The 72,089-nt window shown below is 43.0% G+C and overlaps 1 protein-coding gene and 2 non-coding genes across 3 annotated transcripts; 1 reads left to right on the top strand and 2 right to left on the bottom strand.

The window, feature by feature from the left end:
• Positions 1–3,188: 3,188 nt before the first annotated feature.
• Positions 3,189–3,260, bottom strand: TRNAR-CCU (transfer RNA arginine (anticodon CCU)). The gene has a single exon. It is a non-coding gene; the product is annotated as a tRNA-Arg (tRNA).
• A 10,661-nt stretch (positions 3,261–13,921) lies between these two features.
• On the top strand, positions 13,922–14,953 carry LOC142777333 (uncharacterized). Its single transcript, XM_075881633.1, has 2 exons — positions 13,922–14,506; positions 14,604–14,953. The coding sequence occupies exons 1-2, from the start codon at positions 14,230–14,232 to the stop codon at positions 14,732–14,734; spliced, it is 408 nt and encodes a 135-aa protein (XP_075737748.1). The 5' UTR covers positions 13,922–14,229; the 3' UTR covers positions 14,735–14,953.
• Positions 14,954–29,372: 14,419 nt separating this feature from the next.
• On the bottom strand, positions 29,373–29,444 carry TRNAR-CCU (transfer RNA arginine (anticodon CCU)). The gene has a single exon. It is a non-coding gene; the product is annotated as a tRNA-Arg (tRNA).
• Positions 29,445–72,089: the final 42,645 nt, after the last annotated feature.

The raw sequence follows: 72,089 nt of genomic DNA, 5'->3' as shown, positions 1-72,089 counted from the left end.
AGCCCGTCTTCCGGTACCGGTTTCCGCTCCTCCAAGCCTGCGCTCTCGCCGCTGTGGGCTGCGGTTGTTTACGCAGTTGTCGCTCCGCCACCGCGATGGCTGTCTTGGTATTTTTTTTCAGTTTGCACCAGCTGTACTTTATGGTTGTGTTGGTGTCTTGGCTAACACTGCACAACGCGATGGCAGCAGTGGTTCTGTTGCGGCACAGCGCTCGCCGCAGGCGTATCCGCAGCCTGACGCACCGTCCCCTCTTCACCCCTGGCTGGTCTCTCCAGGAATTCGCTGTACCGAATATAAATAATATTTTCTCGCGTAAAACAAAGATTCGTATTAAACTTACAGAAATAAATATCGTTTCTGCACCCTTTGAAATGATCCAAAGTGTATATTTTTTATATGGAGCGCCACACAGACCTATAAGTGCCTGAACATGAACAATATTGCAAACTTTTCAAAGTTAATGTGCCAGCGCTTCCAAACTACTGTCTTTGCGACTCGTATTTTCCCCCACTAACCGTCAACAATGCAAGCAAGCTATGCAGCTGCGTTGTCTCTGGAAAAGTGGAAAAGCTGTAAAAATTTCTGATTTTGGTCAAGAACACTGCATTGCTTCCCCGCAAAGCACATTAACATACACTAGGGGTGAATGCGTTTTAACAAGGAAATGCGGTTCTTTTCCTACCGACTAGAATCGTTTTACCGTGCTGCGTATAATATTTCACTATTTCGAAGTTTAGTCGCAACCTAACTGCCACCATATTTAAGAAATTAAAATTTTCTTTAGAAATTTGGTTTCAAAAATGAATACTGTAGTAAAGTGACCAACCATTACTTTTTAGAGTGTAATCGTAGATGGTCTAGCGTACCGTCTGGGATACTTGGCGTGGAACGACCCTCATCTCCTCCAAAATCCGAACACTAAACCCGAAAAAACGTTCGAAATGCCCAAGTCCATTCAGGGATTCATAAAACACGAATTAAAAAGAGCGAAACCAACCCTGGACTACGCTTTTCCTCTGGGGGAAATTACATGTATTGGTAAAGGCACCTAATTTTTGTGATAAAGTAAATTTACACCACTTGCAAAAAAACCCAAAACAAAACTTACAAAGAATAAAATACCCGAAAGTATTTGCCTTTTCATAGTCGAACCTGACTATGAAGAACGCAAAATAAATGCAAGCGAAGTTGCAATGCTGCGCATTAGTAGACAGTTCTGTGAATTTACGCAAATGTATTCTGTTGGCGAGGTGACCAGAAACTTTATTAAAGCGTTCATGTGCACGTATTTGAGATTTCTGGCGCACAAGCCGATTTCCTGCTACGGCCAGAGCAAAATAGCCGGTCGTGAGAACGATAACCAACAAGCTCTCGCAGGACGTGCCAAGCAAGATTTAAACGTAAAAGTGATCTGCATTTACCGCATAACAGAACGGTGTCCTCCGCGCGTACCGCGCGTACCGGCCGACAGAGAAAGAGCAACGTCGGAGTGATGGGGACAGGGGAAGCGGAGACGGCGACGGGCGGGAGAGGTCACGAGCCGTCAACTCAGCGCGACCGGTTATACATGCCCTTTCTGAGCGCGGCGAGTTCGGTGAACCTACCCCCTGTCTCCGGGTCAACGGGACTCGCCGCGACGACTCTCCGCCCTGACGCGTCCGCTTATACATGGGGAGGGCGAGTCCAGAAAACCTGTTTATTTCGACTCAACGCGCCCTCGTCGGGTCAATGGAAACGGGTCTTCAGATAACGTGCTCGATGCTCTACCGCTGAGCTACGATGGCGGCTATCCTCCAAGCCACTTTATTGGGTATATCAACATCATCATCATCATCATCATCATCAGCAGCAGCAGCAGCAGCAGCAGCAGCCTGATTACGTTCATTGCACGACAAAGGCATCTCCCATGTTTCGCCAGTGAACTGGGTCCTGTGCTTGCTGCTGCCAAATCATACCCGCAGACATCTTAATCTCATCTGCCCACTTAATTTTGTGTCTCCTCCTAACCCGCTCGCTTTGTCTAGAAATCCATTTAGTAACCCTCAAAGACCAGTGGTTATCCTGGCTACGTGCTACATGCCCGGCCCATGTCCGTTACCTCTTCTTCATTTCAGCTATGATATCCTTAACCCCGGTTTGTTGCCTACTCCAATCTGCTCACTTCTTGTCTCCTAAGGCTACAGCTACCATTTTCCTTTCCATTGCTCACTGCGTCGGTTTCAATCTCAGCTGAATCCTTTTTGTAAGCCTCTGGATTTCTGATCCAAAGCTAGGTACCGGCAAGATGCAGCTGTAATTAAACTTTCTTCTTGAGGGATAGTGGTGACCTACCTGTCGTGATTTGAGAGTGCTTGATAAATTGGCTCCTCCACATTTTTATTCTTCTATTCACTTCAATCTCGTGGTTCGTCTCAGCGGTTATAACCTGTCCTAAGAAGACATTGTCTTTTACAACTTGAAGTGCACTATTACCTATCTGGAAGCGCTTCCCTCTTCTAAGGTTGTACATTACTTTCGTTTTTGCAGAATCATTTTTAGACCAACTTTTCTGCTCTCCTTGTCTAACATCGTAACCATGAGTTGCAATTCATTCCCTAGGTTACTCAGCAATGCAATGTTATCGGCAAAGCGCAGGTTACCAAGGTACTCTCCATACATCCTTACGCCTAACTGTTCCCGTTCTGGGCCTCTGAAAACCTCCAGTAAGCACGCGGTAAATAGCATTGGGGAGATCGTATCCCCCTGCCTTACTCCCTTCTTGATCGGTATTCTATTGCTATCTTTATGAAGCACTATGGTAGCAGTTGATCTCCTGTAGATGTTGTCTAGGATGTTTATTGGGTATATATGTGAATTAAAACATTGGAGTTTCAGTCAGCGGCACCAGTAGCCATGGCGGCGAGTTTGGCACACTCGTTATGAGCCTTTTTCGCATCACGTAGGAAACGAACTTATTACGAGTTGGCAGCTGACCAATAGTCCCTCGTATACAACCTAAAGGCACCAAGTCTGGCAGTACAAGAGCCTTGTCAATGAATAAGGGAAAGAAGTGTATACTTAAAGGCTGGTTTTTCGGTGTTTTGACTCAACATTATTGAGATATAACAGACAATATTGCCAAGAAAAGAAGTTATTAGACCGAATTGTAATGCAACTATGAAGAAAAAAAAGTGGGTGAAAAGATAACTTGCCGTGGGCAGGAATCAAACCTTCGACCTTCGAATAAGGTGTTCGATGCTCTACCACTGAGCTACCACAGCGGCTGTACTCCCAGCCACTTTATTGTTAAAAATGTGAATTTAAACGTGGGAGTGTCAGTCAGCGACACTCTTGATGCACTTTGGTTAGAGGCAAAATTGAAGAACCTCTACTCTTACCCAAGCTTTCTAATCTATATTCCCCACACAAGAAGGAAAAAATTGTGGACCTTCAGGCTTCACGTTCAAGAGTTGAGCGCCATAGCTTTATTCATTTTCTTGTGCGTACTTCAAATACTTGGTGTATGAACTGTTTTCATACCTATTTGCAATACACCCACCACGTGCCTTAAAGTGTGCTGTTGCATGTGTGCCTTTTGTTGTAGGTGACTGGCATAAAGATATGAAGTCGTTATGATAAGCTGATGTTCTGACGCCTGATGGCAATTTACCGCTGAACAATTAAAATTACGGCATTTGTCCAGTGAAGCAGGTATGTAGGACGCGTGTGTTTGTAGAGAGCATGAAAGTTACGTTCACTGCATTTCCTAGCAAAGAAGTTATTTTCACTTTACTCACACGCGGAGCTGTGGCTGTGTCAAAGAACCCCAGCTTCCAACTACAACAACCAAGGTTCGCTCCCCACTCGGAGGTAGATTTATTTGCTCTTTATCATTTTTTTTGAATTTTCGGTCACTTAGAGCCAATTTTCGCTCACAATCACCGAGGGCAGAATTTCTGCGAGACGAACTCGTTCATGCTGTCCCGTTAAAATTCAGATTTTACGAACACCGATATTTCATGGAATCTCAGTGGCCAAATAAATATTGTGTATATTTGTTTAAATTTGCAAAATGTCTGTGTATAACGTAGATAACCAAACCGTAGTAATTTATTCATTGTTTTTAAAACACTTTTGTGCATTTAGCATCAACGATAGTTTAACCTGCATGTCGACTACAGGCACATATTCAATTCAGGGTGCTATCTCTTTGTGAGTGTACATTCAGCAGTTTAACTATTTTCTTCATCCACAAATTGTCAACAGCAACCTGGTAAGTCTCAGCTATCAAAATGTGTAAGGCCTTAGAATACGCCAACGCGCATGTCGATAAAGGGCAAAAAAAAACAGTTCGACTTGTCTTTCACCATTCCAAATATATTTTGGTTTCTAAACAAAAGTAATAAAAATGTAACGCACAAACAAACATATATTTTAATGCATTAAAGTAGTTGGGACCAGGCATGCAGCAAGGAATATTTCAAGGGGAGGGGGAGGGGCAAGGCCTCATTCTTGATTAAAGTCTTTCCTCGGCAATTAGCAAAAAAGCTTTCCGGGAATGTACAAAGTGCTTTATTAGAAAAGAATGAGAAAAAAGTTTGAATGCAGCATGAGAGGTGAGCCATACAACAATCGAATGCAAATTTTCAAACAGCAGTAAAGTTGGTGTGTGTGCACCTGACACAATGCTTCCCTACCAAATAATCTCAATCAAGAAGGCCTATGCAAAATCAGTAATGGGAAAACAAGCGACAAAAAGAAAAAAAGGAGTGGGATCTGCGGCAAAAAAAACTTACATATATCAGACGCTTTCTCTGTCGAAATTCTCCCACTCTGTGCTAACAGGCCTGCGAAAAGAATGGCATTCATTTTATGGTAGGCATGTTTGCATAAAGCACACATATATAATCAAGCGAATATCTTATTGTACAACAAAGAAATTAAACACGAATCATTCCTGACACAAAAAATTAGAACGTTAATAATCGTTTTAGAAAACAGTTTTGAAGAATGACATTGCTGATGGCTTCACTTATAGTAAAGCACACTCTCTTAGAAAAAAAAAAGAACAGTAGCCTGCTGAAGACAGTGGGTCACGCTACAATTCTTCGGAAATTCCGCGGTGGCGTGGCCGCCGTGAGCAAAAATAGGTGGTGGCGGCGCTGGTATATAGCGAACTCACTACCTTTGGGTGAGTACCGAGCCCCGCAAACGCTTCGCCACCTTATAGTTGACGTTCAATATATGTGCTCCGGACACTTATTCGAATTGTTTGGACGTTGACAATACGTTCTATAAGGGATTTAATCTATTCGTTGTTATGCCTAAGGGACTAAAAGAAATGCCATAAGTTTCTGTCAATAAAACTACATCGGAAAATGCATAAATTTTAATATTCGTGTGCGTAGCGAGAGCACAAGAGACATTCAGTAAAGTTGAAGAATGAAATAGATACGTTATAACAAGGTGATGCTGTGCTGCCACCATATATTGAAAGCGTAAGAGCGGCGTAAACAATCGCTGCGTTCTAATGAATCCATGTTTGGTACGACCGGGTATGTTGCAGATATCACGCGTGTTTCGGTCGTTAATCTTTTGAATCTCACGCAGTGTGGTTCTAAGAGATGACGGCAAGCTTTATTTTCACCTGACGATGCTCGTGAATTGAAGTTCGTAAGACATGAAATGCGGAGCAAATGAGCAAATTCAGAGGCTTGAAAGAATTTGCATGAGTTCTGAAGCTCAGATAGGTACGGAGCGTAAATATACAAGAATGAAAATCGCACGGGTCTAAAAAAAGAAAAAAAAACGAAGAAAGAACATTTTACGCATTGTTCTTGATAATTCTTTCGGACATCTTATTAACGTTCACGAAGATTTTTGTGAGGTGTTGAACTTATGAAGCTTTCACCGGGTCTTGTGGGTGGTCAAGTTTATTTCTATTTCAATCTGATGCATTCATTCACATCTCTTCCTTGTATTCAGGCGCCTTTAAGCCGACCATCCTTGTTCATGAATAGTTTCTACACGTTATTTAGCCCAACGATACAGATGTTCAATTTAAGCGGGGTTACATGTCTTAAGCCCTCGGGGAGTCGGGATGTAATCTAAGAAAAATGAAGATACGTTATTATGATTCACTCCGAAATTTGCTGTCGCCTAAACTGTGTATGAGGACTCGCTGTTGTTTATACTGGGAACTCTCGATCCTGAAGCCTCCGCTATATATACTTACACACACACACACACACACACACACACACACACACACACACACACACACACACACACACACACACACACACAACACACACACACACGCACACGCACACACACACACACAGAGAGATATATATAAATATATAAATGTAATATGTATGTATATGTGTGTGTGTGTGTGTGTGTGTTTGTGTGTAAGTATGGCATCACGACACCTTAGCGGACATTTGTTTTTATGATACATTTGTTTTCATCTTTTATACTGTTTAGGCAGCATCTAGAGGAAATTTAGGTGCACTGATTAGATTAAAAGTAGCCAAACAGACACTTTCAGCCGAAAGCAAAAGTTTATTTTTATCAGTGGGATTTCACTAGAATAATATAAGGTAAATAACAAAAGCTGATGGCACTCGCCCTAATTTTTTACGCGAACGTCTTTTTGCCATCGAATGACAGTTGCAGAAAAGAAAAGAAAATATAATTTTGCTTGGTAAAAGTCTCGGTTCCAGTGTCCATTCATGGGGTGATATTTTCACTCTCACCACGATAATGTTGCACGGTGCTGTTTAATGCTGCCAAATTTTTTCGCCTTCTATGATATCGTAAATATCGCCATCGGATGCCTTCATTTTTTTATGGATAATCCACCTCTACTCGTACCTCCAGCTCCAAACTCTATCGGGAAAATTCCCGATTAGAAACGCCCCGTCTCTGCCACCAGTGACTTGGTGCGTTATTCACGAGTGCCTTCGCTTGCCGCAACGTAATGGCAGAAAGTGCTGCACATGACCATTGTTAGAGCGAGGAAACAATTGAATAAATTGTGTGTCCTTATAACTTGATAAATCTTTCCGAGACTGTTTGTTGGTCACCGCAGTGTTAGCTCACTTCGATTGCCAGCTGCTTTCTTTTTAATGTTGGTACCTAACATGATTGGGTACCAACATTAAAAAATCCTTGAGACTGCAGTCCTTCTCACACAAGCGAAGCGCAACTGATAGCAATAGTCGAGAATATAGTGTCAGTAGTATTTATAGAATCCATAAAACTTAATTCTGTGGGAAGCCGTGAGTCGCTATACCAAATGTCTCGGCGGCGCGTTAGATACTCATGCATTATACCTACCATTTTCTGCTACAAAGATATTGGTGGTTAACGGTATTGGATCTATTGTATTGTATACAAACAAAAAATTCTTTCTGAGAAATACAAGGTTGGAGGACTGAGTACTATGGCTTTTCTATGAAAAATATAAATAGTGATTTTTGCATAACTGAATAATATTTTATCTGCTGTTTTTTGACTCAGTCCATAGTGTTACTTTTGAAAATCATAAACCCCCTAAAATTAGAATTGGTTTTATATTTTCGTCTATGTTGACGAGAGAAAATAGGCATACGCAGATGTAAGCGTTCTTATGTTATTGAAAACTAAAGGGTTCTGACATAAAACTTTTCATTTATTTGTCCTGTTTGCTGTTCAGATACCGATAAGAAAAGGGTTGTGAAAGCACGTGGAAGCAACAGTTTAAACGAATTCGCTACAAACTGTCTTACCAACTTTATTAAGTCGAGCATTTGAACCTTTATTCAAACGTTCTTATTCTTTGTTTTTTTCTCTCGCTATTACACGTAAGACCCTTTGCAGCCATACTGGTGAAACCTTGGAGTTCAATTCTATTTAAAATCTGAAAAAAGGACAGTTTAGAGAATAACGGATGTTTTACAGGCAGGGCCAGTAGTATTTTTGTTGTTTCATGCAGTGTTGGATGACGACGAAGTGTCTGTTTCATAGAACGCTTGTACCCTTGTCTCAAATTTTCTATTTGTTTACCGCAAATTCTGGGAGCTGCCGCTCCCTCCTTGCGAGAATGGATGAAGAAGCCTCTCAGGATTTTCGAGGTGGACAACCACTACGTCAGGCGGCGGCTAGGAAACGTGGGACCACCTCAAGTGGCACAGACAGCGAGGCAACAGAGCTCTATTCCAACGGCTTCGAGTCATCGGATGACGACTACACAGTCGTGATGAGCTGCAATGCAAAAAGAAGACTGCTACGAACATCGTTGACGACGAGTGTACCCACCATGCAGGCTACCGCGCAGCGTTGGCCACACACTATACTCTTCATGGCTGTGGACCCTTCAGCCAACCTACGTCGGCTTAACAGGCAAGTCCTCTCTGCATACCTCGAAGGACTCGCTTCAAATGAAATAAAAGACGTCAGGATCAACTCACGGAACAATGTTCTGGCAGTTGATGTTCTACACCGTAGTGCGCTGCAAAGCCTACAGAACATCTCGGAAATCGACAGAGTCACAGTTAAATCAGTGATCCCCACTGACTGTAAGGGCAGTGTTGGCGTCATTTATGACGTGGACATTTCCATTCCCGCTGACGATTTCCCAATCTTGATAAAGCCAACTACAGAAGACGTCTTCATCAAGCACATCACCAGGCTTGGTCAGTCACGATGCCTGAAGATTGTTTTTGAGGGAGACAGTCTTCCCCCACACGTCAAAGTTGGCCACGTTCGCCATCCGGTCCGTCCATACATACCGAAGCCCCTACAATGGTTCAGATGCTTCAAGATGGGACATGTCAAAGGAGTGTGTACCAGCAATGTCGTGTGCCTGCGGTGTGCCGAACCTCATTCAGAAGACACCTGCCACGCAACTGCGTTCAAATGCTCCAATTGCCACGGCGCTCATAAAGCGTCGTCTAAAGATTGCCCACGAGTGAGAAATGAACGCGCGGTGCTGAAACGCATAGTGCGCGACAATTCAACGCATAGGGAAGACGCTGCTACTGTCAGGCGACGTCGGCGTCACCACAGATCATCACGCAACGTGACATCTGCCGATAAAGACCTGTCATCTCAAGCAAGAAGAACTGGCCCCCCATCGCCCATCGTCAAGCTCTGTGAAGACGGATACACCGAAAACAGAATCAGGGTCATGACTCCCACCTCGTGAAGAGTGGCCATCACTTCCACGAACACAGCCTGTTTCAGAGGTGCATCGATCTCTGCCAACCTCGATGCCATCACGAACCACTGATGAAAAGACAACTGAGGATCGCCAGGTCATCAACATGTTGCAGACCCTTATTAGCGCATTTCGCATGCTCCTAAGCAACATGAACACCCCATCAGCGCAGAGCGCACTCCAAGTGCTGGACACTTTGAGTCCGGTGCTTGCAGCTCTTAGGTAAAACGATGGCCCGCAACATGTTATCCTTTCGAGAGGAGGTCACGAACGCAGCTGTCCTTCAGTGGAATGCCAGAGGACTTGGGGTGCGTATGTCCGAGTTCTGGCAATATGTATTCACGAACCAGTTCTTCATAATTGTGATTTGTGAACCGAACCTGTCAGCTCAGATGAAACTGTCTGGATATGAGTGCTTTATGTCTTCTACCCACGGAGAGCGCAGCAAGGTCGTTGTGTTCATACGGCACGACTTAACTTATGTTCATCACCCTGTACCCCCTGACGAAGAAAATCAGTACGTTTGCCTAACAGTAAAAAACAAGAAGACCACATTCACCATCATCGGAGCCTACTTACATCCATCAAGTCGCCTAGACCGTGAGCACTTGCGCGGAATTTCGAATTCAACTTTCCAGCCATGGGTGATAACTGGTGACTTCAATGCCCGCCACTACTTATGGGGAAGCTCTAGGGTCAACCCGGGAGGTAGACAGTTAGTGTCTTTCGCTTCTGAATGTGAACTTATCCTCGTGAATGACGGCAGCCTTACTTATCTGTGCGGATCGGCCTATAGCAGTTGCCTGGACCTCACTTTCGTCTCAACCTCGTTCACACGCAGAGTGCACTGGCTTTCGGATTTGGAAACAAGGGGTAGTGACCGCATCCCAACATACCTGAAGATTGACGGCTTTCCAACTCTCAAGTCCTCCAGAGCCGTCCAGTGCACCGATTGTCAAAAATACAAGTTAATCATGGAAGGCTATGTTGGCGCCTCACCTTTCAACCTAGAGGACGCAATAAAGAGTGCCCAACAGTCAACAACGCGTTCGCTTCCGGTGAGCTCATCTCGCACTGATATGGACATTGATCTCGAGAAACTGCGAGCGATTCGTCGTCATGCAGAACGACGTTATATACGCACGAAGTCACTTGATGATCTGAGAGTGGCCAGACGCACACAAAAGAAAATACAGCGTCACATGGACAAGTTGAACAAGCAACGATGGGTATTTTTTGCGAGTATTTGGATCCCAGAAAGCCTCTGTCACTAATCTGGAGAACTGTCCGGGGTCTTCGTACAACCATTACTCAGCGCTACCCATTAAAATCTCTGGCACTTCACTTACGCTGCGAAGAGATTGATGTCGCAGATTCTTTCTGTCGAAGGATTGCCTGCGGCTCAAATTCAACTGGGACAAAGACGCCCGACTTTTCTGTATCCTCACGTGATCCCCGAATGGAGGTTTCGTTTTCAATGGACGAACTAAAGGCTGCGCTTGCTTTGTGTAGACATTCTTCGGCGCCAGAACCTGACGGCATCACTTTCCGTGCTCTGTGTCACCTAGAAGAACAAGCTCGGCAGGCACTCTTGCAGCTGTACAACGACTCCTGGCAAACTGGCATGGTTCCACAGGAATGGAAGTCAAGTCGCCTGATTCCACTTCTCAAAGCCGGCAAGTCACCCTTGGACATTTCCTCTTACCGCCCGATTGCCCTTGCGAGCTGTGTGGGAAAAGTTATGGAAAGGATGATTTTAACGCGTCGGGAATGGTACGTAGAGTTGTACGAAATATATCCAGATGCCATGTCCGAGTTCCGACGAGGCCACTCGTCAATTGACAATGTAGTTGACTTGGTGACATATGTAGAACACCAGAAGGCCTGCAAACGGTTATCTGCTGCTCTGTTTCTTGACGTTAAAGGGACATACGACAATGTCACCCACGAAGCCATTCTCAGCGCACTAGAAGGAGTGGGACTCGGTGGCAGGATATATACGTGGGTTCAGAGCTACCTACAGAATAGATCATTTCACGTGCAGACAGAGAATGACCCGACACCCAACTATTACTGCAGCCGAGGAGTCCCGCAAGGCGGAGTGCTAAGCCCGACGCTGTTCAACCTAACACTCATTGAACTAGTTGCCAAGCAACGAAGCAGTGTACGACTTTCCATTTATGCTGATGACATCTGTGTGTGGACATCAGGTGTGACTCGACTTAAACTTCGCGCTCGACTTCAGAAGGCAGCATCAGTGACATCCTACCACTTACGCAAACAAGGGCTTGAAATCGCAAGTGAGAAGTGTGCAGTCGTAGCTTTCACCAGAAAACCAATGTCCGCCTATGGCATATCAATTAACGGGCAGTTGGTGTCATGCAGATGGAGTCACAGATTCTTGGGAGTCGTAATCGACCGAAACCTGTCTTGGACACCCCACGTAAACTACGGGAAAAAGCGGCTGACTGCCATTTGTCACTTATTCAGGTTTCTTGCTGGGAAAAGTTGGGGAATGTCTGTCGAGTCTCTGTTACAGCTGTATAAGGTATTATTTACTGGATACCTGCGGTATAGCCTACCTGTTATATCTAACACGTGCCAAACGAACCTGCGCACAATCCAAAATATTCAAGCCCAAGCGCTTAGGATATGCCTTGGTTTACCCCGCTGCGCATCGACAGCTGAAACAATTGCCATTGCACAGGACTACTCGATCACATGACGCACACCACCATTGAAACGATGCGTACGTACCTCAGGCAACATGCTAGGAATCCTTCCCACCACTTGGCAACCCTCGATACTGAGAAGCCCCGCACGAAATTTAGTGCAATTGTCTGTGCTCATCGTGCGTCGTTTACGTCAGGTTTTACGCCTGCTGAGAAACTGGTGTATCCTCCGTGGTGCCTGACACTTCCACAAGTACGTGTTTCAACTCCAGGAATACATAAAAAATCAAATTTGCCTTCATCAGGCCTAAAACAATTGAGCTTGAGCCATCTGCACGAAATGTACAACAACCACGTGCACATATACACCGATGGTTCAACCACAGCGTCTGGTTCTGGTGGTGCTGTGGGGATTCCAGCTAGAGGAATCACTCTGCGAATCAAACTGTCACATGTCACTACGTCCACAGCGGCAGAACTTGCGGCTTTGCGTGGCGCCCTAGAGTACATCAAATCCCAAAGACCGAGTAAACGGGCTGTGTTTTCCGACTCAAAACCAGCCCTACAGAACATGCAGTCAGTCCTTTGACGAGGTTGCCATGAACAATTAACTTATGAAGTTGTCAAGCTTGTTCACCACGTCACAGAAACAGGCCACGAGTTCAAGTTTCAGTGGCTTCCTGGTCATTGTGGGATCAGTGGCAATAATTCCGCAGACAACGCAGCTCGCACATCGCACCAAGAAGAACACACCCTCCCGATTTCTTTGTCAAGGACTGACGCTGCAAAGCAACTTCGTCACCTGGCACGTAGTCTGAGTCTGCATGAGTGGAACACCCCAAGCATAAGACATACGAGACTCAATACATGTCTGTACACGTTGGCCTTGCAACGAGTCAACAAGTTTTGCGTGCAGTTTGCAAAGCATTTGTACTTCGGCTTCAGTATTCTCCTGGCAAAAGAAGTTGCACGCGGCAATGTCCAGTACTGACACTCTTCGAAGACAACTGCGTTGCCACTGTTACTATCTGCGCTGCAGCCGGAGCGTGGCCAGCACATGATGAGAAAGAAAGAGCGTCTCCACCTGGAGAAAAGCAGATCGGCATTCGAGAGAGCAACACTCCGCGGCAGCTTTTTTTTTCTCTCTTCATGTGCGGTGTTGAAAGGAGAAGAGTCTCTACATAGCAGGAACGAAAAACAGGGAAGCGTGACACCGGCGCGTTGCAGATCGGCATGAGAGAGAGCCAACTCTCTGCGACAGCTTTTTTTCCCCTCTTTCTCTTCGTGCGCAGTGTTAAGAGGAGAAGGGTCTCTACGTGGCAGGGACGGAAAAAGCCGAAGCGTGGCACAGGAATGTCGCAGATTGGCATTTGGCAAACATTCCACCGCAGTCTTTTCCTTCCTTTTCTTCATTTTCTTCTTCAAGCACAGCGATGAGGTGTCTGAAGTGCCACCGCAGGATTGGGCGGGGTGCTGAGAGCATTTTCGGAGCGCGGTATAGCTTTGATAGGACCACAGCGTCAGTTCGAATTAAGTGTGTTGGAATTAATGAGATTCGACTGTATTTACTATAGTCTGTGAAGTCCGAGTGAACTGTCCTAAGCTAGCAGACGATGTAGGCGGCATCGTGTGTTTGATGGGCAGTGACTAGCAATAGCCTGCTTAAAACAGACATTCATTAATTTTGTTCATTTATCACCCTATTTCGTGTCCGCTGCGGCTCTCTCTACTTTGAGCTACAGTTCACCCTGCCTTGTGTTAGCCGATTTCTTACTTTTTTAAAAATCTAACATGCACCCAATTTCGCAGGGTTAAGAAAAATGCACCTTTGTTTATTGTGATGAGATTTCTATAGCGACATGCCTCTTTGTTGGCTATCACAGAAAAATATAAACAGCAAATGGTGCGACCATCTAGTGCGACCTTTATTTTTCTATGAGTTTCATCTATGACAAAGATTTGGTCTCTCTAAGGTTGCCTCTTAGTACGCCTTGATCATGTTCATTTATCTTGTTGTGCTCTGCTTACAATGCATGGATTAAAACATGTCCAAGCTTCTTTTTGAATTCCACATATTTTATCGTTTTTCACCTGTAGAAGCTACTCCTGGTCAACATTCAGGCAAAGACATTGTAACCTCGAAGAAACGTGTATTGGAATTTCAGCACTGTACAAAGTACTTATACTATTTCATAGCTAAAATCAATATTTATTAAGGGTTATAACAGTGTTGTATTTGATTTCATAACAGCGAAACTGCATATCAGAGAAGGACTCTGAAAGGTTCTCACACTGAGTGTGAGAGGGCTGATGTGAAAACCATTTTAGGTCAAGTGAGTTGAAGTTAGCGTAAAAAAACAATGAAATGTTGCGATGCCCAAAAATTCAAGTTGTTGTTTTCAGTGTCCTCTTCTTGCAGATTTTTATCATGAAAACATTTCGATGTGCTGTTGCGTTTACCCCATCTATGCTTCTTGCATTTTTTTACAGCGCAGGCACCTCCTGCAGATTGGGGGACGTGGCCTCCGAGAAATTGCTGTGAATGCCATGAAGGCTGTATTGGCACATGACGAGCAAGTGCTGTACAGCCTTCATGGCAGAAAAGGAAAAAGGGCCTTTGTGAACCTGAGGCTCTGTAGATTAGTGACAGGTTAGATTTGTTGATTGTTTTATGTGTGTATACCCTTGTGTATTCTCTGTACTGCAGTGCTTCATGTGTACTATGGTATTTCTGTTCTTGTATGCAGATGTCATCTGCCAAAAAGCAGGGTGCGACCAGGCGGAGGCCCTCAACTTTATTAAGAGGTGGCTGCCAGGGTCTGGTGATCGCTGTGGGGGCAGGAAGCGGCGCTTCAGAGAAGCATTTGTTGTGGAGTAGCCCGATGATCCCCATTCTCAGAGTGCAGATTATCGGCTGCTCGCGGCAGCTGGCTTCCTGCCCAGCCACAGCAGCCAGGGCCTTGACAGCACCACTGCCACTGTGCCCCCAACGCAACCTGACCTGCAGTAGAGCGGGCCTTTTTTAGTTGTGTATATATATTTTTCAATGTATACATTTTTTGTTGTACCAAATAAAAAAAACAAAGAATAAATGGTCTGCAGACTGTCGGTGGTGCACTGTTCGGCTAGCTTTTGCTGATTCGGAAGCACCATCACCATGTTTTAGTTACAAAAAAATGCTCTAAACTGTATGAATATTCTCGATTATCATGTGGGGGACATATGTGGGGATTACAAGTGGGGGACATACGCTTTCAGCATTTACTTCCTAACGACTTTTTTCGATCTGCTGTACCAAATACCAGTACCAAATAAAGCACTCGCTATTGCAAAAGATGGATTGGTTAAAAATAAACTACACTTCCAGTGTTAGCAAAAGGAATGAGGTATAAAAGATGAAATAGATCGAGTAACTGCTTTCAGTTCTCAGCATTCAATTTTCTGTTGCCTCAAGTATACAGGGCTGCAAAGCTACAAGAGCGGGTCATCGAGGCATATTCTTTAAATCTTCCGGTAAGAAAAATTCCCAACTAATAATGGTTACATAATGGCAAGCCAATCAGTAGCCAATATTCGTCGTGCAGGAAACATCGGTGTAATAACGGCATTTGATTGGCTGCAATGTGGCCCTGGATTGGTCCAATGTCGGTCGTACATCCGTAGCCAATATTCGTCGTGCAGCAAACATCGGCGTAAAAATGGCATGTGATTGGCTGAAATATGGCCCAATGTTGGCCGAACATTGGCAGCTTTGTCGGCAATACGATGGGCCTTCGTCGGCCCAATGTTGGTTGTATACTGGCTAAAACATCGGCAAAACGTCGGCCCATCATTGGCTTGAACGTCGGCCCGACATTGGAAGAAGTTGCACTTCCGACATCGGCCCGACGTCGGTGCCGATGTTAGCCGATGTTGGTCAGAGATTGGTCCAACGGCGGCGTGCTGCCTGGGAAAATGGTAGGCGTAACCTTAAGAGAGAAGAAGAGAGCAGAGTGGATTAGGGGACAAATAGTCGTTTTGGATATCATAGTTGAAATAAAGAAGAGGGAATGGACATGAGCCGCGGGCATGTAGCGCATAGACAGGATAACCGCTGGTGATTAGGGGAACTAGCTGGATTCTCAGAGAAGGGAAGCGGGTTCGGGGGAGACAAAAGGTTGGGTTTGCAGGTAAGATTAAGAAGTTTTCGGGTATAAATTGGCAGCAGCAAGCACAGAACTGGGTTAACTGGCCGAACATGAGAGAGGCCTTTGTCCTGCAGTGGACGTGGTCAGGCTGATGGTGGTGACATGAGTTTAGCGCCACTTCATATTGTTTAGCTCTATAAAAAACTACACACAGTCACCTCGTATCTGCGTGCTTTGCATAAGATCGATTTGTAAGGTAGGTGGGATCTGGCGATTTTTTTTTACTATCGAACACTGCTAACCTGAGTGCCACATTGAGAATAGTAAAAAAAGAAGGTGTTGCACTGATTGGTAAAATACTATACGACTGTTTTACTAGAGTTATTCTTCACTTTACAAGTGTCACACTAAGTAAATAGCGTGAGTAATCGTGCAAGATGGTATTGAGTGTCAATGGAATTTGTAGCTCCATAGAGGGCACTGTCATCTTCGTAGAGCGCTATTCTACAAGAGATGCTATATGGTAAATATTTATTTAAAAGTAAGAAAATAATAAAGCACATAAAACAGATCCTGGATAAACATCGGTATTGACATCAGTGAGAGATTAATCTGGTGAGCCGAAATAAACGAAGTCTGAGCCCAAATGAAAAAAGCAAAGAGTATTGAGAAAGTTAACCTTATATTCAGCCATTTTTTTTCATTGGGTACAAGCCATGTGCACAGGAAAAACAACAATAATTGTTTATTCAAGAAACAATCCGAGGCTCATCGAAACTGACGTTTAGCATAATAATAACTTAGAACGAATGAGGGAGTATAAATCTTCGCAGCAATCAATCAACCTGAACACCCCACAAAACATACAGTGCTGTTCGGCCCTCTATGGCCCTTGCACCACCAAACCCAACAAAGCATTCGCTTATTATAAGCACAACAATAACTATGCCAAAATTACAAATAGCATATTATTATACTGAGGGAGTTCAAACATATGTTTGTGAATGATGTGCTCTAACATATTGCAATAAGGTGTAAGAGATGTGGATCTGTGTTTAGAAATAAATAGTTTTGCTCCTCATTTAGGCAAAGAAAACACTTGGGCAGATTTTCATGAACGTGGTACCAGGATACAAGGATGTCTTAAAACATAAGTTATGGTCTTGTGCTGTTTATGAAGAATTTCATGTCACAAAAAAATTAGGGATGCCTTCAGAACCTGTATATAGTTGAGTACCTAGTTTCAGGATAAGGTTCAAGAAGCTGTCAAAACTTTTTGCGGTACTCTCTAGTTTATTAGGGTGAGAAACATAACTAAGCCGAAGAACAACAATGTTATCAAGTGTGAAGACCGATTGGGAGTACCAGTTGAAAGCATTTGAAGTTACAACAGTGTGAATAATTATTGCAGCGGTAATCTTGAAACCTGTACTACCAGTTGTATTAGGCGATACGCACGTGCAGAACTAGCTAGGATGTTATTTTATTAGTTTAGGAAGTAGCACTGAGAAATATATATCTGAAGCATTTATTAACATTGCGAAGTTATATCTTACCATGGTCGATTGCTTAGCTGTTTATATTAACGGTCAGAACAAAACAACTGCGCATGAACTAGGAAACACAACTTGAACTTTATTTAACCATAAATACATCAAACTCTCCGCAAACTTCAGAATTCTTCACGGAAGTTATCCACGGCTTCGGTGCCCATGTCTTGCTCGATCGTCGGCAGCATATCATTGTTCAAAATTTTCTCGGACCTCTCAATGGACCGCATCCGTTCAAGCCAGTTGCTTTCAGCCTGACCAAAAGGTGGAATCACCGGTCCAATAGCGTGCTGCGATAATCCTGGGGCACCTTCAACGCGATAGTCGTTGTCGAGTACCCGACGTTCGCGAAGTTCTTCGACTAGGGAAGCCATTGAACGCAAGTGCCATAGTGACTCGCCGTCTTCTGCTATGTGAGAGTGGTCTATTGATGCTGAATCCGGATGTTCCATCAAGCTTTTTCTCTCGTAACCCCCATTTGGGGAAGTTGAAAGGGTGGAGGCTGCTGTACCTGCAGGCTCGTTATCTGCGTTCCGTGTCTCTAGCAGCATGCGTTCTTCCTTGCGGAGTTCGGATAACTTTTTGTGCAGAAACTTCTGTTCAAGTTGCCTTTCCTGCAGTCTCGCCTCAAGGTACTTAACATACTCCTGCAAAGGTTCTTTGGCAACGGTCAAATCTCGGATAAGTTTCTTCACCTTGCTTGAGGGTATGTTCTCCCCCGCGTTGTCTTCAACTAAATCCATTGCAACTAGCAAAAGGTCGTCTAGCGTACCAGACAACGTCATCATCAGCGACTCTGTGCTCAGCCAACAGTCCATGATTAGGCGTGGCTGCGAATGTGTAGCGATGGTTTTTCTACGGCGGCCTCGGCCCGGCTCTGGAGCTCCTTAGTTGAAGCCAGGAAATCACGTGGGTAAGCACTCGCCTAACGTAAAGATGGTCCTGGCAGGCTCTCCTTCACAATGACGTTGACCTGTGCAGCAAGAATATGATGATGATCAAACCTCTATGTGCGGCTCACACCCACTAGGCGGACTTGTGAAAGGACGATTAAATTATAGAAAATGAATTCAGACATTTATGACTAATGAGGCACAGAATAGTTACAATAGGTTAAACACGCTAATATAGATTGTCTAGATGAAAACCATGCTGATTCGCATAAAATTATTGCCACCATAAAAATAGGTACCGGAGACACAACCTAAATAAGCAGAAGGCTGACAAGGAGGAATTATTCCAAATAATATATTCTAAGCTGGGTTGTTTAATTCTGCGCATCCTGAACAATAACGGACATGCCTTTCTGAGGAAGATTGGTGAATCCAGCGTAACTAACATTGAAATAACTCGAAGAAAACCTATTATTAAGAAATATTCAAAATATTTAGAAGGAAAAAAAAGAAAATAACAACTACCTATGTTCGAGTATCCTTGTACTCGTGTATGGTTCGTGATACGAGCTGGCCCAAAAAACTGTTCATGATTATAGTACGGCACATGCCTACCCTCTCCGAATCTAAAGTCAAAACGCTGGCGGTAGCCGGAAACTACCAATCTAGAATTTTTGTTAAGAAAAGTATTGCAGTTTAAGGCTTTGTGCCATGGTTGCCATGGGCGGCTACTGTGCGTCTAGTTGACCCCTTCACGACACTGTCTGGGGCCAAACAATTCAGCTTGGCTGCATATTTACATTGTGACGGCTCCGAGCTTCTATTCTGGCGTATCAAGAATCAATATTGTTTTTGCACAAAAATAGAAATGATGCATAGTTTTTTTATAATACTTGCATTCTGAGTTAGTAATGCGCATGCTACATTATGGGGCAATAACCAGGGCGTTTTTTTTGCGTTTGAAGCACAAGCCACGTAACTCTATGGTTTCGTTTATTTCTTCTTGTTAAAATTCAGTTTCTATATATGTTGCATGTCCGGTGCATTTCTGTCCCTTTTTCTTTCAGTGAGTGTTTTACAGACCAAATAATGAATGCCAAATATTACCCATTGTATTCAAACTTTTGTGTTGTATTGTTATATACACGCACATGTGGACCCAACACCAGTAGTTTACCGAGGATTCCCAAGCACTACACGACAGCAAAGGCGTGATGATGCCCTAAGTAAGGAAATGCCTAGCTGCTTGCAGACAACAGAATTGAAGGTTGAAGCACAGCGCGTCAAAGAGTTATCCCCAGCATAATGACTCTGGATAGCCTATCTTATCATCTATCGCATTTCGCAACTTTCAGTTGGTATGGCACTACCCCCCTCCCAGACGCGAAGTATGATGCACTGGGTGCAAATCCGTTAAATTAACTTAGCATCATTTCAAATCACCCAGCACCGCATTCCATGAAAAAAATAACAAAATGTGCTTTTTTGTATGTCCGATTTTTTTTTATTTCCAAATACTGTTGGCTGTTATGGCCGCAACAGGGTGGGTACAGAAAACGTTAGCATAAAACAAAAACAAGTACAACGTATTTTAATGAAGACAGACCTTTAATAAATACACAAAGGAAAATGTTTCTCTTAAAAACGCTGTTATTAAAAAAACACAAATACATACTTTGCGATGGTGTTATAGTATGCATTATGAAGTGCCTACATGAAGTACTTTCGAACAACATAGCAGTATATGTACAATACTATAGCAACACTCAATGTTCACGACATCGTTTTAATGCACTTTTCAAAGCTTCCTCTGCTCTTCGAATTCAGTACCGGTACTGAAACTTATTCAACTATTTTATCGTTCGCGAAAAAGGGGAATACGCGTACATATCAAGATTGCATTTTGGAACCGAACACACAAATTGATTGCATGATCTAATATTGCTGGAAGGCCTGAAAACAAGATGACGCTTAGTTTCTATATTGAGGTGTTCTTTTGATAACAAAAAAAGGAATTTAGCTCCACTGACTTTCGTGCGTTGAGCCAGCGTAGGCAATTCAAGCAACCAAAGCATTTTAGAAACGGAGTCATTTCGTGAGTAACGATATAAATTTGGCCTTGCGGCCTTTCGCCGCATTTTTCCTTTTGATTTATTAACCACGACTGGAAGGGGTCCCACACAGCACTGGGGTATTTTAACGTTCGCCTTACGAAGGTCAAATATACAAGCAGCCTAACTGATGTATTTGGATCAGTATGTCATTGAATATCATGTTATCCTGCATTCTGTGCACTTCAATAGTTTTGTATACACAAGCACATTGCACAAACTGAATATAAAGTTGCTTTTTGATTGCACTCAATTTCAGCAAAGAGTACAATACTCTTCCACATTAGACTATGGGATACCGCCCGTTGAACGATCGTCCAACATGTTAGTGTCTCGGCTAAAGATATATTTTGCAACAATACGCAGCGCATTGCAGTAAGTGAGCTTTGTTTCTTCACTTAAGGATACTGAACAATTGTGAATGTTTCAGTTCAAGCCATCTGAAGAAACTCACAGTGCGCGACGCGCCTCCAAAGTTTATGTCTACCCTTGTACTCTTCGAAAAATACGGAGCTATGGTAACCCAGTCCCAACTTTGGCCAACCGATTCAAGGAAAAAGGGCTTTGCTCTTTAACCTTGTTCAGAAATTGTATACGACAAATAAATATTACTGGCAGTCAGTATGAACACCAAGGAAGCGAGGGAAACTTTAATATTCTTGGTCTACGTTACTACCAATAAAAACTACTCGATGAAAATCTAGAACAATAATAACTTGAATCACTCGAGCAATAATATTACTCTTCATAATATCACTTTTCCATCATTGGCGGCACATTTGGCGCTAAAATAAATGGCATGCCTATTCTGCCTACTTTTACCTTAACTTTTGCCTCCTTTCTGAATCTACCCAAGTGGGACCGTAGTTTGTGCCAAAGCCTTGCGTATAATTAATGCGTTTGTGACAAGCCTCGTGGATTTTCGAAATAAATATCAAAGATACATTGCTTCACAACAATTTTAGAGATAGAACATGACAGCTATAAGGAAGAAAAATGACTTGACCTTCCCATTTTCGCTAAACCAGCATGAACGTATCTGAAACTATTTTTGATTGGATAAGGGCATTTCGTCCCGCAACAGTATTATGACTACTGCGCCTTACGAACTGCTGTAAAACGGGAGTCTTATACCAGGTTTCTCTTGATTGGAGCCCTTCTTATGTTGAGAAATTTAGAAGGTTTAAAAAAAAACAGTTTGAAAGAGCATGACTCCACGTTATGTAGTTCAGCACGAACACATCTGGTCGATCGTTGCAGGTCATGTAGAGCACATCATTTTTATGGGCGAAGCTCCTAAAAGAGTGTATCTGTCCATCCCTTTATGTAAGTGGCCCCCTATAGTTCCACCTTTCCCGAGGGCCCACTACTTCGTCCTTGCAAACATCCCACTATGCCCCATTACCTATCCACCACTTCAGCGTTGATAAAGCAAATACTGTTGAGAAGTAGGCAATATGATATGCAAGATGGTCGTTTACTTGTATGCAGGGTCGCGTTAAAGAACTATACATTGTTCCACTATGTCCATCATGCCTTGTTTGTACGTGATCCCTTATAGTTCCACCTTTGCAAACTGCCCACTACTTCGCCCTTGCAAACATCCCACTACGCCCCATCACCGATCCGCCACTTTACCGACCATAAGTCGTTTTATAGACGGGAGAACGAAAGTGACGTATAGCTACCACTTACGAATAATGAAATTTCTTGTGTAAATATATGCAGTGTTTGTCACATCTTTGATGATGCAGTGGGCAATATTCGCGGATGCTTCACGCATTAACGATGAAACCCCCTCGCGCTTCGCCCCACTCATCACCATTCACTCCTTGAATCGGCTGTGATTTTTTTACAAGTACTTTATCAGTGCACAGGTAGAATATAAACCAGGAGTTAAATGAAGCGTTTTTATAAAAAAAATTAGAAAGAAGTGTGTCAGCCAAGCATCAGTCAAACTGTCTGATAAAAACTCAACTTTTTAAAAGGCACTTGTACATGTAGGTATCCTTATATTCCTACGTGACGTCAGACTGAAAATTTAGTCTCAGGAGGGTATTTTCATATTGTAGTGTGAAGATATCTGTTTAGTTTTATATCGTAGTTGCTCATTATCACTAATGGGGCGTTTGTTAGTCTCGAGGGTAAAAGTGTATTTGGTTGTTTTCAATAAACCGGTTAACAGTTTGCGCCCGTGGTGTCTCTCTTTTCCCGCCTATGTTTTTTATTACGCAAGTAATAGCCATAAATCTCTACCAACTTCCACAACATTCTTGCTGTGGCGCTATATTTATCAGGCAATTATCTAGGAGCCTCTGATAAAACTAGGTCTTAGTGAAAGCGAGGGACCAATTCCTCTTTCTAATGTATCTCTTCTTCCTTCTCCTTATATCTTCATTTTCAACATCAGGCAATGATTGTGATACCAACAATATATTAAAAATAGGCTTTTTGTGAGGGTTTTTTGTTAGGTGCAATATGAATATGAACTAACAGCCAAAAAAGTGTGCTCATACGAGCACCCTTCTCTTTTTTTTCATAGCGAGGGTATGATTCTGGTACAATGTGATAAATTGTTGGTCAGCAGCTAGCTACCTGCTATTTCGAATGAACACCTGCTACAGTCCTAACATGTTCATCCACGTGTTGAAAGGTGCAGTAGTATATGACAAACCCTCATGGATGTGTTAGTCTCGAATTGCTGACGCATATGCACACCATCAAGCTTAGATGTAGTGCATTACAAATCGTGCTAAATAGAAAGTGGGAGTTGAATCTGCTGTCTGGTTTTCATCATGTCTGTTTTAGCTGGACAGCTATTTAAGCTTCAACATGGCACACTGCACCGCCATTGCAGCAGTTGGTTGTCCTCTTCGATACAGCTTGGTAAGTCCCATCAGGCCCGTCAAGGGTTGCTTCTCCGTTTAAAAAGCCACCTTTTTGGCAATCGTTGTCTAGGATATTTATCTATTCAGCAAGAGAAATAAGCACTTTATTGAACCTCATCAAGAGGACAGGTTGCTCTTTCTGACAGCCAATTAGAAATATTTAAAAATAACCTAATAAACAAGAGAAGCAAACAAATGAAAAAATACTGTGGGATTACCTCTTGCCACAACTATTGAGCCCGAAGCTTTTATACTGCTTGTTGATAAGGTTAAGGTTTTGCGTAGCGTGCTGCTAATAGTACGTGTTTTCGGCTGAATATTTGGGCCAGACAATGAGACCAGTTTTGCAGAATTGGGTGATCTAATAAACCGTAAGCCGACAATATTTACTGAAACTGTTAGCTTTGCAGCAGAACATGTTGCAAGGAATATTGCCAGTGCCTCACTTGCTAAAACATCTGACAGCTGTCGAAGCCCACTTCAGCATTTCAAAAACTTGTAGCCGCAGCTTGTAGCCATACGGTGTCATTGCGCGAAAGCGATATGTCATGGGTCTATTGTAAGTACGCTTTTTGATGAACAACGTACTTTTATAGAACCCGTCATGGTCATCACAATTTCATGCACACACTGAAGAAATATACGTGTAAACACCTAATATATTGCTTTATTTAATCAAAAATTAGTATAGGCCATATTTTGGGGATCAGTTTATTGCGAGGTTTGTTGCCTTCAAAAATATAGGGGATGCTTTCTATTGATCGTAAGCTCAAAGACCCCACTTAGATCATTGGTATTGAGAACCAACACACAACAGTGCCCAGAAAAGCATGGGGGATATTATGTGTATAAACTGTTATATAAATGTGAAGAAACAAAATGGAACGAATGAACAACTTGCCATGGGCATAGATCAAAGCTGCGACCTTCGGGATAACATGTGCGATGCCCTACCAACTAAGCTACCATGCCAGCTATCTTCCTGTCTATTTTATCGGCTATATATGGGCATACCAACGTAGGAGCGTCTGTGAGCGCTACCGCTAGCCTAGGCGGAAAGTGTGGCACATTCTTTTTGTACCTCTTGACGTCACGTAGCACGTGATCTTCGGTCGCAGGTTCGGTTCCTGCCCTCGGCTGTATACTTATCTTTTCGTCCAGTTTTATTTATTCGCATTCACATTACAGTTACTACTAATAGCATCTCCTGTGATGTTATGGGAATGTTGCCTTGGTTCTCGTTAGTGTTGTGTCAAATAGAGAGATTTGAACCTCTAAAACTACCACTTTTTTCCTTCGCTTAGTCCAGTGGCCACTCTGTGCCCTACTCACTCGTATGCAAAATACTACAAGTAGGCTTTTAGAGTTTTCTTTTTCGATTAGTGTTTAGACAGTTTTTATTGTGTCTCTTTTAATTCTAATCGTTTCCTCTAGTTGGTGCCAACGTTTCTTAGAGCTGCATGAAGTCAGTAAATAGGATGCGCTCGTTGAGAAATGACAGGTTAAGGTTCACCCGTTATGTCATGTGCCTTACACTACGGCGCCATAAATATCTTCATAAGCTCCGATAAATACGTACGTTCACCATGTGGACTGATTTCATCGAAATAATTTCTCAGTTTTCTCTACTTTTTCTCTCCTCTCACTCTTTTTTGCTCATTTCATTGTGCCCGGAGGACTACGATATGAAAGTGCATCGAAGCCAGGTAAATTTTGCGATGTTGAACATCGGTGTCTGATGGGAAATATATATATATATATATATATATATATATATATATATATATATATATATATATATATATATATATATATATATAAGGCTTATGCGCAGAAGAACAACTTGGGTTGCCGCAAGGTTATAAGTATAAAGCTAGATGCGTTTGCACATAAGACCTTGTTTATTCATCGACGTTGCAATGGGAGCCCCGTGAAAAAGATGGGGCTCCCGTCGAAACGTCGGCTGAATAAACAAGTTGTTATATAAAAGAGCTATATATATATATATATATATATATATATATATATATATATATATATAACAAAAATGCCTAAAAAAGTATACGGGAAGGTATTTGACCGCATTGTAATGCACCTGTGAAGAAAGAAAAGGGGGTGAAAAGATAACTTGCCGTGGGCACAAACCAAACCTGCGACCTTCGAATAACGCGCTCTATGCTCTACCACCCAGATACCACGGCGGCTACCATATTGTGTATATATGTGAATTTAAACATGGGATTGTCAGTGAGCGCCACCAGTAGCCATGGTGGCGAGTGTGGCACACTCTTTATGAGCCTGTTTGGCGTCACGTAGCCCGTGAACCTATTACCAGCTTGAAGCTTACCAATAGTCACTCGTATACAACCTAAAAGAACCAAGTCTGCCACTACGAGACCCTTGTTATTGAATAAGAGAAACAAGTATATACTTAAGAGTAAGTTTTTCCGTGTTTTGACACAACATATTGTGATATAACACAAAATAACGGCAAGGGAAGTATAGGGAAAGTTATTGAACCGAATTATATTGTAAATCTGAAGAAAAGTGGGTGAAAAGATAACTTGCCGTGGGCGGGAACCAAGCCTGCGACCTTCAAGCCCCGTGTACATGGACGCGCCGGGGCGGGCTGAGTTTAGTGGCGGGTTCAGCTTACCTCGACGCGCCCAAGTTTATATGAACTCGCACGGACGAGTTGAGGTGAGCGGTGATCGCAGCGACGCTTTGCGTCGAGGCGAGCTGAAAGCCCGTCTTCCGGTACCGGTTTCCGCTCCTCCAAGCCTGCGCTCTCGCCGCTGTGGGCTGCGGTTGTTTACGCAGTTGTCGCCCCGCCACCGCGATGGCTGTCTTGGTATTTTTTTTCAGTTTGCACCAGCTGTACTTTATGGTTGTGTTGGTGTCTTGGCTAACACTGCACAACGCGATGGCAGCAGTGGTTCTGTTGCGGCACAGCGCTCGCCGCAGGCGTATCCGCAGCCTGACGCACCGTCCCCTCTTCACCCCTGGCTGGTCTCTCCAGGAATTCGCCGTACCGAATATAAATAATATTTTCTCGCGTAAAACAAAGATTCGTATTAAACTTACAGAAATAAATATCGTTTCTGCACCCTTTGAAATGATCCAAAGTGTATATTTTTTATATGGAGCGCCACACAGACCTATAAGTGCCTGAACATGAACAATATTGCAAACTTTTCAAAGTTCATGTGCCAGCGCTTCCAAACTACTGTCTTTGCGACTCGTATTTTCCCCCACTAACCGTCAACAATGCAAGCAAGCTATGCAGCTGCGTTGTCTCTGGAAAAGTTGAAAAGCTGTAAAAATTTCTGATTTTGGTCAAGAACACTGCATTGCTTCCCCGCAAAGCACATTAACATACACTAGGGGTGAATGCGTTTTAACAAGGAAATGCGGTTCTTTTCCTACCGACTAGAATCGTTTTACCGTGCTGCGTATAATATTTCACTATTTCGAAGTTTAGTCGCAACCTAACTGCCACCATATTTAAGAAATTAAAATTTTCTTTAGAAATTTGGTTCCAAAAATGAATACTGTAGTAAAGTGACCAACCATTACTTTTTAGAGTGTAATCGTAGATGGTCTAGCGTACCGTCTGGGATACTTGGCGTGGAACGACCCTCATCTCCTCCAAAATCCGAACACTAAACCCGAAAAAACGTTCGAAATGCCCAAGTCCATTCAGGGATTCATAAAACACGAATTAAAAAGAGCGAAACCAACCCTAGACTACGCTTTTCCTCTGGGGGAAATTACATGTATTGGTAAAGGCACCTAATTTTTGTGATAAAGTAAATTTACACCACTTGCAAAAAAACCCAAAACAAAACTTACAAAGAATAAAATACCCGAAAGTATTTGCCTTTTCATAGTCGAACCTGACTGTGAAGAACGCAAAATAAATGCAAGCGAAGTTGCAATGCTGCGCATTAGTAGACAATTCTGTGAATTTACGCAAATGTATTCTGTGTGCGAGGTGACCAGAAACTTTATTAAAGCGTTCATGTGCACGTATTTGAGATTTCTGGCGCACAAGCCGATTTCCTGCTACGGCCAGAGCAAAATAGCCGGTCGTGAGAACGATAACCAACAAGCTCTCGCAGGACGTGCCAAGCAAGATTTAAACGTAAAAGTGATCTGCATTTACCGCATAACAGAACGGTGTCCTCCGCGCGTACCGCGCGTACCGGCCGACAGAGAAAGAGCAACGTCGGAGTGATGGGGACAGGGGAAGCGGAGACGGCGACGGGCGGGAGAGGTCACGAGCCGTCAACTCAGCGCGACCGGTTATACATGCCCTTTCTGAGCGCGGCGAGTTCGGTGAACCTACCCCCTGTCTCCGGGTCAACGGGACTCGCCGCGACGACTCTCCGCCCTGACGCGTCCGCTTATACATGGGGAGGGCGAGTCCAGAAAACCTGTTTATTTCGACTCAACGCGCCCTCGTCGGGTCAATGGAAACGGGTCTTCAGATAACGTGCTCGATGCTCTACCGCTGAGCTACGATGGCGACTATCCTCCAAGCCACTTTATTGGGTATATCAACATCATCATCATCATCATCATCATCATCATCATCATCAGCAGCAGCAGCAGCAGCAGCAGCAGCAGCCTGATTACGTTCACTGCACGACAAAGGCATCTCCCATGTTTCGCCAGTGAACTGGGTCCTGTGCTTGCTGCTGCCAAATCATACCCGCAGACATCTTAATCTCATCTGCCCACTTAATTTTGTGTCTCCTCCTAACCCGCTCGCTTTGTCTAGAAATCCATTTAGTAACCCTCAAAGACCAGTGGTTATCCTGGCTACGCGCTACATGCCCGGCCCATGTCCGTTACCTCTTCTTCATTTCAGCTATGATATCCTTAACCCCGGTTTGTTGCCTACTCCAATCTGCTCACTTCTTGTCTCCTAAGGCTACAGCTACCATTTTCCTTTCCATTGCTCACTGCGTCGGTTTCAATCTCAGCTGAATCCTTTTTGTAAGCCTCTGGATTTCTGATCCAAAGCTAGGTACCGGCAAGATGCAGCTGTAATTAAACTTTCTTCTTGAGGGATAGTGGTGACCTACCTGTCGTGATTTGAGAGTGCTTGATAAATTGGCTCCTCCACATTTTTATTCTTCTATTCACTTCAATCTCGTGGTTCGTCTCAGTGGTTATAACCTGTCCTAAGAAGACATTGTCTTTTACAACTTGAAGTGCACTATTACCTATCTGGAAGCGCTTCCCTCTTCTAAGGTTGTACATTACTTTCGTTTTTGCAGAATCATTTTTAGACCAACTTTTCTGCTCTCCTTGTCTAACATCGTAACCATGAGTTGCAATTCATTCCCTAGGTTACTCAGCAATGCAATGTTATCGGCAAAGCGCAGGTTACCAAGGTACTCTCCATACATCCTTACGCCTAACTGTTCCCGTTCTGGGCCTCTGAAAACCTCCAGTAAGCACGCGGTAAATAGCATTGGGGAGATCGTATCCCCCTGCCTTACTCCCTTCTTGATCGGTATTCTATTGCTATCTTTATGAAGCACTATGGTAGCAGTTGATCTCCTGTAGATGTTGTCTAGGATGTTTATTGGGTATATATGTGAATTAAAACATTGGAGTTTCAGTCAGCGGCACCAGTAGCCATGGCGGCGAGTTTGGCACACTCGTTATGAGCCTTTTTCGCATCACGTAGGAAACGAACTTATTACGAGTTGGCAGCTGACCAATAGTCCCTCGTATACAACCTAAAGGCACCAAGTCTGGCAGTACAAGAGCCTTGTCAATGAATAAGGGAAAGAAGTGTATACTTAAAGGCTGGTTTTTCGGTGTTTTGACTCAACATTATTGAGATATAACAGACAATATTGCCAAGAAAAGAAGTTATTAGACCGAATTGTAATGCAACTATGAAGAAAAAAAAGTGGGTGAAAAGATAACTTGCCGTGGGCAGGAATCAAACCTGCGACCTTCGAATAAGGTGTTCGATGCTCTACCACTGAGCTACCACAGCGGCTGTACTCCCAGCCACTTTATTGTTAAAAATGTGAATTTAAACGTGGGAGTGTCAGTCAGCGACACTCTTGATGCACTTTGGTTAGAGGCAAAATTGAAGAACCTCTACTCTTACCCAAGCTTTCTAATCTATATTCCCCACACAAGAAGGAAAAAATTGTGGACCTTCAGGCTTCACGTTCAAGAGTTGAGCGCCATAGCTTTATTCATTTTCTTGTGCGTACTTCAAATACTTGGTGTATGAACTGTTTTCATACCTATTTGCAATACACCCACCACGTGCCTTAAAGTGTGCTGTTGCATGTGTGCCTTTTGTTGTAGGTGACTGGCATAAAGATATGAAGTCGTTATGATAAGCTGATGTTCTGACGCCTGATGGCAATTTACCGCTGAACAATTAAAATTACGGCATTTGTCCAGTGAAGCAGGTATGTAGGACGCGTGTGTTTGTAGAGAGCATGAAAGTTACGTTCACTGCATTTCCTAGCAAAGAAGTTATTTTCACTTTACTCACACGCGGAGCTGTGGCTGTGTCAAAGAACCCCAGCTTCCAACTACAACAACCAAGGTTCGCTCCCCACTCGGAGGTAGATTTATTTGCTCTTTATCATTTTTTTTGAATTTTCGGTCACTTAGAGCCAATTTTCGCTCACAATCACCGAGGGCAGAATTTCTGCGAGACGAACTCGTTCATGCTGTCCCGTTAAAATTCAGATTTTACGAACACCGATATTTCATGGAATCTCAGTGGCCAAATAAATATTGTGTATATTTGTTTAAATTTGCAAAATGTCTGTGTATAACGTAGATAACCAAACCGTAGTAATTTATTCATTGTTTTTAAAACACTTTTGTGCATTTAGCATCAACGATAGTTTAACCTGCATGTCGACTACAGGCACATATTCAATTCAGGGTGCTATCTCTTTGTGAGTGTACATTCAGCAGTTTAACTATTTTCTTCATCCACAAATTGTCAACAGCAACCTGGTAAGTCTCAGCTATCAAAATGTGTAAGGCCTTAGAATACGCCAACGCGCATGTCGATAAAGGGCAAAAAAAAACAGTTCGACTTGTCTTTCACCATTCCAAATATATTTTGGATTCTAAACAAAAGTAATAAAAATGTAACGCACAAACAAACATATATTTTAATGCATTAAAGTAGTTGGGACCAGGCATGCAGCAAGGAATATTTCAAGGGGAGGGGGAGGGGCAAGGCCTAATTCTTGATTAAAGTCTTTCCTCGGCAATTAGCAAAAAAGCTTTCCGGGAATGTACAAAGTGCTTTATTAGAAAAGAATGAGAAAAAAGTTTGAATGCAGCATGAGAGGTGAGCCATACAACAATCGAATGCAAATTTTCAAACAGCAGTAAAGTTGGTGTGTGTGCACCTGACACAATGCTTCCCTACCAAATAATCTCAATCAAGAAGGCCTATGCAAAATCAGTAATGGGAAAACAAGCGACAAAAAGAAAAAAAGGAGTGGGATCTGCGGCAAAAAAAAAACTTACATATATCAGACGCTTTCTCTGTCGAAATTCTCCCACTCTGTGCTAACAGGCCTGCGAAAAGAATGGCATTCATTTTATGGTAGGCATGTTTGCATAAAGCACACATATATAATCAAGCGAATATCTTATTGTACAACAAAGAAATTAAACACGAATCATTCCTGACACAAAAAATTAGAACGTTAATAATCGTTTTAGAAAACAGTTTTGAAGAATGACATTGCTGATGGCTTCACTTATAGTAAAGCACACTCTCTTAGAAAAAAAAAAAGAACAGTAGCCTGCTGAAGACAGTGGGTCACGCTACAATTCTTCGGAAATTCCGCGGTGGCGTGGCCGCCGTGAGCAAAAATAGGTGGTGGCGGCGCTGGTATATAGCGAACTCACTACCTTTGGGTGAGTTCCGAGCCCCGCAAACGCTTCGCCACCTTATAGCTGACGTTCAATATATGTGCTCCGGACACTTATTCGAATTGTTTGGACGTTGACAATACGTTCTGTAAGAGATTTAATCTATTCGTTGTTATGCCTAAGGGACTAAAAGAAATGCCATAAGTTTCTGTCAATAAAACTACATCGGAAAATGCATAAATTTTAATATTCGTGTGCGTAGCGAGAGCACAAGAGACATTCAGTAAAGTTGAAGAATGAAATAGATACGTTATAACAAGGTGATGCTGTGCTGCCACCATATATTGAAAGCGTAAGAGCGGCGTAAACAATCGCTGCGTTCTAATGAATCCATGTTTGGTACGACCGGGTATGTTGCAGATATCACGCGTGTTTCGGTCGTTAATCTTTTGAATCTCACGCAGTGTGGTTCTAAGAGATGACGGCAAGCTTTATTTTCACCTGACGATGCTCGTGAATTGAAGTTCGTAAGACATGAAATGCGGAGCAAATGAGCAAATTCAGAGGCTTGAAAGAATTTGCATGAGTTCTGAAGCTCAGATAGGTACGGAGCGTAAATATACAAGAATGAAAATCGCACGGGTCTAAAAAAAGAAAAAAAAACGAAGAAAGAACATTTTACGCATTGTTCTTGATAATTCTTTCGGACATCTTATTAACGTTCACGAAGATTTTTGTGAGGTGTTGAACTTATGAAGCTTTCACCGGGTCTTGTGGGTGGTCAAGTTTATTTCTATTTCAATCTGATGCATTCATTCACATCTCTTCCTTGTATTCAGGCGCCTTTAAGCCGACCATCCTTGTTCATGAATAGTTTCTACACGTTATTTAGCCCAACGATACAGATGTTCAATTTAAGCGGGGTTACATGTCTTAAGCCCTCGGGGAGTCGGGATGTAATCTAAGAAAAATGAAGATACGTTATTATGATTCACTCCGAAATTTGCTGTCGCCTAAACGGTGTATGAGGACTCGCTGTTGTTTATACTGGGAACTCTCGATCCTGAAGCCTCCGCTATATATACTTACACACACACACACACACACACACACACACACACACACACACACACACACACACACACACACACACACACACACACACACACACACACACACACACGCACACAACACACACACACACGCACACGCACACACACACACACACACACACAGAGAGATATATATAAATATATAAATGTAATATGTATGTATATGTGTGTGTTTGTGTGTGTGTGTTTGTGTGTAAGTATGGCATCACGACACCTTAGCGGACATTTGTTTTTATGATACATTTGTTTTCATCTTTTATACTGTTTAGGCAGCATCTAGAGGAAATTTAGGTGCACTGATTAGATTAAAAGTGGCCAAACAGACACTTTCAGCCGAAAGCAAAAGTTTATTTTTATCAGTGGGATTTCACTAGAATAATATAAGGTCAATAACAAAAGCTGATGGCACTCGCCCTAATTTTTTACGCGAACGTCTTTTTGCCATCGAATGACAGTTGCAGAAAAGAAAAGAAAATATAATTTTGCTTGGTAAAAGTCTCGGTTCCAGTGTCCATTCATGGGGTGATATTTTCACTCTCACCACGATAATGTTGCACGGTGCTGTTCAATGCTGCCAAATTTTTTCGCCTTCTATGATATCGTAAATATCGCCATCGGATGCCTTCATTTTTTTTATGGATAATCCACCTCTACTCGTACCTCCAGCTCCAAACTTTATCGGGAAAATTCCCGATTAGAAACGCCCCGTCTCTGCCACCAGTGACTTGGTGCGTTATTCACGAGTGCCTTCGCTTGCCGCAACGTAATGGCAGAAAGTGCTGCACATGACCATTGTTAGAGCGAGGAAACAATTGAATAAATTGTGTGTCCTTATAACTTGATAAATCTTTCCGAGACTGTTTGTTGGTCACCGCAGTGTTAGCTCACTTCGATTGCCAGCTGCTTTCTTTTTAATGTTGGTACCTAACATGATTGGGTACCAACATTAAAAAATCCTTGAGACTGCAGTCCCCTCTCACACAAGCGAAGCGCAACTGATAGCAATAGTCGAAAATATAGTGTCAGTAGTATTTATAGAATCCATAAAACTTAATTCTGTGGGAAGCCGTGAGTCGCTATACCAAATGTCTCGGCGGCGCGTTAGATACTCATGCATTATACCTACCATTTTCTGCTACAAAGATATTGGTGGTTAATGGTATTGGATCTATTGTATTGTATACAAACAAAAAATTCTTTCTGAGAAATACAAGGTTGGAGGACTGAGTACTATGGCTTTTCTATGAAAAATATAAATAGTGATTTTTGCATAACTGAATAATATTTTATCTACTGTTTTTTGACTCAGTCCATAGTGTTACTTTTGAAAATCATAAACCCCCTAAAATTAGAATTGGTTTTATATTTTCGTCTATGTTGACGAGAGAAAATAGGCATACGCAGATGTAAGCGTTCTTATGTTATTGAAAACTAAAGGGTTCTGACATAAAACTTTTCATTTATTTGTCCTGTTTGCTGTTCAGATACCGATAAGAAAAGGGTTGTGAAAGCACGTGGAAGCAACAGTTTAAACGAATTCGCTACAAACTGTCTTACCAACTTTATTAAGTCGAGCATTTGAACCTTTATTCAAACGTTGTTATTCTTTGTTTCTTTTCTCTCGCTATTACACGTAAGACCCTTTGCAGCCATACTGGTGAAACCTTGGAGTTCAATTCTATTTAAAATCTGAAAAAAGGACAGTTTAGAGAATAACGGATGTTTTACAGGCAGGGCCAGTAGTATTTTTGTTGTTTCATGCAGTGTTGGATGACGACGAAGTGTCTGTTTCATAGAACGCTTGTACCCTTGTCTCAAATTTTCTATTTGTTTACCGCAAATTCTGGGAGCTGCCGCTCCCTCCTTGCGAGAATGGATGAAGAAGCCTCTCAGGATTTTCGAGGTGGACAACCACTACGTCAGGCGGCGGCTAGGAAACGTGGGACCACCTCAAGTGGCACAGACAGCGAGGCAACAGAGCTCTATTCCGACGGCTTCGAGTCATCGGATGACGACTACACAGTCGTGATGAGCTGCAATGCAAAAAGAAGACTGCTACGAACATCGTTGACGACGAGTGTACCCACCATGCAGGCTACCGCGCAGCGTTGGCCACACACTATACTCTTCATGGCTGTGGACCCTTCAGCCAACCTACGTCGGCTTAACAGGCAAGTCCTCTCTGCATACCTCGAAGGACTCGCTCCAAATGAAATAAAAGACGTCAGGATCAACTCACGGAACAATGTTCTGGCAGTTGATGTTCTACACCGTAGTGCGCTGCAAAGCCTACAGAACATCTCGGAAATCGACAGAGTCACAGTTAAATCAGTGATCCCCACTGACTGTAAGGGCAGTGTTGGCGTCATTTATGACGTGGACATTTCCATTCCCGCTGACGATTTCCCAATCTTGATAAAGCCAACTACAGACGACGTCTTCATCAAGCACATCACCAGGCTTGGTCAGTCACGATGCCTGAAGATTGTTTTTGAGGGAGACAGTCTTCCCCCACACGTCAAAGTTGGCCACGTTCGCCATCCGGTCCGTCAATACATACCGAAGCCCCTACAATGGTTCAGATGCTTCAAGATGGGACATGTCAAAGGAGTATGTACCAGCAATGTCGTGTGCCTGCGGTGTGCCGAACCTCATTCAGAAGACACTTGCCACGCAACTGCGTTCAAATGCTCCAATTGCCACGGCGCTCATAAAGCGTCGTCTAAAGATTGCCCACGAGTGAGAAATGAACGCGCGGTGCTGAAACGCATGGTGCGCGACAATTCAACGCATAGGGAAGACGCTGCTACTGTCAGGCGACGTCGGCGTCACCACAGATCATCACGCAACGTGACATCTGCCGATAAAGACCTGTCATCTCAAGCAAGAAGAACTGGCCCCCCATCGTCAAGCTCTGTGAAGACATATACACCGAAAACAGAATCAGGGTCATGACTCCCACCTCGTGAAGAGTGGCCATCACTTCCACGAACACAGCCTGTTTCAGAGGTGCATCGATCCCCGCCAACCTCGATGCCATCACGTACCACTGATGAAAAGACAACTGAGGATCGCCAGGTCATCAACATGTTGCAGACCCTTATTAGCGCATTTCGCATGCTCCTAAGCAACATGAACACCCCATCAGCGCAGAGCGCACTCCAAGTGCTGGACACTTTGAGTCCGGTGCTTGCAGCTCTAAGGTAAAACGATGGCCCGCAACATGTTATCCTTTCGAGAGGAGGTCACGAACGCAGCTGTCCTTCAGTGGAATGCCAGAGGACTTGGGGTGCGTATGTCCGAGTTCTGGCAATATGTATTCACGAACCAGTTCTCCATAATTGTGATTTGTGAACCGAACCTGTCAGCTCAGATGAAACTGTCTGGATATGAGTGCTTTATGTCTTCTACCCACGGAGAGCGCAGCAAGGTCGTTGTGTTCATACGGCACGACTTAACTTATGTTCATCACCCTGTACCCCCTGACGAAGAAAATCAGTACGTTTGCCTAACAGTAAAAAACAAGAAGACCACATTCACCATCATCGGAGCCTACTTACATCCATCAAGTCGCCTAGACCGTGAGCGCTTGCGCGGAATTTTGAATTCAACTTTCCAGCCATGGGTGATAACTGGTGACTTCAATGCCCGCCACTACTTGTGGGGAAGCTCTAGGGTCAACCCTGGAGGTAGACAGTTAGTGTCTTTCGCTTCTGAATGTGAACTTATCCTCGTGAATGACGGCAGCCTTACTTATCTGTGCGGATCGGCCTATAGCAGTTGCCTGGACCTCACTTTCGTCTCAACCTCGTTCACACGCAGAGTGCACTGGCTTTCGGATTTGGAAACAAGGGGTAGTGACCGCATCCCAACATACCTGAAGATTGACGGCTTTCCAAGTTTCAAGTCCTCCAGAGCCGTCCAGTGCACCGATTGTCAAAAATACAAGTTAATCATGGAAGGCTATGTTGGCGCCTCACCTTTCAACCTAGAGGACGCAATAAAGAGTGCCCAACAGTCAACAACGCGTTCGCTTCCGGTGAGCTCATCTCGCACTGATATGGACATTGATCTCGAGAAACTGCGAGCGATTCGTCGTCATGCAGAACGACGTTATAGACGCACGAAGTCACTTGATGATCTGAGAGTGGCCAGACGCACACAAAAGAAAATACAGCGTCACATGGACAAGTTGAACAAGCAACGATGGGTATTTTTTTGCGAGTATTTGGATCCCAGAAAGCCTCTGTCACTAATCTGGAGAACTGTCCGGGGTCTTCGTACAACCATTACTCAGCGCTACCCATTAAAATCTCTGGCACTTCACTTACGCTGCGAAGAGATTGATGTCGCAGATTCTTTCTGTCGAAGGATTGCCTGCGGCTCAAATTCAACTGGGACAAAGACGCCCGACTTTTCTGTATCCTCACGTGATCCCCGAATGGAGGTTTCGTTTTCAATGGACGAACTAAAGGCTGCGCTTGCTTTGTGTAGACATTCTTCGGCGCCAGGACCTGACGGCATCACTTTCCGCGCTCTGTGTCACCTAGAAGATCAAGCTCGGCAGGCACTCTTGCAGCTGTACAACGACTCCTGGCAAACTGGCATGGTTCCACAGGAATGGAAGTCAAGTCGCCTGATTCCACTTCTCAAAGCCGGCAAGTCACCCTTGGACATTTCCTCTTACCGCCCGATTGCCCTTGCGAGCTGTGTGGGAAAAGTTATGGAAAGGATGATTTTAACGCGTCGGGAATGGTACTTAGAGCTGTACGAAATATATCCTGATGCCATGTCCGAGTTCCGACGAGGCCACTCGTCAATTGACAATGTAGTTGACTTGGTGACATATGTAGAACACCAGAATGCCTGCAAACGGTTATCTGCTGCTCTGTTTCTTGACGTTAAAGGGGCATACGACAATGTCACCCACGAAGCCATTTTCAGCGCACTAGAAGGAGTGGGACTCGGTGGCAGGATATATACGTGGGTTCAGAGCTACCTACAGAATAGATCATTTCACGTGCAGACAGAGAATGACCCGACACCCAACTATTACTGCAGCCGAGGAGTCCCAAAAGGCGGAGTGCTAAGCCCGACGCTGTTCAACCTAACACTCATTGAACTAGTTGCCAAGCAACGAAGCAGTGTACGACTTTCCATTTATGCTGATGACATCTGTGTGTGGACATCAGGTGTGACTCGACTTAAACTTCGCGCTCGACTTCAGAAGGCAGCATCAGTGACATCGTACCACTTACGCAAACAAGGGCTTGAAATCGCAAGTGAGAAGTGTGCAGTCGTAGCTTTCACCAGAAAACCAATGTCGGCTTATGGCATATCAATTAACGGGCAGTTGGTGTCATGCAGATGGAGTCACAGATTCTTGGGAGTCGTAATCGACCGAAACCTGTCTTGGACACCCCACGTAAACAACGTGAAAAAGCGGCTGACTGCCATTTGTCACTTATTCAGGTTTCTTGCTGGGAAAAGTTGGGGAATGTCTGTCGAGTCTATGTTACAGCTGTATAAGGTATTATTTACTGGATTCCTGCGGTATAGCCTACCTGTTATATCTAACACGTGCCAAACGAACCTGCGCACAATCCAAAATATTCAAGCCCAAGCGCTTAGGATATGCCTTGGTTTACCCCGCTGCGCATCGACAGCTGAAACAATTGCCATTGCACAGGACTACTCGATCACATGACGCACACCACCATTGAAACGATGCGTACGTACCTCAGGCAACATGCTAGGAATCCTTCCCACCACTTGGCAACCCTCGCTACTGAGAGGCCCCGCACGAAATTTAGTGCAGTTGTCTGTGCTCATCGTGCGTCGTTTACGTCAGGTTTTACGCCTGCTGAGAAACTGGTGTATCCTCCGTGGTGCCTGACACTTCCACAAGTACGTGTTTCAATTCCAGGAATACATAAAAAATCAAATTTGCCTTCATCAGCCTTAAAACAATTGAGCTTGAGCCATCTGCACGAAATGTACAACAACCACGTGCACATATACACCGATCGTTCAACCACAGCGTCTGGTTCTGGTGGTGCTGTGGGGATTCCAGCTAGAGGAATCACTCTGCGAATCAAACTGTCACATGTCACTACGTCCACAGCGGCAGAACTTGCGGCTTTGCGTGGCGCCCTAGAGTACATCAAATCCCAAAGACCGAGTAAACGGGCTGTGTTTTCCGACTCAAAACCAGCCCTACAGAACATGCAGTCAGTCCTTTGACGAGGTTGCCATGAACAATTAACTTATGAAGTTGTCAAGCTTGTTCACCACGTCACAGAAACAGGCCACGAGTTCGAGTTTCAGTGGCTTCCTGGTCATTGTGGGATCAGTGGCAATAATTCCGCAGACAACGCGGCTCGCACATCGCACCAAGAAGAACACACCCTCCCGATTCCTTTGTCAAGGACTGACGCTGCAAAGCAACTTCGTCACCTTGCACGTAGTCTGAGTCTGCATGAGTGGAACACCCCAAGCATAAGACATACGAGACTATACCAAATAAACTCTCGACTGGAACTTCGACCTCCATCCGGACTTCGTCGACGTGAAGCTTCACTTCTTTGTCGCCTTTGGTTGGGGGTTGCCTTCACCAAAACATATAGAACCATCATCGGATTGACTCACAATGCGGAATGCGACGTCTGCTGCACCAAAGAAGACATCGACCATCTGATATGCCATTGCCCTCAATTTGCCTCTGAAAGAGAGAAACTTTCGGACGCATTGCGACAATTGGACGATCGGCCACTCTCTGTGCAGATGCTACTGGAACACCGTCATCGCCTTTCGTCGGCTTAAAAAGCAGTCAAAGCTGTCTTGTGCTTTTTGAGGACTACAGGCCTATGTGACCACCTTTAACTTTTGTGTAGTGCCACCGCTGCATACGCGCCAGCCGATTGTCTGACAATCCTCCCTTTTTTTCTCTCTCTCTCTTTCTCTTCTCTTTCCCCTTTCTCTCTCATCTTTATGCCCCCTTCCTATTCCCCCAGCGTAGGGTAGCAAACCGGGCATGTGCCTGGTTAACCTCCCTGCCTTCCCTCTTGTTGTTTATCCCCCCCCATACAGTGTTGGCTACAGTGACGTTTGGTAATTTTTGCAAAGGTAATCTCACCATCTCGGAGGAGCTTCCTTTTTTGTCGGATGGGCGACGAGGTGCGATTGCGTTTGAATGGTGGAAAACAGACGCATTATCTGTGATATCTGAGAAGGAGTTGCGAGGTAACATTCAACGACGTGGGTCCTTGTGTAGCCGTGATGGCATGTTGGTGCTCTTCTGATACAGATAGCAAGCGCTCATTTGCTGGCTTCACACAGTCCGTATGAGAAGATGGGCGCAAAAAAAGGGGCCGAGTTTTATTATTAGCATGTCGAGTACTTGCACCCTATATAATCAACGATGAAAATGCACATTATCTTGCAGTGCTTCTTCACCCTGGCCAAGACGCACATTCCATTCCTTCTTGTTACTGGGCCAGCTGATACATGACAACATGAACACGCGATAAAAAACGACCTCAAGAAAGGAAGTGGAAAAGGAAATGACTACACTCTAATGTGTTTAAAGTACCCTGAATAACAAAGTTGCACCACGGATCTGAACCAAACTTTCGACTCAAAATTCAATTGAGGCAGTGTTCAGGGACGTTCTGCCAAGTGTGCAATATTCGCAAAGCCAGTTACGCATTAGCGTAAGTGCTCTTAATGCCGCATCGAGCCAACTTTGTGGAACATCGCTTCTGGTGCGCTTGAAAAAATAAAAGTTTTACTAGAATAAGAAAATCAGCACTTTTAGTGTTTCTTATATATTGCGCCACAAGAAAGTGGCAATTTTATAAATGGAGCGATGAGCGTTTCGATTGAACCATGCCCACCACATTCTAGCGTGCGAATAACTATTATAGATGATGGCGAGGTAGCTGCGGGTATGCTCAAGAAATGATCGTTTTTCGTACCTGTCTAAACGGCTTAACTTAACTGTCATCCAGTAATGCTGGGCTATTTCTTTGGGGTTCGTGAATGACAGGCTGTCGTTTATCTTGTATTTATATGAAAATCTCGCTCTCTCTTTTTATTCAGCTGTCCATGTTTTGAAGTGAGAGAAACACGGTATTCCGAAGCAACCACTCACTTGGACTCTTTCGTCAAGTATATCGATCCGAGCACAGCGGCACTCATTAGCAGAACAGAACGTTGCGCCCAATCACCTTTCGTATATATTATTTAAACTGCGCCGGTAATTTTTTTTTAAAAAGGCAGCTTGGGTCAAGTGCACTCAAGCGGCTAGCTTTAGCAACAATTTTTTAACAAAGGTTTGTTCGAGAAGTGTCAACACCCTTTCCTGAACAAATAGCAGCTATTTGCGTATAGTGTTGATGCTTACAGGTTCTTTCTTTGGACCCATGAGGACAGCGTGCACCTTAGCTAAGTGTAGAATATGCTTTTGTTCTGTTTTTAATAGTTTAAATTTCAACTTGTAATGGAATTTGTACCAACGAGCTGTTAAAATCTGGTTGAAGAAAGGAAATCTGGCTGGTCCAATCACGTGCAGTTCCTCTGGGAACATTTATTGCAGTCTTTATTTTTTCAATATTTCCTGAATATGGTGCTAGTCATCCCTTATAGAGCATGTCAGACAGGCTTAACGCTAATGTTGGGCCAGACTGCGTTCGTCACCCCTTTTGACACAGAAATGTAGTACCTCAAACACTACACAAGCAAAGTTTTGTTGATATAGCATGCTAACTTGTGGCATTTATTTTTTAACACGAAAATGTTTTATGCTGGGGTTCACCATGGCTCAACTTGGCCATTTTCGTCACGGATATGACGTTGTAACATATATGCTACTAGATCACAAAAAATGTTAAAAAAATGTTCAGTCCTAGAGCGTCGAACCACCGACCCGGCGATCATCGCCACACGGCGCTAGGTACTAAGCCACGCAACATATGTTTCAAATGTGCTAACGGCAAGGTATTTATAAACAACATATACCATTTAACGGTCCTCAGAGGTGCAAAACTTCAGCGCCTTTTTGTTATGGGTGGCGAGATGATCCAAGGAGCTAGCGTTGGGTAAACCTTTTGATGTTGGGAAAGTACCGCCATCCACTGTATTCACCGCCTCCACTCTCTCTCCCTGCCCCTTCCGAAAGCCTCCCATTCTCCGCCACTGTTTAATAATAATAATAATGATAATAATAATAATAATAATATTACCTTTTATTTCTTCAATTAAAACAGTACATGTGACTAGGCCTGCCAAGGCCAATTGGTGGCTTGAGTGGCAGAGCCTGGCAGACAGCAAAACAAACTTGACGCGTTACAAGATTGTATTTTATGGCCTAAGAGGGATGATAGGACAAAAACAACGTGCATATAAGATTAGAAACAACAGGACATATAAGCAATAGTTACAAGCCTTATACAATAGTTACAGCAATTGAAAGTGAAAAGGTGTAAAGGAAAAAAGAAAGAATTGAAGCAAATGCTTCTTAAGCAAAGTTACACACTGGATAATTGTGCAGTATCATGCTTGCGAATGAGTGTATATGAAATAACACACGACATGCATTACAATTGTGGACAAATACGCCGTAGCAGTTTCTTTAATTTGTATTTTGTTCTTATTTTGTTAATTTGTATTGGTCTCCTTCGCGGTTGCCGAGTGGAGATGTGTCACTCATGCGCTACGCTGATATATTTTTTTTTCATATTCGCTCTTGCCATTTCCGCCCAGAGCAGCGAGTAGCTCGCGTAGGGAACTGTTTGTTTGTTTGTTTGTTTGTATCCTCTAATCCATGGCTCGTACCCACTCTGGGGGATTGGCCAAGAGAACATATAGTCTCATGTGGACGATAACGGCATTATTGCTTACAAAGAAAAAAAAGGGGGGGGGGGGGGTAGTTGTATAGTGAAGACAGTATGTTAAAAAAAGAAAGAAACCAAAGATTTAGATAGTGAGAAAAAATAATCAACAACAAAGTAGACACTAATAGCTACAACTTGATTTTGGGAGCCGACCAGACAGTGCGCCCGCTTTGTTTTTTTCGTTGTTTGTGAGCGCTATGCCATATGGTTGCACCTATAACTGTCTAACCCAGAATACAAACGGTCATGTTTCTTTATGATGCCCAAAATATACGCCAAAGATTTTGTAAGAAGCAGTCGTTCCACTAAATCGGCTGAAAGAACCTAATGCCATCGAAGAACATGTTATTTGCAATTTACGGCGCTTTTCTATACCTTGTATGAAAGCATCGCCGAGTGCTGAAGTGATCTGAGTATTTTTCGTGCATAATAAACATAGTTTTTTGGCTAATAATGAGTTGCATAAAAATAGGATTTTCCTCAATGTGCTGAACATTCTGCCAAAACTTCATCAAATCGCACGTCGGCAACTGCTATTCAGTTTAAAACACACCACAGATACAGCTTTCCACAGCAAAACAGTTACCTACTATGATACAGCTTCTCGATTTTGTTTATCGTGATCGTTAAGTTATCTTGAAAGTGAATGCTGCAAAAAATAGGTGAACGAAAGAATATATTGAGAAGATACTAGTGATGGTCACAAAATAGGGCTCTTTTTTTATGAACGAGGCGGGTATTCACATGCAAAATAATGACTCAAGTGCAATCCAGCGCTAGAAAAAAATTATTGAAAAGAAGTACCGCAGGAAGAAAATTGTCGAAAAAAGACATTACCTTCTAGAAGCGAAAAAAGGTCATTAAGTCACGTGGCATAAGTTACGTAACGTGACGGCACTGTGACATCATTATGACAGCACAAATTTTGCGACATGTAATCAATGTTTGTCATATGGTGACGTCATCTCATGATAATGATTTTTCGCATCACCTCTTTCGGACATCGTAAGACGCCGAAAGTCATCTTTCGTGTTTGATGAGGAATCTAAGGCTTTCATCCAAACATTAAGCACTCCCGTGATATCGCTAACGAGCAGCTTCAGTGAACGAAAATTGCGTTTTTCTCAGTTCGATAATTTACTTTTGTATTTAGGTGTTAACACACTCATGACTGGGTGCCGATGAGTATTTGGATTTCGCGCGCAGTTGGGTGACGTGCAAGGAGTGTTCGCGGAATTGTACTCGCTTGCTGGTGATATAATCTTCAAGGCAGAGGCTTAAGATCCTCGCTCGCTCATTGAGTGCTTTAAAATCAACTTTCTGCGTTTTTGGAGACATTTTCTACTGACGTAACTCGAGCCCAATTATTAGAATCGACGAGTTTTGCCACTAAGATCTAGCAGTCAGTTACGATTATGATTGTTCCGTAATAATTTAGAGACGTTCTGTAGCAATAATTTTTAGCACTGGATTGTGCTAGTCACTTGTCATTTTGTAAAGCAAATTGTACATCGTGTCTGAATGATCAGCTGCTTTCTATACGCTGTTGCTATTTTCTATTGAAGACCAATCTGAGCCGCTTATTTTCTAACGATATGGAGAAAAAAAAACGTGAGACCCGACGCACTTCGACCATTATTTTTCCACCAACCTGCCACGAAACACAGGAAGTCCCCTCGACAGGGACATGAACCTCGAGTTGATAGTAGTGAGTGGTGTCTGCTACCTGCCACTTTTAACGTTTATATAAACATTTGTCACAAGCAAGCTATATATGATGCGATCGTAAGGCAAGTTATGATCTAAAAAAAAACACCTGCATATTAGGACTCTTCGTGAAGCTGCTTTCAAGGTAGCACGCCACGTTCACACGGCTCTCAGAAGAAACTAATATTTTGATAAATGTTAATTGGAGTGCTCTATATCTTATGCATATCCTTTTTTATATTCGCTATACTACCGGGGTGTGAAAGTGGCACAAAGTCACACGCCTTCATTGCAATCGGCGGCACGTCCGCGGGAGCCCCGGAGAAAAATGGCGTGGGTGCAGCGCGCCCTGATGGCGGGATAGGATAATCGAGGAGAAACCGCACGCGCGGCGGAGAGTGTCATTACTTTCCTAGATCAAGGGCTTTTAGCGTTGGGTAGTGTTGGGCGCGGCGAGTCTCGCGTTTCTACAAGCGCCGCCTTGACGCAGCGTGGGCTCACCTGCGTGCTCTCATCACACTCATGATTCCGAAGAGCACAAAGGTTACTTTAGTAGTTGCTGCGGCCACGTCTGAAAAAAGATCAGGCTGCTCACACACAAAGAAGTAGGAATTGTCACAGTTGTTGGGCTTGTCCTGTGTACTTATGCGGTCGTTTCGTGCGTCTTTCTTTCTTGTTGAACAGCGCGTTTAAAGTGTCCAGCTGTAGCAGCCGTTAGTCCGCGCTCGTCCTAAGTGTGCTCATTTCATGCCTGCTTTCTGCTTGAGTAGCACGCGGACAGTTTGAACTTACTTGTCAACCATTGCGTATTTGCAGTTTCTTGCAGTACAACAATCTTCCCTTCGGCCACATGGTAAAATGTTGCACAATAAGCTCTCCACCCGATGTGTAAACAAACGTTTCGCTCTCCTATTACACAGATTTCTCGAAAAAGGATTGAACCACGTTTTATTTTTCTAAAAGATCCAAATCCAGAAGCCGCTAATGAGCTCGGTTTTACGAGAGCGCAGGTGCACATGAGTATCGTTGACTTTAAACCATTCCTGACGAAAGTGGGCCTTCTCCGGATTGTAACGTGAACTAAAAAAACCAGTGTCAAATAAACTGACCCAGATCTCTTAAACTAACGTTGCGTCAACAATCAGCCAATGTTCAGCATTTAATCTGTTTTATTTTCGTCGTAATGGCTTTATTATTATGATTGTGTTCCTAAATAAGTTTTTCTGTGTACTTGAAATGGATGACAACTGACACTAAGGTAGTGGGCATCAATTGGTTTCCTGAAAAAAAATCACCGCTATATCCACAAAAAGAATGATGTTAGAAGAGCTCGCTCGAACATGCACGGGGCGTTTCTTGGTGAGGCCTTTTCTATATTAGGAATTGTTAGCCAGCATAATGTGTACGTGGACGGTAGCGTTGTCGGACGCTTTCCATGGCCGGCACTGCACGGTGTTGGCCACGTTTGATTGATTAATTTGTGAGGTTTAACGTCCCAAAACCACCATATGATTATGAGAGACGCCGCAGTGGAGGGCTCCGGAAATTTCGACCAACTGGGGTTCTTTAACGTGCACCCAAATCTGAGCACACGGGCCTACGACATTTCCGCCTCGGTGTTAGCCACGTTGATCAGCACGTTACCCACCTTTCTTTTTATGTCATACTGCCCGTTGCTGCGAGTCCAATGCCTAACGCTCATCCCTTCAAAAAAAATTGTATTCTATCTTCAGAAATTCTACAGGCCATTAGTCAACCGCGATAAACAATAAGTAAAGACAAGTGACAAACTGTCTGTCACCCCCTGTCACCCCCAAATAGGCAATTGGTACACCCGTTCCGCAGAATGCCTGCAGAGAATTTGTAGCCGCGCAGAATGCAGCATGCCTGAAGAATATCAGAAGAAAGTCTACAAAAATTCTGCAGCATTTTTGCTGAATATCCGCAATGTTGTGTCGCGGTGAACAAAAAGTAATAGCTACCTTTCGCGTCAGCACAATAATTCGAGGAGCATGCAACAACGAAGGGTATAGTACCGCCCCTACACCCACCAAACACGTACCCAAGACATAAACGCAACAACAGCAAAGTAAATACCAAACACATAACTGCTCGCACTTCACAACCATTTTTTTCTTCATTACTTATTTCTGCGCTTAATACATTAACAATACAGCGCATAAACAGTACATACAGCACTTCACAACCTAAGAACTACCACCCGGCATATATAGCCATGGTATTTTACCAGCCATTCAGTGGCGGTAGGAAATTACCTATTCTTCAAAATTTGACAGTTTTACGTACACAGAGTACGGGCAGAATTATGCTGCCCATGAGGCATCAATAAAATACGCAGATTGTACACTGGTGAAATAAGACCTTATTTTAATAGATACGTTTAATTACCTGCTAACAAGCTTGCATGGGGATGCAGTAAAACTGCAGCCTTTTTGCAGACAATCTTCAGACTAAGGTGATTACTGGGGGACTGAAAGGTGAGCCCCTTTACTTTTTGTTAGAGCGTGTGTCACGAGCCACAATGTAAAGATATATATTTATACAATATGTACACCCACACACATACACACAGGGCCAACAATAGCAGAAAAGTCTGCTTGCTCTCTGCTCGGCATCTGCAGATAATCTGTAGATGAGGTCTGTACGGGGTCGACTGGTGGATGACTGATAGGTGACTGAAATGTGAAACCCAATAAATCATTGTGAATCGTGCCACCTTCCAAAATGTGTAGATACATACATACATGCTGCATACGTCTACGCGCACGCAATCTGGATGCACATCATAAGGAAAGTCTACTTGCCGTCTTTTGAACTCAAACTCTTAAAAGGAGTACAAGAAATCAAACAAGCATCTGGAACGGTAGGTAAATTTTATCATAAAATTGACAGCGCGTATCTCGAAACTGAGGCTTTCGTTTCAAAATTCGTCACCATTATTTATTTTCCCCTAAGGGTCCCTGACGGGGTATAACATAAGGGGGGGGGGGGTCGAAGAAGGATACAAAAACGCAATTAATACCAAGAACATAAAGTAGCCTAAAAATCAAGAATTGGCATTACAGGGCAATAATAAAAACAGAACTCGTTATACAACTAATAGCATGGATTTAATAAAATTAGAGAAAGGCAGCTGGCTACATATAAATTACGACGGTGCGGTTGTAAAACGAATTTCTAAAAAGCTTTTAAACTTCACAGTATTTCGTTCGTTGGATATTGCATTTGGAAGGCGATTCCAATCCTCAGTTGTTAACGGAAGGAAAGATTTCTTAAAAGCGTTGGTTGAAACTTTTAAATTTTGGACACTCAAAGAATCGAAGAGACGGCGCGAAGTTCGAATTGGTGGGAGAAGCAGGGAGCCATGTAAGCAAGAATATTTGAAATACAGTTTGTGAAATAAACAAAGGCGTGCTATTTTCCGTCTAAGGTCCAAAAAGGTGAGAGACAGTGATGATTTTGTAGTAGTAACACTAGTGTATTGTATTCGGAGGTTATAAAACGAGCCACGCGATTTTGAATGGCTTCAAGGGCGTCTATTAAGTAAGATTGGTGTGGATTCCAAATTGGAGAGGCATACTCGAGTTTACTACGGACGTAGGTTTCGTCGACGAGTTTACGAACTGAAGCCGGTGAGCCGGACAGGGATCTTCTGATGAAACCTAATGTTTTGGAGACATCGGCAGTAAGCTGCGCGATATGTTCAGTCCATGTTAGTTTGCTGTTGATGAGAACACCCAGGTATCGGTACGATTCTGCTAGAGCGAGATGGTTAGACTGCAGGAAATAAGTAAAATTTAGGTTTGAACGCTTACGGGAAACTTGCATATATTTACTTAGAAATATTAGGTTGCATCATCTATAAAAACACCAATTTTCAATTATATTTAAATCATTTTCAGAGCCATCACCCATACGGCGCTAAACGACACAATCATCGACAAAGAGACGTATCGAAGATATCACACTTGAGGGAAGATCAATAATAAAAATTAGAAAGAGGAGAGGGCCAAGGACGGAACCTTGAGGTACGCCAGATATTACATTTGTAGTCGAGGAGCGGTGACCTCAGATGACTGTGCATAGGGAACGATTAGTGAGGAAGGCTTGTATCCATGACAGTAAGAGCGGGTCTAAATTAAGGGAAGAAAGTTTAGGCAAAAGTCTTTGATGAGGAACGCCATCCAACACCTTAAAAATATCGAGGAAGATGATATCTGTTTGAAATGAAGAGTTGATGTTTAGGTGGAGGTCCGTTGTAAACTCAAAAATTTGTGTTTTACGGGAAAAACCTGAGCGAAAGCCATGCTGATTTTTATAAAGAAGAAGTTGTTTTCAAGATGGGTTACCACGCTAGAGTATATCATGTGCTCAGGCAGCTTACAAGGTATAGAAGTTAAAGAAATCGGACGATAATTTGAAGGAACGGACCGATTACCCGCTCTAAATATTAGAGATATGCTGCTTAGCTTCCATTCATGTGGAAGCGTACTGTCCTTTATCGTGTGCGTGAATATTATTTCTAATATTTTGCTGGAACACGTTAGCATATGTATACCTTTAAGTATTTTAGCTGTGGTTTTATCTGGTCTCAGAGCACAAGATATTTTTTTGTTTTTATATTAGTTTAGTGATGCCCAAGGCGATATTGCTCATCGGAAGCATTTGGGAGAAATGTGGGAAGGGTAAATTGGGGCTATCAAAGTTATTTTCACGGGGAAAAACGGACAGAAGAAATGTATTCATGATGTCAGACCATTGGTTTTGCAGTACCTCCGAACCGTCGGAATTTCTCAAAGAAATTGTATGTGTGTGGTTGTGTTTCAGGGTTAGGAGATTCCAGAATTTACAGGGGTTCACGCGCAAAATGCTTAACATGTCATGGTGATAAAACTTTTCTTCAGGGCTTCGCAGAAGACGTGTGCAATCAAGAGGAGACTTGAAATGTTTAGACCACTTTACTGTAGTGGTGCGGCGTTTTGGCTCTCGAAAAAGACGTTGCTTCCTTTGGGAAAGTTTTTTAAGACATTAGAATATCAAGGTTGATTGGAATTGCCGCGAATACGAATGAGGGGAACATACTTTTCAATTAACTCGGGAATTTTATGTTTGTAAAGTAGCCAATTTTGTTCGACTGTCCTCTGGAGGGCGGAAACCTTAAAAAAGCTATAGAAGTTTTCAAGATTGGTGCTGATGCAAGTAAAGTTTGCTTTTTTCTAATCTCGAATATATTTTATCGAGCGTAATCGATGAAGAATCGGAATGCGCATGTCGAACAGAACAGTTTTGTGGTCACTTAGCCCATTTATGCACGATAACAATTGAATGAGATCAGGCTTCAAAGATAGAACCAAAGCAAGAATATTACCGAATCAAGAAAATTCTCTTCATTAGATATACCGTGAGCGAATTCAATAGCTTCGGCTCGTACCTTGCGTGATGTACGCTACTGTAATTATTTCAGATGCTCACTCGCAAATTTTTCAGAAATAAATGTGAGTAAGTTTACTAAATGTGCGTTTAATTTACTGCTCTGCGTCTCTTTTTTCACTGGCAGAAAGAAGTGTAACAATACTTTCACATCATACTGCTGACAGGTACATAATTGCATATAGCGATTTAACTCATTACTCAAAGCATAGATCTTTTTTTTTCTCAGCGGTTGTTACTCTGAATATTAATCACCATTTATCGACATGAAAGCTTGTACTAGTTTGAGGGTGTCTTCCTGAACCAAGGTTCCAGCGCAATTGTACGCGTGACCGAAAAAACCATGTACGATGACTTGGGCACTGCCTACTCCCAGCTGAATTTTTCATTACTGAAAAAACACTTTCACGCACTTTTTTAGGAAGATTACCGTAATGTAATTGTAATTGAAATGCTTAGTTGTGCTGTTCTTATATAACTGCACAAAAGTTCGCAACCTTAACAAAGTTTGCCACTGGTCTATATGACTGTAACCTTCGTCTTTGATTGTACGATAAGAAAAAACTTCCGCACTTGGACGGCAGCAATATGATTCTTTGTTCACCGTTTGATTGCAAAAAGCATCTTGATATGCTTTCTGTGACAATTGATATTTTCTTAGAAGTCAGCAATGTCTCTTTTCGCACACGTCTATATAGCCTTGCTCCGTAAACATAGTTAATGATCCTTGAACATGTCCGATTTTTCAACTTTCACTGTTTAGCGCGCCGCAGCTAAACGCCAAGTGTATGCCATCCATGAGATTTAAACACCTTACCGGATCTTTGCAGGCGAGAAGCCCGGCCTCGTTTGCAGCGTCGGTAACTACACAGACACCTCGCTCTCGCTCACATGCTCGGCTGTTATTTTGGATGACACGTCTTCGTCGCGGCGACTATGTGTAGAGGTGTTCGACACAGGGCGTGGCAATCGCCTGAGCGCAGCTTCCGGACCCATGATACGGACTCGACATTTGTCACTCGACTTCGCCCTGCCACCGACTACCTGGTCACAGTGCGAACGCCTACGCAGGCAACATTCCGCACATATGTTCGCACGCTCAGTGCTGCCCAGACGCTTATGGGTGAAGGAGGTGAGACTGTGTTATACGCGTAGCATAGGGCGTGAAGCCACCTCTATGGTGTGAAGGTCGGTTAACCGCATCAAAATTACCAGTGAAGCTGCAATGTCTGTTTCTGTTTTCGCATTCACCAGCTTGTGTTAAATTAAAACTAAAATTATTTAAAACAGAACGTAGGCTACTCTGAGTTCCGTGGTTTGCATTCTTTTTTCTTGACGTGGCTTGTTGATGGTGGTGAATTCAACAACCAGTAACGATGATGACTTCGATAGAGCATGTACTATCCACGTCAAATGAAAGTCTAACCGCGCCAAGTCTTCGCAATGGTATAGTGCGCGCCGTCCTTTTGTCACCACGACCAGACACGCATATACGCACAGAGCTGCCGAACAAGATGCGCGCGCTTGTCATTAGTAATAACTGGACGGTGCACACACTATACCTTCGCAAACACTTGCCGCTGTTCAGCTTTCATTTGACACGGATAAGACACATAATATAGTGCATTCAAAACTATAGATTTAATGAATACGTCAGAAAATATCTGTGACACTTCTACAAACAAATGATCATGCCAACATTGTTTTTAATAACAAAATAACTTCCAACATAACTTCCAACACATGATAATCATTTGGCATTCTCACTCCTCATTTTGTAATGAATGTCTATGCTCACTCCTCTCACTAATCATTATCACACGATGTTTTGTAAGCAAGAAAACTCATGAGAATAAAATGCGGACAGAGGTGCCACCTTGAGATTCCCGCACCAAACACCATGAAGTGATAAAGCTAGAAGGTGTATACTGTGTTATACGTAGATTCTAATAGACAAAAAGAAAGTACAATGTGATCTGTTGGTGCCCTAAGCCTAGCATGCGAAGTTTCAGAAAATTTCATAGGTCCAATGTCGCCAAAATACAATGAATACACTATGAAGTTTTTGAAGTGACGCACACGTGTTTTGGCGCGATGGTTAAAAATGAAACGTCGATCTTGATTTCTTCGCTAATAATAAACCTATTATTGTGAAACATATAAAGTTACAGTACTTAGAGTGCATTTTGGCCATCTAAACAAAGTCGTTGTTTCTCTTCATTAGCCAGCCCACATTGTTTTCTGTAAGAAGTTAAACATGCTTGTCCTTAAATGTAAATTAGCAAACTTGTTCGCAGACTTCCAAAAATTTCAACGGAGACGCTGGACAGTGACGCTTGGCATCATCGTGCTGGCGAGCAGCTTCGCATTCACATTGGTGGCATTGCTGACCGGTTACCTGGTGTGCTTTGTCAGGAGGCGGCGTAGGAAGCCATGGCGTCCACTACACAAAGGGGGCTTCAAGAGACGACTACGATATCGTCGACTTTGAATTGCGGAAAATCAAAGAACGGAAAAAATACTACGCAACAGCCGAAATTTGCTGAGGTGAGAGGGAAGGGGAGAAGTATTACGAGTGTGTTAATGCAAAATTGAAGTGCTAGTTTTTATGGTTTAGACGTTGTGACTTGTCCCGTTATTTAGGGAGGCAATCACCAGGCTAATCTCAAGGACCGACGTATCAGCCCCCCGAACTGTACCACGAAAGCATGAACAAGTTAGATTTGGTCTTACTTGGCCAGCTGTGGTCCAAAGAACGAGTTAGAGCCAATATTTCATAACAAAACGAAAATGTATTCTCAGATACACGACGGCCACGATGGTAACACAGATTAGGCAGTGGGAGGCCAAGCTCGCCTTGGAGGACGAAGATCAACAACAATGTCTCGTCACCAGGGCCAAGGAGACAGCGAAGGCCAGAGGGTTCCTAGAATGAGGAGACTTCCCACCTAAGGTTAATGCGGGACGTACACCACTACACCGTTTCGAAAAATAAACGTTTATTGCTCCTCCTTCTTCTCAGATACGGCAGAACAAACAACACCCAAATATGCATACGCAGCAATAATCCAATACGATAAGTCACCAATCAAACAACAGGCTACACGATGCTATCAGGTACGCTCAAAACAGGTGAGACAGACAACAACCGGTGCTACAATGCAATCTCATGCAATTACTGATCAAGACACTTGCAGTCAAAAATGTCAATCAAACGAATTCAGTCGAAAGTTCTTTGAAAAAGACTTGAAAGCTTCTTTTGAAGGATACGCTAGCTCAAAGTCAGGCGTGGTTGTCGTTCCGCTGCTCCCGAAGTTTCTCTTCCAGGAGACGTAGCCACGCCAAATGTCCACTCTTCGATAAGAAACCTTATTCGCGGGTAACACGACGGCCACTCACGCGGTGCGACTGCAGAACACGTCTTCGCCCACTGGCGGTAAACACACACTTCTCTTTTTCTTGTAGCACAAGCCTCCGCACGCTGGCGAAAATACACTCATCTCCCAATCACCACCCTCCTCCGCTCGCCTAAATATGTTCGCCCAGGCTTCTGGAAGTTTCGTCGGCGCGCTGCCCAGCCAAAGCTGGGGAAGAGGCGAGCCTTTTTTCTAGAACTATTCGCGGCACGTGACGCAACTAGGGAGTGACTCACGCATGCCTTCTCGATGCTTCTGGTGTTCGCTCGGTGATAGTTGCGAGGACGTTGGTCAGCGTAGCGAAGCTTTCGATGGGGCGAGATGGCACCCCCAGGAGAGCTTTGATGCTTCTTTTCTTCTTTACGCTGGCTTCAGCGGCATCCGAACGGCGCCCGGTATTGTCTCCGTCGCTAAAGTTCGGAGGCGCGCGCTTCTTGAGCGCTTATTTCTGACAGACGTTGACTATTTAGGGTTACCTCAAGAAGGAAGCAATTTTTTTTTGTCTAATGAAGTATTGACCCATTATTTGAACAAAATTTGACTGTTACATTTCACTGAGGGAAACTTACAAAAGCCAGCTGCATATTATAAACCACTAACACCATCTCAAAAGTATTTGAAGAGAGTTTTCAGGTTCGTAAAAACGTGAAATCGGGTATGAAGCAAAAAAAAAAACGAAGTCGTCATGCGGTGACTTTAGTAAGCAACGTTCGGATTGGGTCCTGGTCGAGAAACCGGTGACGAGCACGAGGTGGACCATCCTGATAGCAATCCCTGATGACGCGGAGCCCAATGAGAGAGACAACGCAGCGACTTTTGCGCTTACTGGCTGTGTGTAAACCATTAACAGTACGAGATGCCCTCATTAGCATTAACAACATTTTCAAGACTTGCTTCGACATGCACAGGGACACAACTGAAATATATATATATATATATATATATATATATATATATATATATATATATATATATATATCATCATCAGCCTGGCTACGTCCTCTGCAGGACAAAGGCCTCTCCCATGTTCCGCCAGTTAACCCGGTCCTGTGCTTGCTGCTGCCAGTTTATACCCGCAAACTTCTTAATCTCATCTGCCCACCTAACCTTCTGTCTCCCCCTAACCCGCTTTCCTTCTCTGGGAATCCAGTTAGTTACCCTTAATGACCAGCGGTTATCCTGTCTACACGCTACATGCCCGGCCCATGTTCAATTCCTCTTCTTTATTTAAACTATGAGATTCTTAACCCCCGTTTGTCCCCTAATCCACTCTGCTCTCTTCTTGTCTCTTAAGGTTACACCTACCATTTTTCTTTCCATTGCTCGCTGCATCGTTTTCAATTTAGGCTGAACCCTCTTTGTGAGTCTCCAGGTTTCTGCTCCGTAGCTAAGTACCGGCAAGATACAGCTGTTATATACCTTCTTCTTAAGGGATTATGGCAATCTACCTGTCATAATTTGAGAGTGCTTGCCGAATGTGCTCCACCCGATTCTTATTCTTCTAATTACTTCAATCTCGTGGTTAGTCTCTGCGGTTATTACCTGCCCTAAGTAGATATAGTCTTTTACAACTTCAAGTGCACTATTACCTATCTCGAAGCGCTGCTCCTTTCCGAGGTTGTTGTACATTACTTTCGTTTTCTGCAGATTAATTTTAAGACCCACCTTTCTGCTCTCCTTGTGTAACTCCGTAATCATGAGTTGCAATTCGTCCCCTGAGTTACTCAGCAATGTAATGTCATCGGCGAAGCGCAGGTTACTAAGGTATTCTCCATTACCTCTTATCCCTAACTGTTCCCATTCTAGGCTTCTGAAAACCTCCTGTAAGCACGCGGTAAATAGCATTGGGGAGATTGTGTCCCCCTGCCTTACACCCTTCTTGATTGGTATTCTGTTGCTTTCATTATGAAGCACAATAGTAGCAGTTGATCCCCTGTAGATTTCTTCCAGAATGTTTATATATACTTCGTCTACGCCCTGATTCCGCAGTGTCTGCATGACGGCTGATATTTCTACTGAATCAAACGCCTTCTCGTAATCTATGAAGGCTATGTATAGTGGTTGGTTATACTCTGAGCATTTCTCTATTACCTGATTGATAGTATGAATGTGGTCAATTGTTGAGTAGCCTGTTCAAAATCCTGCTTGTTCCATTGATTGATTGAATTCTAATGTTTTCTTTACTCTGTTAGCAATTACCTTTGTAAATAGCTTGTACACTACAGAGAGCAAGCTGATCGGCCTGTAATTCTTGAAGTCCTTGTGATCTCCTTTCTTATGTATTAAGATGATGTTAGCGTTCTTCCAAGACTCTGGTACCCTTCCCATCAGGAGACACCTCGTAAACAGGGTGGCTAGTTTTTCTAACACAATCTGTCCTCCATCTTTCAGCAGATCTGATGTTACCTGATCCTCACCAGCAGCTTTGGCTCTTTGCATGCTCTCCAAAGCTTTTATGACTTCTTCTGTCATTACTGGTGGGGTGTCATCTGGGTTACTGCTAGTTCTTATAGTATTAAGGTCGTGGTTGTCTCGGGTACTGTACAGATCTCTGTAAAACTCCTCCGCTATTTTAACTGTCCTATCCATATTGGTAGTTATTTTGCCTTCTTTGTCCCTTAGTGCATACATCCGACTTTTGCCTATCCCAAGTTTCCTCTTCACTGCTTTGACGCTTCCTCCGTTTTTCAGAGCGTGTTCAATTCTCTCCATGTTATACCTTCTTACATCGCATACTTTACGTCTATTAATCAACTTCGAAAGCTCTGCCAGTTCTATTTTGTCTGTTGTACTTTGTCTGTTGTTGTATATATATATATATATATATATATATATATATATATATATATATATATGTATATATAAATATATATATATATATATATATATATATATATATATATATGAAAGTAGATGCGCTTTCACAACTGTTTATTGTGCCGACGTTTCGACAGGAACCCTGTCTTTTTCGAAACGTCGACACAATAAACAGATGTTATGTGAAAGCGCATCTACTTTCATATTTATAACCTTGCGGCAACCGAAGTTATTCTTCTATATATATATATATATATATATATATATATATATATATATATATATATATATATATATATATATAAATATATATATATATACGTGCGACGCTATGATGAATGGGTGACGTGGCCTGGCTCATACCCCATGTTTATTCTACTGTCACTTCTTCCTCCTCTGCTTCTACCAACCATCGCTACCTTCATACGTCACATGATTCCCCCTCCCCCCGAAAGAAGGCATGAGTTACAACTTACAAACAAAAAAAAGTAAACAAGGAGTGGCTTGGAAGTCACCAATGTCAAAATAAAAAGATAGTCTCACAAATTTTAAAATGCACGTGTTGTCTTCTTCGTCGCTAAGACTTGAGGGGAGAGTGTGGCAGTCCGGTGATATCAATAAGAGATCTGGCGGGCGAGGCTGGCTGTGGCATTCTGGAGATGGTAACCGCGTCTTGCAAAACTGCACTGACCGTGAGATGACTTGAACAGCTGCGAAGAAAGAACAAGGTTGGAAGTCCTTGGAGCACTTGATGGTCGAATGACGTAGGCGCCGAATCCTCTGTCGTATGCGCTGTATTTTGTGTCGCGGCTGAGACAGAATTAGTGCTTGCAGCCTGCGTGTACAAGAACTGAAGTTCAAGGAAATATGTCTATGTTCGTGCGTTGCACAAATTATAACGTTCAGTTTCTTTCGTAGTTTTCTGTGGCGTTGGCTCCGTTGTCGTAAACTGATGGGATGGTGTCTGAATCTTTGCATGGTAGAACTGGTGACTTCTTGTCTTGTTCGGTGTTTCCTGAGGTTTCGAAGCTGTAATCTTAGGCGCAGTCTTGATATTTTATGCCAAATGCGTTTCTGGCGCCGATCCTTTATGCGAAGTTGCCTCGCTTCTTGAATTTGTTTTAAGAGGCTTGCTTTGCGTCGTCGTCCTCGTTGGTGTGTCCGTTGGAGTGTCTGCGATTCACGGACTTGCTTTTGCTGGCTTTGCTGACGTTGCTGTGGACCATATTGCGGTGGAAGCCCTTCTTGAACATCGCGCTGGTTTTCATGACAACCTGATGGGGTCTCCAGTCGGCAGCTGGTAGTATTTGAGCAGTTGTCATGCAATTCAGGCAATAAAGATGATACTTGAGAGTTGATAGAAAGTTCTTCAGAAGCTTTTTCTGCACTGTTCACTACGAGAGGCTCTTGCGCATTGCAGCGCGCGACGTTCGATGCGTCGGAGCCTTCGGTGATTCTTCCACTGTCGAGTGTATATGGACTGGATGGCGATGCATGAACCCGTGTGGAAGGAGCATGGCTCGACAGGGTATTTTCCCGATGTGCCAGGTCATCTACCATAAATACGGCGTCCTTACAAGGCAAATGGGGAGCGTCAGGAACGCTTGAAGAGCCGCGTGATGGAAAACCGGGTGGTGGATCACGTATTCGAGAAGAAAAATGAAGTGCATGAGGTGGGTAAGCAACGTGACGTGCCGTGTGCTGGAGCGACGACTTTGAAAATACCGGCTTTCGTGAAGGGGAACCTGGTGGAAAGCTACGTTCCTGTATAAATAAGCGTGAACTGTGACGGCCGCGTGTGGTTGTATGCAGATGGCCGGTAATGAGGAAGTCCTTGTCGTAGTCGTTAAAGCGGGCAATCATTTCTTCTCTGATCTTTTGCCATGATTCATCGTTGTCGAATATGTGGGTGAGGTAAAATTTAAATGCCTCACCGGTGACGTAGTCGCTGAAGTTCGTAACCATTTCCCGTTCCGACCAAGATGCAGCGGTAGCGTGGAGTTCGAACTGGTTGAACCAGTCCTGTACGGGTCCGTCGTCCGCTGATCCGGTGTACTTGGGGATGTCGAGGTCAGCCGATGGTTCTGTCATGGTGCTGGTAGTTGTCCTCCTAGGCGATGATTCGGTAGTCAATGTACGGTCAGGGCGTCTTCTGGGGAACTGCGTCGATGATGAGTGACTGATGAAGGGGCAGGCAGGTCTCCATCCTGTCGACTCGTGCGACGCTATGATGAATGGGTGACGTGGCCTGGCTCATACCCCATGTTTATTCTACTGTCACTTCTTCCTCCTCTGCTTCTACCAACCATCGCTACCTTCATACGTCATATATATATATATATATATATATATATATATATATATATATATATATATATATATATATATATATATATATATATATATATATATATATATATATACATATATATATATATATATATATATATATATATATTATGATGTCCCTGTGCATGTAAAAGCAAGACATGAAAATAGCTGTAGCTGGACAAAGCATCCCAAAGTGCATAGTGACTGCACTGCTGTACACTGCTGAGATGCTGTCAACGACTCTTATAGCCACGTACACGCAAAATTTAGGACTTCTGCATACTAACTACAGCTCTCGATTGCCAGAATTTTTCTGTGCAGTGGGAGATAAAACTTAGGCGCTCCGACGTCGTTCAAGAGTTTGGTATGCCTTCTTAAGCAGCGCTGCCCAACGAATCAGTAAAGCATAAATCACACAACTTACATGTTACAAGTACATGTGCCCTCCAACTAACACGCGAGCTGTGGCGAAACTGGCCAAAACTACATGCCAGCACTACTCTATCAGCAGATGCATCGCTGACGGCAAGAGTGCGTTGGCCTATCCGGCTGACCCTGCGTGATGTTCTGATGCTCACCTTTCCACCGGCTCGAGCGAAGCCCCTCTGTTTCTATCACTCCTCGCCAGAGGCAAAAGTGGTGGCATTCGGGGCGAAGCACAAAGCGCACACCTCTGAATTTTACTTCACGACTCGGGCAAATGAACGCGTAAACATTGAAAATGCCCCTGACGAGCAGAGCTGGTAGCAGCACAGCTTCATTAGAGCCGGTGATCAGGCATTGGAACGTCAGGATGGGGCAGCCGGAAGAGCTAATGCACTGTCGCTATCTATATCTCAACTTCTGATAGTGGGGAGTTGCGTGTAGTTTTGCCTTGTGCGGTCAGAGCTCACGCGTTTAAATTTTTTGGGGTCATCTGGAAAGACTGGTGCAGACCATCAATGTTGTGATTTCATTGCTTACTTCACCACTTCTCAGCCTGTTTTTATTTTCTGAAATGATATGACCATAAAGGTTTGAGCACGCGTAATAGTAAGGCTGTTCCAAGCTTCACGGAAATCTCGGACGAATACAAGGACGAAATCGCAGCAAATACCGGAGAGCTTCGTGATGTAAATCGAAGTTTTCTCGCTGACTTTTATCATTCTGCCGGCACCTTCATCAATGACAGTACCAGATATTCATTGCTGTGTGAGGTTTAACATCCTCAAACCACTATATGATTATAAGAGATGCCGTAATGGAGGGCTCCGGCAATTTCGACCCACAGTTCTAGATAAGCAACGTAGGTTTACAATCAGGGAAACAAGCACTCATAGCGCTATACAGAGCAGACGAAACAGCATTGAAAACATAGCAGAAGGTGGTGAGTTACGTCACTGCTAGTCGCTGTCACCTCATAGCATTTGTTCACAAATAGATCGATCGATTGATTGATTGATTTGTGGGATTTAACGTCCCAAAACCACCATATCATTATAAGAGACGCCGTAGTGGAGGGCTCCGGAAATTTCGACCACCTGGGGTTCTTTAACGTATGCCCAAATCTGAGCATACGGGCCTACAACATTTCCGCCTCCATCAGAAATGCAACCGCCGCAGCCGAAATTTGATCCCGCGACCGGCGGGTCAGCAGCCGAGTACCTCAGCCCCTAGACCACCACGGCGGGGCTCACAGATAGATCGAGTACGTCATGGTACGCCCGAGTGCCTTTTGAAATCAAAACTGCCTCCGGTCGTTACATAGAAGCTACAATGGAGAGCTGAGACACGTTCTTAGTAGCAGATACTGTAATACCAGACAGGATACGGTCGCAGGTCTAGCTAGTGCGAACAGAAACAACGTTCAGCACGAGCCAGTCCTATGTAGCGCTGACGATTGTTGTTGTTTTCCTCAAGATATGGCTCGTACCCAAAGAAGGGGATTGGCGATTTTAAGGTAAATTATGAAGCTCTGCAGGTTGTACATTTTCTTCGTTACAGATCATACACGTATATTACTAAATTGTTCTTGCACCGGCCGGAGATAATAAGTATTGTTGGTGCTGCTAATGAGTCAGCAACTAGTGATTAGGAGCAAAAAGCGGAGGTTTACAAATTTTCTGTTACAACTTCTTTAAATGGTTTGTGTTCTTTTACAGTTTGGATTGGACGCAGCAAAAGTTTAAATTTCGCTTTGATAAACTTCAAAAAGCACATTCCAAGAATAATAGTATGCAATGCAGTGGCTGCTATGATGAACGTGATTCTTTTCAGCCCTGATTCATTACGGCTACTTCCCGAGCCAACTTTTAAACGTTTTAAACGGGAGAAGGAGGGAAAATATGAAGGAAACCTCACTCGCTAAAAGGGTAGTATATGATAGCTAAATTAGGTGATCAATAACCTAACAATAAATAAACGTTTGGGCAGGAAAAAAATTGCGACGCTGAGCAAAGGTTGCACAGCATGAAGAACAAAAAAAAAAAGAAAATGTCGTAACGGAGCACGCGGTTCTTCCTTGTTACATAGAGCTGGATATAGCTTCGTAAGCTGTATAGCTTTTTTGAAAGTGATACTTTTGTCAGTTCACTATCGCAATCTGTACAAAACTATTCCTAGATACCTTAAAATATATCACCGTCGAAAAAGACAACCGAAATTTTTTTTGCGAGCCAACAAGAAACAAACAGCATAAAGCATTCGTTGAATAGGAGATGATTGAAGCTTCGCAGTTTATTGCAAGTTTATTAAATAGTCGACACTTGTTATAACTACAGGAAATCATAAGCCTGTATTCATAACCGAACTTTGGCCTTACCTCACGTTTTTCTCATGTTCCTGTGTTCTCTATGTGTGGCATACTGGCATTGAATTGGTAGCAGGCTAAAAAATAACGACAATATTGTTTCATGTATATTGGTCTACTTTGCTCATCAGGCGCAATAATTGGCCTAAATCCGATAAGGAAAACTCAACGTTAGGTTGAGGTTAATTTTTTAATACGGCCGATAGTGCAGCAATCTTTTGTATTCCGACAGCCTTTCAATAAAATAACTCTCGATGCCGTAGGCAGAGAGTGGTCAGTGTATAGTGCTTCTCTGAAGACGTGAGCACAGGATTACTAAGGTCCTGTAATATGAAGCATACAGTAAGTTTCATAAAGGTTTCATTACCTATATCCGTTATACTAGCGGATAAATGGGAATAACATAGGTCTAATTATTTGCACTGAATAAAATTTCGTACGTACCGAGTGCAGCGTGACCTGCGCTTACCATCCATATCCGTCCATACAGCGACCTATTCCCCCTTTTAGGGACCAACTAACAGCATAGAGTAACGCCAATGCCTTCTTACAGAGTTGCGAGTTTGAGCACCACCTGTCCCGTACTTCCTCCCTGTACCCTCCTTGTCTCATCATCCGTCGCGCGATCCGAAATCTATCTCCTAAACAGGTTATTTTGGCATGACATACCAGCAGAAAAAGGACCACATGGCACTATCTCTCATTTTATTGTTTTAGGTGAAGTCAAACGCTGCTCCCCTAAAAAGTGAAGCTGGCATAATGCTTCGCCTGTATGTGTCTGTTTAACTTGATGGTCTACACGTACTGTTCGATGCTCATTGTATACTTACGTCAGCTAAGCGATATTTTGCGTCCTCTAAGTATTCTAGCGTTTGCTTATGGGTCCATTCTTACTTTCATGACTTAAACAGGCATTGCGAAAAATTCAGTGTTAATAATGAATCGCCTCCAAAGCATGCAACTGGACCTTGCTGATTTCGTAACTGAAGTTATGGTTATTATTATGTAATTTATATGAAAATTTCTTTCTTTAGGACGAACTTTGTGAAGGGGCAGTGGTTAACACTGAATTGACACCATGTTACGGCTGCTTGCGTACCTCAGAGCAACGAATCCAGAGCTAGGCTCTTTTTTTGCCGCTAATTTGGTCATGATGATAACGTGTACAATGCACAGGTTATTTATAGGCTATCAATATCAACATCAAAAGTATTTTAACAGGCAAAAGGGGAATATTCACGTCTCACCTTTCCAGATTTTGACCTGTTGGTTACGCGAACAATAACTTACTTTGAAGGCGCGGAGCTGCAGGTGACCTAAAAAGTGGTAAGAAAACTCTCCTCGCTCCGCGCTCCTATTCAGACTTAAAACATCCTGCTGACGAACCTTCATCTTCTATGCCTTATTTCGTACTGATACCGTTTTCTACAATAAAAATTGTGTTCTTATGGTATCCAAAATGCCGGCGGCTACATCAAAAGCTAAGAGTTCTAGGTTGGAATAGTGAAGAAAGAAGGCTGTGAAAAAAAAAAGAAGTAGGCAGAGATGTTCATGGGAAACATGTGCTATAGGCTGAATGTGCGATAGGCTGCCGTAGTGCGAAAAGAGGATAAAAAGGTGAGGTAGATAAAATGGGCTGAGATTTTCGGTACCATCGACAGCCTCCAACATATACAAAAAACACGCCATTCACATATCGTCTACAACTTCACTCTTATTATTAGTTCAAAGAGTAAAAAACCATCGGTAATCACATGAAACGAACAAGACTTTCTTGTTCGTAATTACGTATGTTTACACGTGGGTGCACGAGCTTGTTTAGAGTTCAGATGAGAGAAGTAGAGTCCTAAAACTCGTTTATTGTCCCGAAGTATTAAGCTTAATATTTAGCTGAAAGGAGATGATCTGGTCACCCAAAGGAAAAACCTAATCTGAACAAGCAGAAGCTTTTGGAGACTCGAGACAGTGCTGTAAAACATTTAATGAACTTGCAAAAGCCCGAAATAGAAAACCGGACGTAGCTAGTGCTTTGTTGCAGCGCGTACCGTGCAGACATAGACTACTTGACGCTAATGTAGGTTCAATATATGATTAACGGCGCAAAAAAAAAAGAGTTGCGCTAAGAAAACCAGCCGAGTTTTAATACATTTTCCTCGTGTTTCGTTTCAATCAATCTGCAGTCATGCCCACAATGTTTGAAAATTCTGCAGCTGTCCACACTTGCAACTGACTCTTGCTTAGATAACAAACAAGAAAATGCACCTATCTACAGCCAAATGTATGAATTGGCTCAAAATAATACGGACAATGCAAGCGCGGGCCGAAATGCCGTCTGCCACGTCCAGTGACTGGCTGTTTGCTGCCGAGAGCAATGCTCTGGCGAATGTATAACCCGAACTACATTTTTAACACCAGACAGCTGTCCAGTGAACGGCGCTGAAGGCTATATCGGCACGTGCTCGCATGGTCTGTATTATTTTGTGCCTGACTGTGCGTGTGAATTGGCGGTAGGAAGGATGTTTTTGTAGCGTGGAAGGCATGTAATTGCAAATAATATCTATTTGCTCAATCAGAAAAGCGTAGCGTAAAACAAATTTTGCAGAAAGCTTCAAAAACACGTGAAAAGAAATTGTTGCCCACTGTTCACAAACATGTGTCACGAGCTCTCTTGCACACTAATACAGCGGCGAAAATCTAGAACTTTCTGAGAATCATTCCAGACATGCATTTTTACAACGACTTCCGACAGACTTAGTTTTCCTCAACAGAACTCACTCCCACTCAAGCTCACAAAACTTCTTAACCGGACTCTGTAACTGTAACTGTAACTGTAACTTGGTAACATATTCTTCAGCTGGATTCACTGAGACTCAAACAAATTGCTTAGCTAAGTCTTAGTGAGGCTAATAAGTTAATTCATGAAAGCGCTCGCGTAAAGTCAACTTTCGAACACATGGTGCATATGCTTTTTAACGCTAATATTCGACGTAAGCGGCAATCTACGACATGCCTTTTCATCTTGTTTCTTCAAATACAAGTTATCAATGCTTGCAATAAAGTAAGGACGTTTTTATAATATATGCGGCTTACATGAGTTATGTATAACAAGAATGTCCCATGAGGGAGTTCGTGGGGCGGGAGGTCTTGGCACGTTCTCTGCCCTCAAACATACTTTTGATGAATGAACACTGATATGGCGCATGAAAATAAGTGCGTTTTATATGTATGAAAAGACTTGAGTACACACATAAGCTAAGTAACAGCTGATAATAGAGCTGATATATACATACTAGCAATCAAAACTGGAGCTAAGTCAGTCTGACTCAAGAAATATATATTGCACTCAAGGTTCACGCTGGTTTAGTCTCACCAATACTATAGTAATACAGTTTCCTATAAATACACAAGAAGGAACTCTGGCGCTTCTGTCAATTGGGCCTGCAACGCACGGCGCTTCAGCCAGCATGGGAATAATGAATAGCACACAAATTTGTCCGTTATTTTGGTTCTGTTTGGCTTCGAATGGCCTGAAGCCGCTTTGTCACAAGAAGACAAGCAGCAAAAGTTCAGCAGTCCCACTTAACCACCTTAAACCTACTTTCGCTTAAACAGTTAGGCTCGTTAATTCAAATCGGCACACAAAGTTCAGAATGGTTCATCCTTTTACTCAAAACAAAACCAAAGCACAAGAATGAAAAAAAAAGCCACAAGTGCATTTGAATTCAACAAGCACGAAGACTACGTCAAACTGTGTACTACCCAGTGTTGTACATGTTACCAAAAAAATGTAACTGAATATGTTACTCATTATTCAAACAAACAAGTACGCAATACTGCCATACGTTACCTCCAAAATGAGGTAATGCGTTACCGTTACCTCTGCCGTTACTCCTAAATGATAAGTTTCAATCAATGTGTTTTCGTAGCAGGAAGACACATAAGCTTTTGTAGATGTCAAAGTTAAGCTTCACTTCAAACTGTTCCTCAAACAATGATTATACCCAAAATGCGCAAAAGAATAGAATTATTTATGCAAATTATATTGTGTCAGACTTTATCAATGCTATAGAGTCACATGCGATGGATTCGGACTCTGTGGCATATGATGAAGCCATTTTTCTCCACGTGACATTATACACAACAGAAATTCAATCATGTGCACTCTGTATGCCAAGAAAGCATCACTGAGCTTTCAAGAAATTCACAGCAATCAGCCTTTAGCCGTACAAAAAGTGGAGATCGTCAATATCAAAACTTGTGGTCACTGGCCTCTGAATTAACCGCTGCGCGCCAGCAGGCAATCGCGGAGGCGTGCATTGTTGGTTTTTTTAAGGGGGAAAGGGAACATTTGTACGATTGTGACACCATATATTCCTTCGTCTGCACCTGCCATCATGTTTTCGCCACTGAAAACCGTGCAGATGGGCACACCATACCTATAGACGTGACAATGATTCATTTTGACGGTGGGCTTGTACTAGGAAAATAAATTTTCAGATGTGTAGTAATTCGAAAGTGCTTTAACGGCCTAGTCACGAAAAAATCAACATCAACATTTTTTTTTGTTCACTTTAATTTTGCTCAGCAAAAATTTGCTAGCGTTTATGTCACGGTGTTCAAGATCAACATCGCTCACTCAGGAGTTTTTATCAAGGAAAAGAGTAGCTGCCATTGCAGAGAGAAAAGGCCAAAATTTATTTTCATAACAAAGTTGATGAGTCACTTCTCAACTGTGTTGCAACTATTATGGAGAAGCTATAGGTGTCAACATATTTGACAGGAATTCGCCTGGCTACGTGGAAAAACTTACAAATAAAATCAGTTCTCCAGGAGCCAACTCAGCTAAGTTGCTGGAGAAAATATTTTATTCGTAACAAACTGTAATAAAATGTCGCGTTATTATACATTAGGAAGTACATTTCTCCAATGTACAACTTTCAGAGAATGTTAACTTACTTTTTGTTGCGCAAACATTTCATTCACCAAATTGTTTATTTGTACTGATGATACTCATGTGTTGCATAGCCGTGAACTTTTGAGAACGATGGGCTATAAAATTTTCACTGAAATATTCGACTGTGGTTTCGTCGCTTGACACTGCGGTTTTTCAACACAAAGTTTAGTTACGACGAGACCTGAACCCGTGGCTGAGTGTATCTTCTATTTATTACCAGCTGATTTCATCGTTTCCGACAGCCTGCGGAGATCAGCCTGACTACATGTATACTGAGCGCAACCGCAGTACGTCGCTCCCAACAGCTGTTCAGAATAATGAGCGGGTACATATCTTTGTTGTCCTCTGACGTTTAGTGAACAGTGAATAATTTTTAAAAAATTCTAAGAAGAAGTCAAAAAATGTGAGAAAAAACAATGAAGTTGAGGCATTGCTTTCATGCTGGCACTGCAATGTCCAGCCTGTGCAGTCCAGCCAAAGTAACCGCCTCTAATAGTAGACGGTTACTATAAAAGAAGACTGCTTGGAAGCGTTATATGCCTCATTAAACGTCAAAAATGAGTATCGATGCTGCCGTCGAATTATAGTGGCGTCAGACACAGCGGGAGTGTGGCAAAAGTTATGATAACCTAATAAAGTCTTCATCTCAGGTCGTCACGCCATCACAGATCGCCGAAATTTGCGAATTCCACAGGGTGTCATCCCGATGGGGCCCTGTGACACCATGTGGCGTCATGTCACACAATGACGTCTTCAAATGACATCACGCCTTGTCTTATGAGCAACTTAAACAAAAAGGAACAAGGCTTTCACCTTCGTGCCGTCTTAGGTGAATACGCGAGGGAATCCGTGAGCCATACTTCCAACCCAAGGCAGTGCAGTTGTATTTTGGCTTTGAGTCACCCGGCATCTCGCCAAGGAGACGTTAGTCACATGCGTAGTGTTGCGTTAATAAAACTACTGCCACTCCACGCAACCACTGGCAAGCATCATGCACGCCCTTCGTGTACCGTTTCGAAACCGACAGACGAATGGTTGCGAAATCGCGCTTGTTTGAGGCCATAGCTTCCATTACTGCAGTGAATTTCATCATATGCATCGTATATAGTAGACTCAACGACTTCTCTGTAATGTTAGACGCCATGGTGAACAAAAAATGAGAACTTTGCGTAGGTTTTTGTTAGCCGCCATTTGTTCATATCTCAATCGTCTAATATTAAACTATACGCGTGTCATCCCGCGTCAACTTTTCCGACCGAGAATCCCCGCCTAGAATCACCTGACAGTTTGTGATTTTATTATAAATATATTAGGACTTCACTGTGACACAAAAAAGTACTTTCAGCAATTTCACCGCAAAATTTTTTCATCGGCAAAGACATGGGCGGAAACTTTTAGTGAAGTATACTGAGATATACGCAATGAAAACTATTCAAACAAAATTCACTCTACTTTAAGACTCTCCTTTCAATTATATTTGTGTTATTTATCTTTCTTTATTTCTTGTTTCTTCTTTTTCGCATTTTATCTTTTTGTTTCTGTTTTCCTTTCATTGATTTACTTTCTTTCTATGCAACGTTTTAATATCGCCCCGCCGCGGTGGTCTAGTGGCTAAGGTACTCGGCTGCTAACCCGCAGGTCGCGGGTTCGAATCCCGGCTGCGGCGGCTGCATTTCCGATGGAGGCGGAAATGTTGTAGGCCCGTGTGCTCAGATTTAGGTGCACGTTAAAGATCCCCAGGTGGTTGAAATTTCCGGAACCCTCCACTACGGCGTCTCTCATAATCATATGGTGGTTTTGGGACGTTAAACCCCACATATCAATCAATCAAATCATCAACGTTTTAATATCTTCCCTCCTTTTTTTCTATTCTACTTGCCCCTCGCCAAATTTCTTCTCCTAATCGTAGCTGCCATTTACCGCCTCTTCGCTATACTATACCACACTACGCTCTACAAGCATGCCTGGATGGCCGAGTCGTTAATAGCTCACCTTCGAATCAGGGTGCTCTGGTTCCAATACACGTCGCAAAGAATTTTTCGCCAATAATTTCTCGACTTCTTTGTGTGTCATTCCTACTTTATACCTGTGCTTTTCTCTCAGCCTTAAGAGTCATCGCATCCCATGGGAGACAAATCACCACACGTGTTCTGGGACCGAAATTCGAGATAAAGATGATGAGGAGAGAGCGTGCACGCTCAGCAATGCGCTAGAATAGTGGGTATAAGTCACAAAAAGTGAACAACAACAAGAACAAGGTAGAAACCTGATCATGATTACGATAGTTCTCTGTTCACTCCGCGTGGCCTAAAGGTAACCCTAGCAACTCCACTTTTAAAGAAAAAAAAAAAGATTGTCTCTTCTCGCTGTAAATATTTGCATCATTCTTGTACTCCCCCGTGAAGCCTCCGGCTGCAAATCAAAATGTGTAATAAGGAGCGTTCATGCCTTCTTTGCGCAAACACGTACACGGACACAAGGAAAAGAGGCAAACAACACGGGCGCAAACTCACAACTGGTTTATTTTGAACAACGAACTGTACTTATATCTTCACGTAGCCCACACGGCCCCCCATCGGTGGATCCAGGAGGAAACGAGATAAGCTAAAGAAAGCCAAGAGGAAACGAGATAACCTAAAGAAAGCTTATTCAGCGCTACGTCATGATAAGAACTACAAAACGACAAAAATTGAAGAGCTCATGCATCTGCAGACGGATTGTTGCACGTGCCTTTCAAATATTCAAATTCTTTATCGGACAAGGTGACGAAAGCTTGGCTAACACATTCTTCACACAATGAGCGTTCAAGCAGCTGTTGTATGTGAGGCATGCACACAACATCACAGATGTTTTCTTCTGCGCAACAAGCAGCATAAGTCAAGCAAAAGCCATGTTGTTAGCTAATATGCGCTCGATTTACGTTCGTCACATACGAATGATCTTTCTACATCTTGCTCTTGAAAGTAATGTCAAACACATAAATTTCAAACTCCAAAAAAATGCGCCAACTATTCTTGGAGAATGTCAGCAAACATGAAATATTCAAATGTTTTCTTGATGATTTGTTTTAAATTCTAGGTGGTGTTGTAATGATGTTAGCACCTCTCCTTCTATTGTCCTTGTTTATTTAAAAACCCAGACAATCGACATGTGTTTTGAACTGTGAGGCCAATTTGAGATCTCCTATCAAACTAATCATACCACTGTTTATCTACTAACTTTATTGTGATTTTCTCAGTAGAACAGTGCTTGGGAGATCAATGGTTCAATTATATGCAACCACACCTCCCTTCACTGGTTCTCGTATATATAAATAAAAATTTTTGCTTAGCTACATCGACATGTCGAAATACGTGGCGGAACCCGGGCATAGTTAGAACAAGTGTTGTATCCGTTACCGAAAAAGTAACTAAAGCGTGAATAGTTGCTCCAATAAAAGGTAACGCGTTACCGCTACCATTACCTGAGAAAAAGTAACCGACGTTCACTCTGCCGTTACTACGCAATCATAAACTTCATTCAATGTGTCTTTGGTACAGGAACTCGCTGTAAGAATTTGTATATCTAAACTTTATGTTTCACATAAAGCTTCTAACCAAAGAAAGTGTTATTTTCAATATGCTCATTTATCAATCACTATTTGAACAAAGGTTGCGCACTTTAGCAAGGTATAATGGCTTAAAGCTGCTTGTTAACTGTGATGGTTTGTGACGCTGTGGCACATGGTAAAGCAATTTCTCGCAATGCGACGTGATAGACAAAATCAAAATAAATCATCCAGGATAGTTACAAAGAAGGCATCTTCAATCAGTCAAGAAATTTGAAGTAATCGGCTTCTTCCAAGTCCAAACAGCCCCTCCAGAGGAGATCTTTGAAATCAAAGTGGTGATCCTTGGCCTCTGAAATTTCCCGCCCCACACCAGTTGGACATCGCGGATACTTTTTTTTTGTGAGAGGAGGGGAGGAAGGCTACGTGGTTGACAAACAAGATTTGCTTTGGTCCACTCCCGTCGTCTCGTTTGGGCCACCAAAACTTATGGCGCATGCCTCATCGATGCCGGTGTGCATGAGTGGTCGACCTAAACAGAAAAGGCCTATTCTGACGGCATGCAGAAGAGGGACTTCATGGCTGATCAGGAAAAGCAATATTTGTGCATAAACATTTCTTGTTCATTTTAGCCTGTATAATAACCGCTAAAATTTGCGAGCGTTTAAGAGAGTATGTTTAAGAACAGCCTCACTGGCTAACGAGTTCAATAACCAAAAACGCAGCTGCAGCTGCAGAAAGAAAGAAGTAAAAATTGTTTTAAACGACTATTTTGTAGCAAGTATGAGCAACTATTTTGTAGCAAATATAAGCAACTATTTTTTAGCGAGTATAATAAAACTAGCCATATATAGACATTTTAAAAAATATTTTCCTTCACTATACAAGTTTCAAGCAATGTTTCTTGACTCTTGGTTGTGCATATATTGCATACACAATATGTCTTTTTGTACCGGCAATATTTGTGTGTTGCATTATTATGAACTTTTAAGGATGACTGGTGATGAAATCAGTTTCTCCTGGTTTATATATTTTTGATATTTTCCGCGTGGTAAATCTTGCAGTTAAAAGAAAACTGCGTTTCTTTTCGGGCTACAGGCCACTATGTGCATGAAAAACAAAATACACAATCAAATACAAAATAATATGTCTCAGATTTGTGTCGATCTCTCGTGGAATTATTAGTTTGGTACAGTGGCGTAGCCATAAGGTGGCAAATCAGGACCATGGCCTCCTCTCCCCTCTGAAGGTTTTCTGCGCCATGGCATACTTGCCTGCATGGGCCCCGATTCATCTCAAATATGTGCCCCCATCCCCACCCCGAAAAAAAGCTTCTGCCTAAGCTTTTGCTTTGTGATAACCGCAGTTAGGATACAAAAAGTGGTTATGTCTGCCCTGTAGCTGCCAGTAACTGTTGTTAGCCGTAGCGTTCCTGTGCTAGCGGTATTGATGGCCTTTAGATGAAACAGAGCGTAGCGAACAGTGTTGCGGATTTGCAACTTCGAAATCAGAATGAATCTAGAATAATTTCACATTTACGTGACCCCGGATTGTAATGAAAATTCAATAGCGACAAAGCTGGCGGAGTGGAATTGGAATAAAATAAAGTGTTTTTTTTTCCACAGACAGGAACGGGAATCGAATTACAATTTTTCTAAAAATAGAGGACGTTTTTATTGACGTGCTTTTTTTTAAAACTCAAGCATTAGTAAGACCGACCGTCAAACTCAACAATAACCTAGTAATTCAAAAAGGCTTGGCAGATAACAAGAACATGTATAAGCAACTTACCTGCTATATATATCCTCTTCTGATATCGGCTGTATTGCTTCGAAGTTTTTCTCTATTTTTCGCGTAACCACGGCTCTATGCCATGGTGTCCAATTTGCGGAACTATAAGGTGGCGGCATAACCACCTTATACCTTGCGATTTTTTAGCCCCACAGTGACGCCTCAGCCACCTGCGGTCTCCCTTTACTTTACTTTGCTTTTGCTTCTGCCACCGTCGCCGACTCGGACGCATATTAGAAAAAGTGCTTCTCTAAGTTGTGATGCACATTGACTCTGATGTGATGCTTGTACTCACTGCAAACTTCCCTATACCAACTTGCGCACAGTCCCGCCACATATTACCTTCATTCCCCCCCCCCCCTTTTTTTTTCGCAATACTGCCCCCACCCCTGCCTTTACACCTTTGCCTGAAATTCTATCGCAAAGGTCTTTAGGTCAGCATAGCACACGTTCATACACGATGAACGTGGGAACTGTGTGAGATGAACTGTTGTACAAGATAAACCAACAGGTAGATATAGAACAGACTTTTGAAAGCTTTGTTCGGATAGTCCGCGAAAGCAGGCGATAAGGTGCCACCTCACCGAATCCTTATACGACTTTTCGTTAAGTCGTAATTTTAGCATTGACGCTTTTAAGGGACGTTTACAGTTGGCCTCTGACCCCGCCGCTGTGGTCTAGTGGCTAAGGTACTCGTCTGCTGACCCGCAGGTCGTGGGATCAAATTCCAGCTGCGGCAGATGCATTTTTGATGGAGGCGAAAATGCTGTAGGCTCGTGTACTCAGATTTGGTGCATGTTAAACAACCCCAGGTGATTGAAATTTCCTGAGCCCTTCACTATGGCGTCTCTCATAATTATATGGTGGTTCTGAGACATTAAACGTTACATATAAAACAAATTAAAACAAATAAAATTACTCAAATTTGGCCTCGAAGAGAGCGAAAGCGGCAAAACTTTCCGGAAACTGA

This window comes from Rhipicephalus microplus, chromosome X (genome assembly GCF_043290135.1).
Source record: "Rhipicephalus microplus isolate Deutch F79 chromosome X, USDA_Rmic, whole genome shotgun sequence".
NCBI lineage: Eukaryota > Metazoa > Arthropoda > Arachnida > Ixodida > Ixodidae > Rhipicephalus > Rhipicephalus microplus.
This window is presented reverse-complemented; position numbering and strand designations above follow the sequence as displayed.

Bases quoted from the DNA above. Each gene is read 5' to 3' on its own strand.
- LOC142777333 (XM_075881633.1), top strand. From the start codon at position 14,230: ATGCCCAAAAATTCAAGTTGTTGTTTTCAGTGTCCTCTTCTTGCAGAT. The intron at 14,507-14,603 runs GTTAGATTTGTT...TCTTGTATGCAG, and splicing joins GCTCTGTAGATTAGTGACAG to ATGTCATCTGCCAAAAAGCA.